This window comes from Oncorhynchus kisutch, linkage group LG5 (genome assembly GCF_002021735.2).
Source record: "Oncorhynchus kisutch isolate 150728-3 linkage group LG5, Okis_V2, whole genome shotgun sequence".
NCBI classification, from domain to species: Eukaryota; Metazoa; Chordata; class Actinopteri; order Salmoniformes; family Salmonidae; genus Oncorhynchus; species Oncorhynchus kisutch.
Genome location: NC_034178.2, coordinates 46,305,367 through 46,376,058, shown reverse-complemented (window position 1 = coordinate 46,376,058; position 70,692 = coordinate 46,305,367). Strand labels below are relative to the sequence as shown.

At 43.4% G+C, this 70,692-nt stretch overlaps 4 protein-coding genes and 1 long non-coding RNA gene across 9 annotated transcripts; 2 read left to right on the top strand and 3 right to left on the bottom strand.

Moving 5' to 3' along the window:
- Positions 1-12,899: 12,899 nt before the first annotated feature.
- Positions 12,900-17,133, bottom strand: LOC109891566 (neurogenic differentiation factor 4-like). The gene is made up of 2 exons (XM_020484108.2): positions 16,920-17,133; positions 12,900-14,858 (listed from the first exon to the last, which is right to left on the bottom strand). Exon 2 carries the CDS (start codon positions 14,850-14,852, stop codon positions 13,821-13,823), a length of 1,032 nt encoding a protein of 343 aa, XP_020339697.1. The 5' UTR covers positions 14,853-14,858; positions 16,920-17,133; the 3' UTR covers positions 12,900-13,820.
- A 5,976-nt stretch (positions 17,134-23,109) lies between these two features.
- On the bottom strand, positions 23,110-29,212 carry LOC109891131 (poly(U)-specific endoribonuclease). Its single transcript, XM_031825203.1, has 9 exons — positions 29,088-29,212; positions 28,452-28,574; positions 27,149-27,277; positions 26,150-26,324; positions 24,749-24,954; positions 24,269-24,382; positions 24,031-24,137; positions 23,767-23,909; positions 23,110-23,566 (listed from the first exon to the last, which is right to left on the bottom strand). Exons 1-9 carry the CDS (start codon positions 29,143-29,145, stop codon positions 23,452-23,454), a joined length of 1,170 nt encoding a protein of 389 aa, XP_031681063.1. The 5' UTR covers positions 29,146-29,212; the 3' UTR covers positions 23,110-23,451.
- A 6,556-nt stretch (positions 29,213-35,768) lies between these two features.
- LOC109891564 (uncharacterized) lies at positions 35,769-37,933 on the top strand. Its single transcript, XR_004210041.1, has 3 exons — positions 35,769-36,960; positions 37,058-37,139; positions 37,334-37,933. It is a non-coding gene; the product is annotated as an uncharacterized LOC109891564 (long non-coding RNA).
- Positions 37,934-38,047: 114 nt separating this feature from the next.
- Positions 38,048-47,939, top strand: LOC109891129 (myosin light polypeptide 6). Of its 2 annotated transcripts, XM_020483455.2 has the most exons (7): positions 38,296-38,400; positions 38,650-38,677; positions 40,098-40,241; positions 44,737-44,910; positions 45,564-45,641; positions 45,966-46,001; positions 47,435-47,939. In XM_020483455.2, the coding sequence occupies exons 1-6, from the start codon at positions 38,398-38,400 to the stop codon at positions 45,992-45,994; spliced, it is 456 nt and encodes a 151-aa protein (XP_020339044.1). In that variant the 5' UTR covers positions 38,296-38,397; the 3' UTR covers positions 45,995-46,001; positions 47,435-47,939. The 2 variants fall into 2 exon arrangements, with proteins under 2 accessions (XP_020339043.1, XP_020339044.1); XM_020483454.2 differs by lacking the exon at positions 45,966-46,001 and having other exon boundaries at positions 38,048-38,400.
- Positions 47,940-48,755: 816 nt separating this feature from the next.
- LOC109891128 (SWI/SNF complex subunit SMARCC2) lies at positions 48,756-65,670 on the bottom strand. 4 transcript variants are annotated; one of them, XM_020483453.2, is made up of 25 exons: positions 65,556-65,670; positions 64,592-64,711; positions 64,171-64,256; positions 63,871-63,952; positions 62,552-62,644; positions 62,375-62,444; positions 62,150-62,219; positions 61,770-61,845; positions 60,218-60,465; positions 59,876-60,000; positions 59,577-59,636; positions 59,177-59,342; positions 58,541-58,612; positions 58,276-58,389; positions 57,549-57,702; positions 57,276-57,395; positions 57,106-57,168; positions 56,646-56,904; positions 56,275-56,436; positions 56,050-56,111; positions 55,436-55,562; positions 55,150-55,313; positions 52,970-53,104; positions 52,447-52,840; positions 48,756-52,280 (listed from the first exon to the last, which is right to left on the bottom strand). In XM_020483453.2, exons 1-25 carry the CDS (start codon positions 65,664-65,666, stop codon positions 52,222-52,224), a joined length of 3,192 nt encoding a protein of 1,063 aa, XP_020339042.1. In that variant the 5' UTR covers positions 65,667-65,670; the 3' UTR covers positions 48,756-52,221. The 4 variants fall into 4 exon arrangements, with proteins under 4 accessions (XP_020339042.1, XP_031681060.1, XP_031681061.1 ...); XM_031825200.1 differs by having other exon boundaries at positions 62,375-62,447; positions 65,556-65,668; XM_031825201.1 differs by having other exon boundaries at positions 56,050-56,108; positions 62,375-62,447; positions 65,556-65,668.
- Between the last annotated feature and the right edge of the window lie 5,022 nt (positions 65,671-70,692).

Genomic DNA, 70,692 nt, shown 5'->3' with positions numbered 1-70,692 from the left:
GTTCTGTACTCTACTGTACTGAACTATACTTTACTGTACTCTACTGTTCTCTACTGTATTGTACTCTACTCTACTGTACTATACTGTACTTTTCTTACCTGTACTGTTCTGTAATGTACTGTATGCTGCTGTGCTCTACTGTACTGTAATGTGCTGTCCAAACTTGTGAAACATAGATCTCCATTCAAGACCAGACCAAATCTGAACCAGACATAGATGCTGATGATTGGTTTAAAAATGACATGTTATGTATATGTTGAAATCAAGGCCGGTTCAGACCACACCAAAAAAAATACCCCAAAGTACAACCGGTTCGGACAGGACCAAAAAAAGACGTCCAAAAGACGCTTGCATCGCTACGTGCTTAGTGGGTCTGCAGTATGCCTCTTCATGTTGTCCTGCTGTGCTGTGTTCTGTGAAAGTGTTGTTACATCAGGGGTGTCACATCAGGGGTGTCAAACTCATGCCATGATTATTAGTGTCTGCTGGTTTCTGGTTTTGCCTTTCAATTAAGACCTAGACTACCAGGTGAGGGGAGTTCCTTGCTAATCAGTGACCTTAATTCATCAATCAAGATGTCCGTGGAATGAGTTTGACATGTGTGATAGATCAACCTTTGATGGACAATAAAAAGGAACTCCTATTTCCTAGTGCAAACCAAGGTCATTGCGCTTAGGCTACCGCATTAGATTAAAATAGTCTTATCACATTGATTATTAAATGTTAGAACCATATCATATTGTCTGTGTAATTGAAGGATTAATCAAATGTTCACCATTAATCTGAAGGATGTCATTTAAAGGAAAAATGTCCTCACGCAAGGAGAGTCTCCATAGACCAGAAATCTCTCTTTCACATCACCAGTAACACCATGCATTTTACACTACTAAGGCCATCTTGTGGCAGGACTGATGAACAGCCTCAGCTCTGGTCTACGCACTGTACCCTGTAAAAAGATTGTAGGACTGCAGTCTCATGCTAGGTGGCACTGTGACTCTATTATTGTAACTCTCAGCTATACAGTACATGGACGATATGAGAACTGATTTGTATTGGCAATGCATTTTCTCAAGTTTGGCAGTGAGAAAAGGTCAGTGATGCTATTTTAGGTTATAGTACATTTTGAAAGACTGTATAATCTTGTAACTGTCAGGAATATTTAGATGTTGACCAGTTTGAACTCATAATGTGTAGTCATAATGACTTAATCTGCAGGCTTTGTCATACCGTCTATTTTTCAAGCTTTTTGTTGTTGTAGTGAACAAATATGTGAAAAGTGTGTGTGTGTGTGTGTGTGTGTGTGTGTGTGTGTGTGTGTGTGTGTGTGTGTGTGTGTGTGTGTGTGTGTGTGTGTGTGTGTGTGTGTGTGTGTGTGTGTGTGAGATGAGGATTGTGCAAAGCTGTATTATTGCACAATGAGTAAGTATGCAACATGGTGCGGTGTAGTCCATGAGAGGGGATGAGGGGTTTCCTCCCATACCCCTCTTTCCTCAGTCAGGATTAGTGTGTAAATGCAACGATTCAGACACGGAGCTCTGATCAGCTGGTTAATACTGCTTTATCCCTCCCAACAACACACACACACACACACACACACACACACACACACACACACACACACACACACACACACACACACACACACACACACACACACACACACACACTTAATGTATGTACAGTACCAGTCAGACGCAGAGAGCAAAAGTAAACAGGGAAAACGCTTTAATGTCCTCTACAAAGTAACAAGTCCAAACATGGGTGAAGCCCTAAACCCAAAAGACAACGATACACCACAAACATAACAATAACAACAAGCCCACACAAACACCAGTGGGCAAAACGAACTTAAATAACACCCATCCCAAAACCCCAACAAGGAACAGGTGAAAACAATTAGACAAAAACAAACGAAAAGGAAAAAGGGATCGGTGGCAGCTAATAGACCGGCGACGACGACCGCCGAGCGCCACCCGAACAGGAAGGGGAGCCACCTTCGGTGGTATTCGTGACATACAGATGTAGGATCTTAATTTGAGCCAGTTTGCTACAGCAGAAAAAATTCTGCAGCAACAGGAAATTTGAATTATGATGTGGATTATAATTAATGGACATTTTGTTTTAAGGGAAAATCAAGTCAGGAAATTACAATCTTCAGAAACCTTATTAAAACTCAGGTACTCTACAAGTTCCTGAATTTCATCTGTACACACACTTGCACATACACACACACACAAACACACACACCTAGGCACGCAGAGGGACACACACACAAGTTTGTTTTACTATCCATGTGGGGACCAAACAACTGATTCCCATTCAAAGCCCTAACTACTAACCCTAATTCTAATACTAACCCTAATTGTAACCCTAACCCTAAAATCAAATCAAATCTAATGTCTTTGGTCACATGCGCCGAATACAACAGGTATAGACTTTACAGTGAAATGCTTACTTACGAGCCCATTCCCAACAATACAGAGTTTTTAAAAAGTTTGCTCAATAAAAAGGAAATAGTAACCGGAAAAAAACAATAATGAGGCTATATACAAGGAGAACCAGTATAGAGTCAATGTACAGGGGTACGAGGTTGTTAAGGTAGTTGATGTAATACAGTAAGTACATGTAAGTAGGGGTAAAAGTGACTAGTGACTAGGCAATCAGGATATATAATAAACAGAGTAGCAGTAGCGTGTGTGTGTGTGTGTGTGTTTGTGTGTGTGTGTGTGTGTGTGTGTGTGTGTGTGTGTGTGTGTGTGTGTGTGTGTGTGTGTGTGTGTGTGTGTGTGTGTGTGTGTGTGTGTGTGTGTGTGTGTGTGTGTGTGTGAGAGTGCAAGCATGCATTAAGCAATGTGGGCAATGTGTGTGGTGTCAATATGTGTGTCTGTGTGTGAGTTTTGTATGTGTGAGCCTATGTAGTGTGTTTAAGTGTAGGTGTGTGTGTGTTGGAGTGTCAGAGTAGTACTGTATGTGTGAGTGTGTGGGTAGAGGTGTGAGTACATAGAACCAGTGCAAGGAAGTTAGTGCAAAACATTCAGATAAAGAATTAAATAATAAAGGGGGTCAATGTAAACATTCCAGGAAGCCATTAGATTAACTGATCAGCAGTCTTATGGCTTTGGGTAGAAGCTGTTCAGTTGCCTTTTGGTTCCAGACTTGGCACTCCGGTACCAGTTCCTGTGCGGTAGCAGAAAGAGCAGTCTATGACTTGGGTGGCTGGAGTCTTTAACAATTTTAGGGCATTCCTCTGACACCGCCTGTTATAGAGGTCCTGGATGGCAGGGAATTTGGCCCACTACCCTCTGTAGTGCCTTGAGGTCAGATGCCAAGCAGTTGCCATACCAGACGGTGATGCAGCCAGTCAAGATGCTCAATCAAATGATCAAATGATCGGGGGAATGAATCTAGTACTAAATGCATACGCTACAGCAAGCTAGCACTGCAGTGCTGTTCATAAAATGTGGTGAGTAGTTGACTCAAATAGAGAAAGACAATAGTTGAACAGTTTTGAACAAATTAATTTCTTCAAAAATGAAGGAGAAGCAAGAGAGAAAGAGAGAGAGAGAGAGAACTAGCTATATGTAGTTGTATATTTTTTTAACTTTCAATTACTTAGCTAGCGAATACAGTTTGCTACAGTAGTTTAGCCTACTCAAACACCTGGCTCAAACAGAGAGGGATGCTATGTTAGCTAGCTGGCTATGGCTATCCAACACTGGAACTTTTCCAAGTCAAGGTAAGCTTTTGGTTTTATTAGTTTATTGCCACTGGGGCCCGCTGTTGTAACTGCAAAACTGCTTGCTGCTGACCAGTCATGTGCATTCATGGATGCCAAAGGAAGCCAGGCTTCCCCAAAACATTTACCAAGAGAAAAAGACAAAAACATATAAAATAATTTATGTTTTGTCTCTCTGTATTTTCGTAATTTTCCTTAAATTCGCAAGAGGCTGAATGTATCTCACCGGAGAAAGCAGCCGAGTGAGTTAAACAGCTCCCCCCTGTCTCTGTATGAGTAGGCCATCTGTCTGAAGCTGTCTGGTCATAAAGAGTATGGCGCTGTTGCAGCCTGTAGCATTGAATGCAAGGGAAGCCAGCGAGCATTTGGCCTCCCTTGATAAAAAAAGTATAGAATAGTAGCCAATCAGCATTGAGCTAAACTGAGTGAGCTTAACTGTGAATGGTCCTGGTGCACCAAAAAAAAGTGTCAAGGGAAGCTTGTTTGGATTTGGCTTCCCTCCTATCACATCGCATCAAGAGAAACACGTCATTGAAAGAGAATATTTGTATTGTTACATCTCGTTGTGTTGTTGTCCTCCGGTGACTAGCTAGCTAAAATGGTCCCTTTCCTAAATTAGCCATGAATGGAGATAAGGATTTGGACTTGAGGATGTAATTAGAATTTCTCTACAAGTAGAGTTAGTCAACATGTTTTTTCTAGTAGCATGAACACACACACAAACACACACACAGACACACACACACACACCACAAAACCGTGGTCAGCCACATCATATTTAGCTTACGTTGATTGGACTAAATTGTTTTTGGTATCTTTTAGTTGTCACTGTATTAGACTAAACTCTAGGTGATTTGATGATGTTGAAATGTTGAAGTTGAAATGGTGCTGGAATAGTGGAGGCAGCTCCTGTTTTCTTTGCGACTTGCGGTAACTCTCTGTGGTTTTAAATCAATAGTTGTTTAGTAGTCCGGAAATGTCAAACCTAAACCTAAAATACCCTTTTTCCTTGTGGGGACTGGTGAAATGTCACCACTTTTCCAAATCTTCCTTGTTTTACTATCCTTGTGAGGACAACTGGTCCCCACAAGTATAGTAAAACCAAAAACACACACACACACACACACACACACACCATGGATTATGTTAATCCTTGTAAAAACAAAGCAATATATTTCCTTTGTATAAGTCAAGCGTGGGATGTCCATCAGCATTTACATCAGGATTACAGGTTCATTTTCAAATATATCTCCTCCAACATTATCTAATGGGTCGTTCCACCAATTCGGTGCCTTTTGAGAAGTGCAACTTGGTAAAAACAAATGATAATAATAGACATTTGATTTCTCCTCATTTAAGCATTCTGTCATAAAGAGCACAAGTTCAACTCAATAAAAAAAATGTTTTCCCATTTAAAAAAAACTATGGTACCTGTTAAGTGACAAATAAAGTAACAGGGTTGACCATAATGGGGTTGACAATTTAATTTGAAATCAGCCATAAATCCCCTTCTGAAAAGGGAATGGAAGCTTGTTGTGTTCAACAGGGAGTGGCAGTTGAATGCAAGCTGCATAAAATTTAAATTGTTAAAACATTTCTAGCCTGTCAATCTGTGAGTAACAAGGTTGACGTGTTATCATCGACCTGTTCTGTTTTCCACCACAAAACACCAGCAACTAGCCAAATCAAATTTTATTTGTCACATACACATGGTTAGCAGATGTTAATGTGAGTGTAGCGAAATGCGAAATGCTTGTGCTTCTAGTTCCGACAATGCAGTAATAACCAACGAGTAATCTAACCTAACAATTCCACAACTACTACCTTATACACACAAGTGTAAAGGGATAAAGAATATGTACATAAAGATATATGAATGAGTGATGGTACAGAACGACATAGGCAAGATGCAGTAGATGGTATCGAGTACATTATATACATACAGTATGAGATGAGTAATGTAGGGTATGTAAACATAAAAGTGGCATAGTTTAAAGTGGCTAGTGATACATGTATTACATAAAGATGGCAAGATGCAGTAGATAATATAGAGTACAGAATATACATATACATATGAGATGAGTAATGCAGGGTATGTAAACATTATATTAAGTGGCATTGTTTAATGTGGCTAGTGATACCTTTTTTACATCAATTTCCATACATTTCCATTATTAAAGTGGCTGGAGTTGAGTCAGTATGTTGGCAGCGGCCACTCAATGTTAGTGGTGGCTATTTAACAGTCTGAAGGCGTTGAGATAGAAGCTGTTTTTCAGTCTCTCAGTCCCTGCTTTGATGCACCTGTACTGACGGGTGGTTGTTGTCCTTGATGATCTTTATGGCCTTCCTGTGACATCGGGTGGTGTAGGTGGAGGGCAGGTAGTTTGCCCCCGGTGATGCGTTGTGCAGACCTCACGACCCTCTGGAGAGCCTTACGGTTGTGGGCGGAGCAATTGCCTTACCAGGCGGTGATACAGCCCGACAGGATGCTCTCGATTGTGCATCTGTAGAAGTTTGTGAGTGCTTTTGGTGACAAGCCAAATTTCTTCAGCCTCCTGAGGTTGAAGAGGCGCTGCTGCGCCTTCTTCACAACGCTGTCTCTGTGGGTGGACCAATTCAGTTTGTCCTTGATGTGTACGCCAAGGAACTTAAAACGTATTACCCTCTCCACTACTGTCCCGTCGATGTGGATAAGGGGGTGCTACCTCTGCTGTTTCCTGAAGTCCACAATCATCTCCTTTGTTTTGTTTTGTTGACGTTGAGTGTGAGGTTATTTTCCTGACACCACACTCCGAGGGCCCTCACCTTCTCCCTGTAGGCCGTCTCGTCGTTGTTGGTAATCAAGCCTACCACTGTAGTGTCGTCCGCAAACTTGATGATTGAGTTGGAGGCGTGCATGGCCACGCAGTCGTGGGTGAAGATGGAGTACTGGAGAGGGCTAAGAACACACCCTTGTGGGGCCCCAGTTTTGAAGATCATCGGAGTGGAGATGTTGTTACCTACCCTCACCACCTGGGGGTGGCCCATCAGGAAGTCCAGTATCCAGTTGCACAGGGCGGGGACGAGACCCAGGGTCTCGAGCTTGATGACGAGTTTGGAGGGTACTATGGTGTTAAATACTGAGCTGTAGTCGATGAACACCATTCTCACATGGGTATTCCTAATGTCCAGATGGGTTCGGGCAGTGTGCAGTGTGGTTGCGATTGCGTCGTCTGTGGACCTATTTGGGCGGTAAGCAAATTGGAGTGGGTCTAGGGTGTCAGGTAGGGTGGAGGTGATATGGTCCTTGACTAGTCTATCAAAGCACTTCATGATGACTGAAGTGAGTGCTACGGGGCGGTAGTCGTTTAGCTCAGTTACCTTAGCTTCCTTGGGAACAGGAATAATGGTGGCCCCCTTGAAGCAAGTCGGAACAGCAGACTGGGATAAGGATTGATTGAATATGTCCGTAAACACACCAGCCCGCTGGTCTGCGCATGCTCTGAGGACGGGGCTGGGGATGCCGCCTGGGCCTGCAGCCTTGCAAGGGTTAACACGTTTAAATGTTTTACTCACATCTGCTGCAGTGAAGGAGAGTCCGCAGGTTTTGGTAGCGGGCCGTGTCAGTGGCACTGTATTGTCCTCAAAGCGAGCAAAAAAGTTATTTAGTCTGTCTGGGAGCAAGACATTCTGGTCCGCAACGGGGCTGGTTTTCTTTTTGTTATCCGTGATTGACTGTAGACCCTGCCACATAACTCTTGTGTCTGAGCTGTTGAATTGCAACTCTACTTTGTCTCTATACTGACGCTTAGCTTGTTTGATTGCCTTGCAGAGGGAATAGCTACACTGTTTGTATTGTTTCCAGGCATGTTTCTGGTCACCTTGCCTTGGTTAAAAGCAGTGGTTCTCGCTTTCAGTTTCGCGCGAATGCTGCCATCAATCCACGGTTTCTGGTTTGGGAATTTTTTTATCATTGCTGTGGGTATGACATCGCAGATGCACTTTCTAATGAACTCGCTCACCAAATCAGCGTATTCATCAATGTTGATGTTGGACGCAATGCGGAACATATCCCAATCCACGTGATCGAAGCAGTCTTGTAGCGTTGAACAGACCTGAGCGCGGGAGCTTCTTGTTTTAGTTTCTGTCTGTAGGCTGGAAGCAACAAAATGGAGTCGTGGTCAGCTTTTCTGAGAGGAGGGCGGGGGAGGGCCTTATATGCGTCGCGGAAGTTAGAATAACAATGATCGAGGGTTTTACCAGCCCTGGTTGCACAATCGATATGCTGATACAATTTAGGGAGTCTTGTTTTCAGATTAGCCTTGTTAAAATCCCCAGCTACAATGAATGCAGCCTCAGGATATGTGGTTTTCAGTTTACATAGAGTCAAATAAAGTTTGTTCAGGGCCATCGATGTGTCTGCTTGGGGGGGAATATATACGGCTGTGATTAGAATCGAAGAGAATTCCCTCGGTAGATAATGAAGTCGACATTTGATTGTGAGGAATTCTAAGTCAGGTGAACAGAAGGACATGAGTTCCTGTATGTTGTTATGATCACACCACGTCTCGTTAATCATAAGGCCAAGAAGCCTAGATTCAGCTCACCTGCTTTTACACAATGATTTGATTATTAGATGTCATTATTTATATTTGTTTCTTTTGAAAAAACATTTTTCAAATGGAATAGTTTTATCATATTAAAACAAGAGTTCCGTTCACATAACAGAGTTGAGCTTAAAATGAGGTACAGAGGTAATAACTAATCACATTCAAATAATAATCATTTTCAGAAATTACTTTGTCAAAGCAACAAAATAACTAGACATTTACCATGATGGTGAAAACCTGGAGATATGTTAGGGTTAAGTGGGTTAAAATCTTCCTAGAAGTCACAGAGGGTGTACGGAGGGAAATGTCAACTTGTGGAATTTTGGCACTTTAGCAATTCTTTATTCATATAAAGAATCTGATTGATTGAATTCTCCATGTGGTCTATATTAAATGGCACTTCATTTAATGTAACAGGCTTTTATAACTCAATATTGGTGCACTATTTCTACTTAAAATATCAAAGGGATGCAAAATGCACTCATTTTGTGGAACAACCCAACACTGAACTGACATTTATATTGGACTGGGTGCACATTTGGTGTGAAAATTGTGTAGCAGCACAAGTTGTTGGTACTAGTGGATGATGTGAGGCAACTGACCACTAAGGAGCTCTTAGACCTCTCCCACCTCTGACTCCTGACCCCAGATGATCTAATGACCACAGTAAACGGACTTCTCAATGGGTGGTTTTATCTCAGGCCAGTACAGAGGGTGGATAGACAGATAGACAGAGAGAACACTGGGCAACCTATTGGACAGAAATATACAGTGGCGTGTATTCATGGATTTCCAAAGGAAGCCAGGCTTCCCCAAAATATACAGTATACCAAGATTTTTTAAAAATATATATAACATAATTTATCTTTCGTCTCTCTGTGTTTCATAATTTGACTTTAATTTGGCAGAGGCTGAATGTATCTCACCGAAGAAAGAATCAGACCAAGTAATACAGCGCCCCTCTGTCTCTGTATGTGTAGGCCATCTATCTGATGCTGTCTGGTCCTAAAGAGTATGACATTGTTACCGCACACAGCTAGTATAAAATAATAGCCAATCAGTGTTGAGCATTTTAGTCAGGTAGCCTATAGGACAACAAAAAATAAAAGAGTGTACTGTATGACAGAGTCATAGATCATTTTGTCAACATCAAAGAGAAGGAGGATGGCCTTGGTGTTTCTCTACAAGTCAGGTGAGTCAACATGTTTTTTCTACTTGCACGAACGCATGCACACACATACACACACACGCACACATAAATCAGAACCATGGACATTCACATCATATTGAGCTTAGATTGGACTAAATTGTTTTGGGTATATTTTAGTGGTACTGTATTAGACTAAGCAGAGGTGATGTGATGATGTTGAAATGTTAAAGTTGAAATGGTGCTGGAATAGTGGAGGCAGCTTGTTTTCTTTGACTTGCGGTAGCCTAACTCTCCTTGGTTCGAATAGTTGTTTAGTGGTCCGAAAATGTTGGAAACATTAACTTTCTTGATCATTCTGTTGGTCATGTAACTGTTTGTTACATGCAATGTGCTTTGTGGAATTTACCGGACAGATGTTGCTCTCTGGTTTTGTGATGAAACAAAGGTGTGGTTAAATTTATTCTGCCACTGTACATTCTTATTGTCTCAGCCTTCGACTTATATATCACGGTGGCAAGGCATATGTACTAACAGGTAATATAGCAAACAACGCAATTATCACAACACATAGTTTGTAATGTGGCTTTTTTTTGGGGCGGGGGGGTGTTTGGCTTCTCCAGTGATTTTACCCATGCACCACTACTGTAAATATATAGACTTTATCCACTCTTTCCCTATCTTCCATTCTTTCTTTCTCTTTCTCTCACTTTCTCTTTCACTTTCTCTCTCTTCTCCGTGTCTCTCTTCTATCTCTCTTTTACTAATCTCTCTGTTTCTCATCTCCACAGTGCTCATGTTAACTTTACCTCTCTCTTGGGTCTTCTCATGTCTCTCCATTGCTCTCCTCTAGTAAAAGAGCCCATCTGTCCCTCCTCTCCTGTTCCGTTTTCTGTCACTGCTACAGTGGAGGAACTGCTACAGTGGAGGGGGTTACCAGGGTCAGAGTCAACACACCCCGCTGCCACAACCCAACACTAAAACCTCTCACCCCACATGCACACACACACATCCTACACATCATCCCTCCCCCTCCTGCCTCATCCCTGTGTTGTGTTGCCCCCACCCCTTCCCTTCATCCGCTTGTCTTTCCAAATAGCCTTGATCATCATCAGCCTCTACTACATCACCCGCCCAGTGTGTGTGTGTGTGTGTGTGTGTGTGTGTGTGTGTGTGTGTGCGTGTGTGCACGCGCGTGTTTGCGTGTTTATGGGCGTGCCGGCTTGTTTGTGTGTGTGTGTGTGCGTGTGTGCATGCCTACGTTTCTGTGTGTGTATGTGTGTGTGTGTGTGTGTGTGTGTGTGTGTGTGTGTGTGTGTGTGTGTGTGTGTGTGTGTGTGTGTGTGTGTGTGTGTGTGTGTGTGTGTGTGTGTGTGTGTGTGTGTGTGTGTGTGTGTGTGTGTGTGTGAGGGAAAGAGAGAGAACTGAGCCCAGTTGAATTGTACAGGATTATTATAACAGCGACTCAGTGAGGAAAGCCTGCCTGCCCTATGAGGCCAGCCACCTTAATCACCAACCTTTATCCTACTACAATCCAGCCTCCACACATCCACTCTTTCATTAAGAGCCAGCCGATGGATTAGTGTAGCTAAAACAAAAGATGGAGAAAGAGATGAGAGATGAAGTGGAGGGTAGGGAGAGAGGATAGGGGTAGAGTTGGAGTGTTGAACAGGTGAAAGAAAATAAAGAGGGCAACTTGGCTTGTCTGTTGATATTTCTCTGTAAAGTAACCATTCATAACCTTCACTCAGCCCGTCAGTGAGACAAACAATAAAGGTATAGTATAATATATTTTGTCTGCTCTGTATAAAATATTTGTTCACTAGAGGTCTGAGATCTCTATACACTGAGTGTGAGGGCAGATGGACTCCACTGTTAGTGATAGTGACATCGTGTCTCTCAGGGAAGAGTGAGCAGGGACTCTCTCTCTCTCTCTCTTTGTTTTCTCTCTCTCTCCCTCTACCTCTCACCCTCTCACCCTGTCTCCATCTCTCCATCTCTCCTGGGGAGTAGCTACAGGTCACACACCCTGAGGCTGAATCAGAGCACATGTGCCTCTACATAACAGTCCTGTGATAAAGCCTGGACATTATCATTGAATTAGACATACTCAGGTACTGTAAGCTAAAATAGAGTGCAATTCACAGGAGGCTGCTGAGGGGAGAACAGCTCATTATAATGGCCAGAACAGAGCAAATGGAATGGCATCAAACACCAGTATTTGATACCATTCCACTTATTCCATTCCAGTCATAGTGGGGGTGATTAACTGGGGTAAGATGCTAAACCTTCCCTGGCTGTATTCAACTATATACTGTATGTCTGGACGTAGTAAATTACTCTTGGACTAGGCATGACTATTTATTTCCACCTTCTCTAATACTGTTGTCAGGTTTTAGTTCCATTCATCAGCTTACGGTTTTGAATGTTGAATGTAGCTAGAAAAGATAACCAACAGTGGAACCCACGATAACCTCTTTTGTCTTCTTGTCAGTCAGATTCTGAATAATGTATTCCCAGCAACACACCCCCAATAAATACACACAAACCCTTGTCAAATGAGAACAACACTTGCTGCATCACCATCTTCCACCAGTCTATGTTTTGTGTGTGTGTGTGTGTGTGTGTGTGTGTGTGTGTGTGTGTGTGTGTGTGTGTGTGTGTGTGTGTGTGTGTGTGTGTGTGTGTGTGTGTGTGTGTGTGTGTGTGTGTGTGTGTGTGTGTGTGTGTGCGTGTGTGTGTGTAAAGTTATGTGTCATTCCAATAATTAATGAAGAGGAATGGCATTGTTTGGAGGCGGCGATATGATGGGGTGTAGCTCACCCTCCCCTGCATTTGGCTCCCTAGCTGCCCATCAGAAAAATGTCCATCCCCTCTGTTTCTCCCAGCTGTCTTTCCCTCCAGAGCCAGCAACCTCAGCATAATGCAGGGTCAGTGGTCAAGAGAAAGAACAGGCTGCGTTTACAATGGACCCACGCTGGCCATTTCACAACCAAACTCCCTTTCCCATGTTTCATGTCTCTCTAGGCCTAGAGGTGTGTGTGTGTGTGTGTGTGTGTGTGTGTGTGTGTGTGTGTGTGTGTGTGTGTGTGTGTGTGTGTGTGTGTGTGTGTGTGTGTGTGTGTGTGTGTGTGTGTGTGTGTGTGTGTGTGTGTGTGTGTGTGTGTGTGTGTGTGTGTGTGTGTGTGTGTGTTTGTGTGTCAGGGGGTGGTCACTGAAGTACTCTCATTAGAAACATAGTCCCATCCCATCATCTTCTCTGCTCCCTCTCACCTCTCTCATTGCGTCTCACAACCTCTTACATATCACTTCCACCCACACTACCCACAACCACCATAATTGCAGCAGTTGGTCCTTGACTGTCTTTCGACATAGCAAGACTGATTCATTAAAGCAAACCCACTTATAGAATTTCAAACAGAAAAACTTAGTTTAAATGGTTTTAATGGATAACGTTTTTGTTCAAAAATTCAATCCAAAGTTAATCATCTTGAGGAACATTTTTTCGTTTTTTTATATTTGGCAATGGAGAAAGTGTCTGAACAGAATGATATCTCTAATAAGTTACACCGTGATCAGATTTTGTAATTGATATTTGTTATTGTCATTACAACAGCAGACATTTCTCACTTCCTCATGGGCAGTTTTCTCTCTGGTCCTCAGCTACGCTAGCAATATATATGAGAATATTTTTCCGTGTGAAACAGGGAATAACTGACCACAAAGGAGAAATGGACACAGAAGAGAGAAAACAGATACACTATCAGAGTCAGTCAACAATGTAACAGGGACAGCACAAGTAGAGAAGGCCAAGACCAAACACATATATAAAGGATAGACACAAAATGACTAACAGCAGTTCATATAAATATTACATTAGAGAATAAATAAATGCATGTGAATGATGTGCTTCATGTTCCGAGTGCTGGTCAGAAGTGCTCAAGCTGAGGTCTTTCTTCAAGTCAGCCTTTCCACCTATAGGACCCACTCCTCTTGTGAACCCCTTGGAAATGGTCAAGTAGTGAGGTGCCTTTTAGCTTAATTGGTGTTCAGAAACAACCACAGCAAACAAGCGGTTTAATGTCAATCATGAGCTGATTTTGACAGTGTTGAGCACTAACCTTTACAGTACACAAATGTAAACAACAATCCACTTTCTACTTTTTACTAAGTAACTACCCAGTTGTTCACAACGATGGGCTGGTTTCACAGTGTTTAGTACTAAGATGGGTCTCTCATATCAAAGTCAGATTTCTCCCAACATCTCAGCCATTGGTCAAGATGGAGCCAGTTGGGGAAGTGTGTTGTTGGGGAGAGTCTCATCTGCCCCATCTGTCCTCTCTACGCCTTAATCCCCATAGACGGTGCCCATCTGTGGGGGTGCCATGTGAGGAGGGCGGTATGAATCATAGGGCATCTCCAGGGGCACCTGGTAGCGGGCGCTCTGGTACAAGACCTGTCCCTGGGGGCCTGTCAGGCCGATGGAGGAGGGGGGGTAGTGGTGAGGGGGAAGATAGTGGGGCGAGGACTCCTGCTTGAGCACTAGGTTACTGCCAATGCTGAGCGGGGGCGTGGGGGGGCCATCGTAGGGAGGGGTGCCTACCCCACTGTTACAGTCGTTAGGGGAGTGGCTCTCGTAAGCCCCTCCCTTCATCCCTCTCAGGTGGAGTAGGTGGGCGGAGTCCAGTGTGCCGTAAGGCGGGCTGGGCAGGCCGGGGGAGGAGTAGCTGATTGGTCCAACGGCCATTCCCACCCCTCCCAGGATTGTGGGTCCTCCTCTCCCCCCTTGCCTGTCTTCAGGCCTCTCCTCGATATGCCCCCCAGGCCCCAGCTGCAGACAGCCAGCCAGCAGGTTGCTGGTAGGCTGGGAGAGGCCTTTACACAGGGTTTCCATAAAGGCCCTGCTCTCCGTGGACTGGTCCCCCTCCAGGGCTTCAGACAGGGCACATATGTAGTTGCGGGCCAGCCGCAGGGTCTCGATCTTAGACAGTTTCTGGGTCTTAGAGTGGCAGGGCATGATGCTGCGCAGGTTTTCCAGAGCGTCGTTCAGCCCATGCATCCTCGAGCGCTCCCGGGCGTTAGCCTTCACACGCCGCGCCTTGAAGCGCTCCTGCCGGGCCTTGGTCATCCTCTTCCTCTTGGGCCCTCTGCGTTTGGGAGCGTTCACATCTCCATGGTCCTCCTCTTCCCCTTCCTCTTCATCCTCCTCCATGTCCTCACTGCCCAGCTCCCTGCCCAGGTGGCCCATTCCACCCGGTCTGTAGCGGTGTGCTGTGATTGGCTCGTCTCCGTCTGGGGAGCTCACGTCATCATCCATCCACTCCAGAGAACTGACTAGCTCCGCCCCCTCGCTGGGCCTCCCGTACAACTTGGCCATCATGGTCTCCTGGAAACGAAAACACACTAACATTAGCAACAGTTTTGACCTTAACATAAACCATTTTTTATGAAGATTTTTAGGCCAAATGAGGCTCATCACAACTCTACACTTTTACATGTTTTGTCTATACTTTCCAAAGCTAAGTGAATTGAGAGTAGGTTTTCTTTGACTGTGTAGACTGACAGATGCTGGGACATTGACCCTAGCTGGTTTTGAGGACCAGACCAGGACCAGTCTATTTATAGCAGTCTTGTCCCGCAGCCTAATGAGTTCTACTGACCTTGTGTGGCCGACTAGTCTCAAGATGAGATGAGAGCTAGGTCATGACTGATCTTCGTTAACCCAGAACTAAAATCTTGGGTAATTTGGTTTTATGTTTACTAGTCTGTCCATGAGATTAGGTCAGGACTATAGCCTCAGCCTGCTTACTCTACAATCTACTTAAGACTGTGAGCAATTATCTAAGCTAAGGCCTTAATGACCAGTTTGTAACAGCACATTGGGGGTTCTTTGAATATTTTAGGGATTTTTATTTTGATGATTCTCCTGAAGCATGCTGCTGTCATATGTAATACTTCCGATATACTACATATTATATCCATATTGACTATACATCCCATCCCATCCCATTATATATATATACTGCGGACTCCCACATTGCTCATCTTAATATTTCTATATTTCTTAATTCCATTATTTTAATTTAAAAAAAACACTTTATGTGTATTGTTGTGTATTGTTATATATTGCTGTACTGTTGGAGCTAGGAACACAAGCATTTCGCTACACCTGCAATAACATCTGCTAAATATATGTATGGACCAATAAAATGTGATTTGATTAGCCTACAAGGATTAGTGTTTAATTTTTCTATTATTTCTCCGTTTTCTTTCTCTATGCATTGTTGCCTTAAGTAAGCATTTCACTGTTAGCCCACACCTGTTGTTTACGAAGCAAGTGACGAATAAAAAAATTCAGCACCATGGTCACGTGGACAGTGGACAGCTCCTATAGTGCTACTCTCTCCTGCTCAGGTCCTGCCGCTCTCGTGCTTCAGGTGTCAATCACCGCTAATGAAGGGATTATACTGCACATGAGGATCAACATGTTACTGAATGGCTATGAGCCTGTAGGATACACAGTCTGCCTATGAGCGTTTAAACCATTAAAAACAAATGTACCCCGAATCAAATCCGTACCCTCCCCCTAAAAAGGTTTTAGAGGGTTTTAATCCGAGGGGAAACTTGATCTCGGGGGACTTCTAAACTCTGTAATTCCAGGCTTTTAGGTCGCGACGGGCGCCGGGATGGACTCTCAATCTGGGCCATTGCGGGATTTGCTCCCTCCGTGGATGAAGCGGCAACATGGGATTAACTCAAGGTTAGACTACATTCCCGGATCAGTGACAGGGAACGCAGAATAATTCATGTACAGTATAACTCTGCGACAAATTGTACTCGGCTGATTGTGTTCTGTGTTTATGGTTACGGTAATGATTCATTAGGATTCAGGATAGGATTCATTAGGAGTTTTCATTGTAGGTCTGCCCATATTTTGAAACTTGTGGAAAATGAATTGTATTTTTGAGCCTATTAGATGCTGACCTATAGGCCTATTTGAAACTATTTATTGGTTTTAAAGAAATTTGTCCACAACTGTGTGTGTCATATATTTTTATTCCAGACCATAATTTAGCTTGCTGAATGATAACCTATAGCATAATTCCGTGCACTTATTAGCCATTTGGACCATCTTTATAGCAACAATCGTATGACCAAAGTGATTCTGAAGCATGATGAGCTGGTGGGGTAACTGTCTTTGTATATATAATTACGGATTTAAGTATAGGTTTACACCTGATAAAATGTTCCCGTTAAGATTATGCCAGGCACATTTTTGGAGCAGTAAACCTAGTGTCTAATAATCATGTCACAGTTTTTGGAATCCTAAATTAGATAATCGATTATAACAATGTATTCATGTCTGTAGCCTATAATGCCTTAACACTTATCCTATGAGAGTAAAACATTGACATTAATTAAAATGAGAAAGATGAGGTTGGCCTACCTGCTGTTTGAAATAACGCTCCTAAGGACCTCCTGTGTGTTCTTGTTGGCTGTTGAGCAGGCGTAGTCTATAGGTTACTACTATCTCACCTTTCTACAGGGAGGAAAACCTTCTATCCATCAACTAGCCTAAAGCACTCAGTCTTTATTAACTTTCTCCCCTGCGTCTCCTACACAGTTGTTGTCAGTGTTCCATCCCAGAGTGTAGCATCTCTGCGGGTCACCCGGCCGGGGTCCGGGGTTTAAGGCTCCGACCCATGCACAGGCTCCTCCTCCAACTCTCTCATCCTCTCGCATCCAATTCATCTGCGCTCAAGAGCGCGCGTGGGCGGCCCTTGGTCGTTAACAAAAAAAGTTAACCAGCTTTGATTAGATTGATAGCCTGTAGGCCTGAACTCTTATAGCTCGTGACATTATCTATATTAGAATATTTTCATAGTTGCAATCGTTTTTAGTTTTGTATTGTTTGTATCATCAGTCTGTTTCGACAAATAAGCAGCGCAACTTTTGCATAGAGAGAAGGAGCGGCACGCTCTGTAATTATGAGTTTAACCGATTAAGATAGTTTGCGGTTGCGAATGAGAAGTGTTCGCGCCATCCCCGTCCATTCATACATCCTGGTGTGCTGAGCTAATATTGGCGTCCGGCTCATTGCACCCAATAACGCTCATTAAATTGGGCTCTAGAGACACCTCTCGCGAGACGGGACATGCGCTGTGCCTTAGTGAAGACCTAAAGTGAAGGACAGCGCATACTAACCGAATGGAGACAGGCTATCTCGGTACAAGTGGGCTATTACTTGTGCACATTGCTTAACTTGGACTGAATAGGTGCCCACTCGTTTTGGGTGCCAGTGTTGGGCCGAAAATCTCCCACCTGACAGTTCTAATTTCCTTAATTTAGTCAAATACTTTCGGTGACACACATCAGAGTCAAATACTTTCCATAGAAGGAACAACCGAAATTAATAATTCATGTATGTGTGTTAAATTAAACAGAGGGAGTAAAATGTTGGCAAGCAATAAACATTTCAGAACAACTACGGCTGAATTACACTTTCAGAAATACTAGTCGAACAAGACATAGGAGAGATGAAGAATTTTGGCAGAGAGATTTTTTTATAGACTAATACAAAATCAGTAGCGGATTTAGGTACGGGCGACATGGGCCCGTACCTGACAAGGGGGAGATTTTCAGCACAACACCGGTACTGTTTATATTCAGGTGCAAGAGCTCCATAATACGTTTGAGCTAATATTCTATAAGAGGAACCTATGTGTTGTGATAATTGCGTTGTTTGCTCTGTAACCTGTTAGTTCATATGCCTTGACACCATGATACAGTATTTAGGCAGGCCTAAGGCCGAGACAATAAGAAGACAACGTGGCAGAATAAATTCAACAACCTTCCTGAAGTCAGGAACTGCAACAGCATGGTCACCAACAGCATGGTCAAACAAGTTCATTTGTCCAATATTTCCGGACTGCTAAACTATTGATTTAGAACAAAGGAGAGTTACCACAAGTCACAAAGAAAACATGCGCTGCCTCCACTAATCCAGCACCATTTCAACTTCAACATCATCTAATCACCTATGCTTAGTCTAATACAGTGGCAACTAAAATATACCAAAAACGATTTAGTCCAATCATCATAAGCTAAATATGTTGTGGCTGTCCATGTGCCTGTCCATTCACTGTGTGTGTATGTATGTGTGTGTGTGTGTGTGTGTGTGTGTGTGTGTGCTTGCAAGTAGAACAAAAACATGTTGACTCACACTAGTTGATTTGTAGAGCAACGCCAGCAAATCCATACTCCCCTTTTTATTTTTTTTTATTTTTATTTTTTTATACCTTTATTTAACCAGGCAAGTCAGTTAAGAACACATTCTTATTTTCAATGATGGCCTGGGAACAGTGGGTTAACTGCCTGTTCAGGGGCAGAACGACAGATTTGTACCTTGTCAGCTCGGGGGTTTGAACTCGCAACCTTCCGGTTACTAGTCCAATGCTCTAACCACTAGGCTACGCTGCCGCCCCTGTTGCCTAAATGGTCTATGATACTGTCTTACAGTACAGACTTTTAGTTTTTGGTGTCCTAGGCTACCTAGGCTACCTGGCAAAAATGCTTGCTTGCTAGCCTGACTTCCTTACATGGGCAATGATGTGCCAGGCCTACTACATCTAGCTACATATTGAACTTCCATTCTCTCAGTCCAGGGGCACAATCCAATCTATGAATTCATGGTTGGATCAGAATCACCTTTATAATCATTGGACAGTATGGAGAATTAAAATCTCAAATCCCTATCTCAATCCATGGCTGATTTAGGAAAGGGCCCATTTTAGCTAGCTAGCCACCGGAGGACAACAACACAACGAGATGCAACAATATTTTTATTTTATTTGAATGACGTTTGGATTCTGGTGATGTGATTGGTGTGAAGCCAAATCCAAGCTGACTTCCCATGACACTTTCTTTTGGTGAGCCAGGACCATTCACAGTTGAGCTCACTCAGTTTAGCTCACTGCTAATTGTCAATTTTTTAAATACTTTTTTTAATTAAGGGAGGCCAAATGCTCTCTGGCTTCCCTTGCATTCAATGCTAGTTATGTGGGTTTCTGGAGCATCAGCATTTGTGGATTCAATTACAGGATCAAAATGTCCAGAAACAAGGAACTTTCTTCTGAAACAGTCTATTCTTGTTCTGAGAAATGAAGGCTATTTACCATGCGAGAAATTGCCAAGAAACTGAAGATCTCGTACAACGCTGTGTACTACTCCCTTCACAGAACAACTCAAACTGGCTCTAACAAGAATAGAAAGAGGAGTGGGAGGCCCCGGTGTACAACTGAGCAAGAGGACAACTACATTAGAGTGTCTAGTTTGAGAAACAGATGCCTCACAAGTCCTCAACTGGCAGCTTCATTAAATAGTACCCGCAAAACACCAGTCTCAACATCAACAGTGAAGAGGCGACTCTGGGATATACTGGCCTCCTAGGCAGAGTTCCTCTGTCCAGTGTTTGTTATTTTGCCCATCTTAATCTTTTATTTTTATTGGCCAGTCTGAGATATGGCTTTTTCTTTGCAACTCTGCCTAGAAGGCCAGCATCCTGGAGTTGCCTCTTCACTGTTGACGTTGAGACTGGTGTTTTGCGGGTATTATTTAAAAACAAGGACATTTCTAAATGACCCCAAACTTTTGAACGGTAGTGTACATTCAGCCTCTTTCGAATCGAAGGACATTTATGAAACACAGAGAGACAGACGAAAGATAAATGAGTTAGTATGTGGGTTTTTTCCATTTTTCTTCATCAATTTTTTGGGGGGAGGCCTGTCTTCCCTTGGCATCCATGAAAACACGCTACTGTGTCTGTATAGACTTTACATTCAATAGATACAGTGTGTGATTGTGTGAGGGACAGATAGAAAGACATTGGGCGAAGTGCTACCTTCCCATGAGAAAAATGATCACATGTGCTCATGTTGGAGAGGTGGGGAGTGAGGGGTTGCATGGGGGGACTGTCTGTGCACCCAATGGATGTGTCTCACAGTCCCCAGCCGACCCCCCCCAATCTCCCTCACCTCCCCCTGGGTCCCGCCTGTCCTACTCCACACCTGCAACCCAGAATGGGAATAATTTAGCCAGGCCTTGCTCTTCCCCAGAGTGGGAATAACCTGGAAATATCCTATCTGAGGCCTCACGCTTCCAAATAGCCTCACTTTGGCAGACACCTGAGAAAACTATGGGTAACACAGATTAAGAGAAAATAAAGACTTCAGTTATCTGGAGCAGAATAAACCTGGAGCAAAATAAAGCAGGATAAATATCCCTATGTCACAAGTGGTAAAAAGGTATCTATGATTGCTGTCATGTCCCCTGGTCCCCTTAGTGTTGGTCATGCACTATGAACTTCTCTGACAGATGGCTCATACTTCCTTCCTCTCCCCCATTTTCTCTCATTAACTATCTGATAGTTGCTCAGCACTTCTCATCTGACCTAACGTTGATCCCTAAGGACCCTCCCTACTCACCTTGTGTAGGTATGTTTGTATGTTTGCTTGAGAGGGCAGCGGCTTCAGCTGCAGAAAGCAGAGCACAATCCCCACTCTCTAACACACAAACACACACACACATACACCCCCTAGGCACACGACCTCTTCCTGAATCCCCAGCAGTCCCGTTTACAATTACAGTGGGGAGAGGGGGCTGTGTCCATCTGTCAGACTGGGAGTCCTATGAGAGATCCCAATACCCCAATGAGGCAGGAGGAGAGCGCACGTTTGTGCTTGTGTGTGTGTGCGTGTGTGTGTGTGTGCATGTGTGTGTGCATGTGTGTGCGTGTGTGTGTGTTGGTGGAGGGTTGGGGATTGGGGATTGGGGGTCGTGATTGGTCTGGAAAGGCTGCATGTGTAATTATAATTAGGCCTAAGTTTTAAATGCTTTTATTCACAATATCACATATCAGAAATTATGCTATTACAATTATGCTATGTGTAAAATTGATTTTCTTTCACATTTTATTTGACAGTAACATATCACAATCACCACTTCACATAATACATGTGGCCCTCACTGTCCCATTCCCTAAATTCTCTTCAAACACTTTTAATGTTCTGAATAGGGACGACAATAGGCTCATCATATTGTTAATTATAGAGCATTCAGAAAGACAAACAAACCTCCAGAGAATGAAAGTTACTCTGAGTTTCATGGTCCCTGATCAGCTTGGAAGTTCCACTACGCAACACTTGAACCTCTCTCCATCCCAAGCCCTGAACGTTCTGGTGATCTGGACCATGTGTCTTTATACCAACCATTCTATTGATGAGGCTGTTCCACGGGGCCACAAAAATAGATACCCCCCCAGCTACACCCCAAACCCCCTTAACCCTTCCCTTAACCCTCCCTTGGCCCCCTGCGGTGCGCGCTCATTGGCCGACCGCCTTCAGGCGTCCCTTTTCCACGGGCCCATTGTCTGGCCCAGTAAGCTGCTTTGTTTCTGCGTGGGCAGCTGGACCATCCCGCTCAGCCATTAGCCACGACACGCTAAAGAGAGCGGGATAATATAATTACAAAACAAAAGTCAGGTGGCTAGTAGTTCTGCCAGGGGGAGCCCATTTGGGGGGCTATGTGTGGAGGGGTTGGCGGGTGGCCAGCTATAATTAGATTATGAAGTTTTGAGAGCGACAAAAGAAACAATTGAATATTTTTCTCTCTCTTGCCCCAGTGTGGTTTAATTTGATTCCATCTTGGGTTCAAAAACAGAGGACATTTACTCTTCTAATTTTCAGAGTCACCTGCCCAGAAAATATATGGTCTGACAAAACTGACCTGGAGAAATTCCTCACAGAGCATATCTTTCTTGTCAAATTGATGTGAGACTGAGACTGTTTGTGGAGGTCCAAATCAGATGAATTCCTGAAAGGCGGTGTTTTTAGCATGAAGTCACTGGCCTTGTGTTCTCGCTTGGCATGGACGCTAACATACCGGGGGACTATGGGATCAGAAGCAGATCCATCTCCTCTAATACTTTCTTTAAACAGGGGTGCAAGCGTGTGCCCCTGTTCTGTCGGCAGACCCAGAGTTTATCCCGTTAGTCACCCTGGATGAGTGAAAGGGTAAACTCGATCTCCCCATCCCAGCTGGAAGCAGCCTTACACACATGCAGATCCACACACCCAGCTGGGGTGGGACAGCTGATAGGAAAAGGTTTAGCTAGTGGGTACTGTTTGGAGTAGGTCAAGCAGAATAGGATCTGCTAAATCTGTTTTTGTTTCTATTCGTTTACATTTGTTTGTTGGTGAGGGGTGCAGGAGACCGCATTTGGTTTTTGTTTGGGTAAGACAGTAAGCGATTGTGTCATATACATACGTGCTTTAGTGGTGGGGTGTCACCATTGTGCCGGCTCTAGGGGCGTGTAAATGCCCATTTTCAGCCCCGTTGGGCATAGTTTGAGCATGCCCTCAGAAGTGCATAGGATTCTCATATCCTACACATGTTTTCATTGCTTGACTAACTGCTTGGTGTTGGACTATTCTTGATCATCTTGGACAAGTTCTGGCAAATATGGTTGTGAAACATTACAACCTGAACTTCTTTTTGAGCTCACCTGATTTATTAGAATCTTCATTCTTTGAGAATAAAATAACAAATAATCATGAGCAAAAATGTCAAGAGTCCCAAAATTGAATGGTATGTCACCTTTGCTTTATTACTACAAAATGTATGCACTCACTACTGTAAGCCTCTCTTGATAAGAGCGTCTGCTAAATTACTCAATTGTAAAATTACAACATCTATGTTTTGCACCTACATTTATAGTGAGACAATACATTCATACTATATTAACTTAAATTAGGATGAATTGTCCCATTGACAAAAATTTGACTCTTTTACAAATACAAGTTCTGATTGAAATGCTCCTGCGTATCAGGACTAAAATTGAACATGGTTTAGTTCGATGTGGGATGTGATGACAGACTGTTGGTAGCTTGTTGAATGCTGAGTGGCCACTGTGTGCTTCAGTTCTAGGGCGTGGCAGGGAAGGCGGAGCCGATGTACTTCTTCCCATTCCCATAGGAGGATTTATCCCAGGTGTAGGTCTGGATCACCAGTGGCTTCCCTCCCAGGCTCAGTTTACACCTGCACACAGAAAACCAGATGAAAACATAACATAAAATGGCAACAAGCACACACTCACATAATGAGTGTGACACGTGACACACGTTCCAAAATGGATGAAAGTGCAGAACAGCAATGGCGATGTATTGTGTGTGCATCATCTTTGGTAGATCATGAAAAAGGAATGAACCAATGAACACACACACGAATGGAGTACTCACTGTTTCCCTGGACGGGTGATGTAGCAGAGACTGTACACGGCCAAGTCAAACTCAGGACTGCAGCCAATGATGGAAGAACCAACCTGCTTGAAGTAGCCATCCCACATAAACTGCATCCCCAGAACATCAGGGTAGGAAGTCCACTGAGAGAGAGAGAGAGAGAGAGAGGTCTCAGTCAAATCTCAATTTTTGGAGACTTTGTGTTATGATTATGTTATGATTGCAGAGTTGTGTTGTGAATGTGATGGTTTGTTTGGTGCTTACAGGTCCATCGAAGCTGTGGCTGTAGTAGTCAATTAGACCCTGTTTCTCCAGACGGTAGAACTGGAGCCAGTTGTGGAAGCCAGATATCTTCCCACCTTTTATCTCACCTAGAATAATACACATTCACTTTATAAACACACACACATATGCTTGCACACTAACAAAACTAGATATGCACCACACTTTTACACACACACACAGACACAGACACACACACACACACACACACATATCATACCTGCAAAAATGTGCTCAAAGCCGCTGGAGTCCATCTTGCCAGCGTAGCGGGAGTAGAGGCCGAACCACATCATCTTCAGGTCATGGAGGAACTCCTCCTCAGAGCTGTAGCGTCCTGGGGAAGAGAGAACAGCAAACTGACACATTACACATGGAGATAGATCCAAACAACATTCCTTACTCCAGGAGTAGCACCTGATTCACTTTTTTTGTTCAAGCTGGGCTGAATCCAGTTGGGTACACCTTCTTTGCATGGAGATAGATGTTTGGACATCATCAGAGATAGTGAGCAATATTGAGATACAAATTTGAAGGGGTGGTATCATAGATATACTGTAACTTGAACTGTAGGTGCAAGCAGGAAGGTACTGTATGTGATGGCATATTAATGATAGATGGGCTCTTAGAGACTTGATGATGATATAAAGACTGGTTTATGTTATCTCAGTAGGCCACAGAGTGGATGTCTACACTACCATACCCTTGGTGAAGAGGAAGGCGTAGAGCTCTCTGCCCAGCTCGGTGTTGGACATGGCCTCCTTGAGGAAGGTATCCTGCTCAGCCAGCTGCTGGGGGGTGAAGTCCTCTGTGGTGCCTGTGTTTCTCTCGTAGTTGTCCAGCAGGGCCACGAAGGCAGCATACGATGGCTTGGAAAACAGAGACGCCTCGTCCAGGAACTTGAACAACCTAATGGAAGAAAACACCCTCACACCATCACACCTCCTCCTCCATGCTTCATGGTGGGAACCACACATGCAGAGATAATCCGTTCACCTACTCTGTGTCTCACAAAGACACGGCGGTTGGAACAAAAAATGTCAAATTTGGACTCATCAGACCAAAGGACAGATTTCCACTGCTCTAGTGTCCATTTTTCATGTTTCTTGCCCAAGCAAGTCTCTTCTTAGTAGTAGTTTCTTTGCAGCAATTTGACCATAGTCTCCTCTGAACAGTTGATGTTTAGATGTGTCTGTTACTTGAACTCTGTGAAGCATTTATTTGGGCTGCAATCTGAGGTGCAGTTAACTCTAATGAACGTATCCTCTGCAGCAGAGGTAACTCTGGGTCTTCCTTTCCTGTGGCGGTCATCATGAGAGCCAATTTCATCATAGCGATTGATGGTTTTTGCGACTGCACTTCAAGAAACTTTCAAAGACTGACCTTCATGTCTTAAATTAATGATAGACTTTCATTTCTCTTTGCTTATTTGAGCTGTTCTTGCCCTAATATGACTTGGTCTTTGACCAAATAGGGCTATCTTCTGTATACCCCCCTACCTTGTCACAACACAACTGATAGGCTCAAACGCATTAAGAAGGAAAGAAATTCCACAAATTAACTTTTAACAAGGCACACCTGTTATTTGAAATGCATTCCAGGTGACTGCCTCATGAAGCTGGTTGAGAGAATGCCAAGAGTGTGCAATGCAGTCATCAAGGCAAAGGGTGGCTACTTTGAAGAATCTCAAATATAAAATATATTTGTGTAACACTCTTTTGGTTACTACATGATTCCATATGTGTTATTTAATAATTTTGATGTCTTCACTGTTATTCTACAATGTAATAAATTAGTAAAAATAAAGAAAAACCCTTGAATGAGTAGGTGTGTCAAAACTTTGGACTGGTACTGTATATCCATACTGTAGGTCAGAGAGAGAGAAAGAGATAGAGCAGGGGGCAGAGAGTATGGGGAGGTTGGACAGTGACAGGGAAAGAGGGATGAAGATATAAGGAGGGATAAAGAGAGAGAAAAATAATATAAGAGAGAGACAGAAGAAGAGAGGAATAATAGAACAAAGAGGTGGTTTGAAATGGAGAAGTAGAGAATGAAAGAGAAAAGAGAAACAAAATATAACAGTTTTTTCAGGCAAGTATCTCACGGGCGTGGGGACAGGTCGTTCTGGGAGCTGGTCTCAGAGTTGGGCACTCTGGCCTGGGAGTCAATGATCAGCTCTGACGCAGAGGGCTTGTTGGAGTCCAGAGCATACAGAGCCTCAGACATAGACTTGATCTCAGCATCAGTGATGTCACTGCCTCCATCTCCACCACCAGAGCCTAACAGACACGTGAAAGGAACACTTTATTTTAGGGACTGCCACCATTGAACCTATAGAACCTATAATAGCCTACCACCCATAGAACAAACAGTATCAGAGACATGTTTACAGTAACAGAGACAGTTTACATTAACAATCATTGTACTGCTGTAACATAGAGAAGTAGTGACATGGCTTTAAGTACCCGCAAAACACCCGTCTCAGCATCAAAAGTGAAGAGGCGACTCGGGATATACTGGCCTTCTAGGCAGAGTTCCTCTGTCCAGTGTCTGTGTTATTTTGCCCATCTTAATCTTTTATTTTTATTGGCCAGTCTGAGATATGGCTTGTTCTTTGCAACTCTGCCTACAAGGCCAGCATCCTGGAGTCGTCTCTTCACTGTTGACGTTGAGACTGGTGTTTTGCGGGTACAATTTAATGAAGCTGCCAGTTGAGGACTTGTGAGGCATCTGTTTCTCAAACTAGACACTCTAATGTACTTGTCCTCTTGCTCAGTTGTGCACCGTGGCCTCCCACTTCTCTTTCTATTCTGGTTAGAGAGTTTGTGCTGTTGCAAAAGGGTTTTCTAATGATCAATTAGCTTTTAAAATGATAAACTTGGATTAGCTAACACAACATGCCATTGGAACACAATAGTAATTTACAACATGAACAATGTCTATACTGATTCTGATCAATTTGATGTTATTTAATGGTCAAATGGTCTTTTAAAAACAAGGACATTTCCAAGTGAACCCAATCTTTTGAACGGTAGTGTGCGTCAGGACAAATACCAAGGGTATAATACTTTTGGTGTAACAGTTTGAGTGACAGTTAACTCACTTCCACAGAGGGAGGTGTAGTCGCTGCAGCAGTTGTTGTGGTCTCCACACTTGGTGTTGCAGTGGCACTTGTTCTGAGAGTTGTATTTCTCCCCACAGCGGCCCTGGCAGGACAATCCTGGAGCGGGTGCTAAGTGGAGAAGTCATTATTATTATGTTTTAGCTTCAATTGACATTTTAACATTAATGTGTAAGCTAGGACTTCGAACTGCAGAGTACTGTGTTTCACATAAGGAGCCTAAGGATTGTTGTGCTATGCATAAGGATTGTTGTACTATGCATTAGGATTGTTGTGCTATGCATAAGGATTGTTGTGCTATGCATAAGGATTGTTGTGCTATGCATTAGGATTGTTGTGCTATGCATAAGGATTGTTGTGCTATGCTTAAGGATCGTTGTGCTATGCATTAGGATTGTTGTGCTATGCATAAGGATTGTTGTGCTATGCATTAGGATTGTTGTGCTATGCATAAGGATTGTTGTGCTATGCTTAAGGATCGTTGTGCTATGCATAAGGATTGTTGTGCTATGCATAAGGATTGTTGTGCTATGCATTAGGATTGTTGTGCTATGCATAAGGATTGTTGTGCTATGCATTAGGATTGTTGTGCTATGCATAAGGATTGTTGTGCTATGCTTAAGGATCGTTGTGCTATGCATAAGGATTGTTGTGCTATGCATTAGGATTGTTGTGCTATGCATAAGGATTGTTGTGCTATGCATTAGGATTGTTGTGCTATGCATAAGGATTGTTGTGCTATGCATAAGGATTGTTGTGCTATGCATAAGGATTGTTGTGCTATGCATAAGGATTGTTGTGCTATGCATAAGGATTGTTGTGCTATGCATAAGGATTGTTGTGCTATGCTTGATGAGCAACACCTTACATTGCACACCAATGACCTCTACTGGCCAAGCACACCAATGCATTCTCAAGCTGTAAAAAGACTAAGGGCACCCTGATTCAAACACTGGTGGTGAGCCATCAGAAAGGCCAATGACTGACTATTGTCTAATATTGAGCTACATGTAGTATGTTGATTTTTACTTAGTTCACAAAGGTTGTGTAGTGAAGACTCTTTCACATATGATACAGGAGTATCTGAATGGTGCACTGTGATTGACCTCGACCACTATGTGAATTTCACCAGGTGTTGTGGTTAATTTTCCGAGATGGAAAGAAGGGCAGCTCAAACAGATAACAGATGAATAACTAACTGTGCCTAGGTTTAGTCGACCGTGGGATATGTTTCAGGGACATGGTTTGCATGCCTCCAGATCAGAATGACACAGGCATCTCTCACTATTACAGAGGGCTTCGAAGTCACTGCAGCAGTTGTCATACTGGGAGCACTTGGAGTTGCAGTGGCACTTGTTCTGAGAGTTGTACTTCTCGTCACAGCGGCCCTGGCAGGATGTGGATCCAGCTGGAGAAAAGGAACAAAAGTGAAAAGTTCACACCCTGCTTCTGTTGACATGTAAAGACTAAGCTGTGCTTCGTTTGGGCTATTTTGGTCAAGTTCATACACATTTTAACTAGGCTTTGAGCCAATTAACAAATCAATAATTTCCTAATGGATGATAAACTATTCTAACTATCTGACTTACAAGGTGGAGCGCTTAGAATGCGGTTGGACACTAATTCTATGACACATAACTTTCAGCACAGCTTTGAAGGAGTTAACTCATAAAAAATAAAAAATAAACTGACAGAGAGTGTTGCTACTGTAACTGTCATTTACAGAGGCTTTCATAGTCAGACCAACAGTCTCCATGGCACTCACAGGCTGTGTTAGGGTCTGCCCTACTCTCAATGATAATATTATATTCTAACAGGTATATTACATTTAATTTCAAGTGATACAAATGAAGTTAAAAATAATAATTATCTAGTAGATTATCCTTTGCCCCATAACACCCTGAGGAGGGCTCATACTTACTGCTGTACCCCTGAAAGAACAGGGTCACAAGCAAAATGACAAGCAGAATGATCTTCATTATGGCCCAGCAAAGATCCAATAACTAGGTGCACTGTCCCAAAGATGTATTTCCTTATATAGCAAGTTAGCCGAGCCAAACAGAAGTTCTAGCATCCATGAAAGCTCCTCCCTGTAGTCAGTCTTCCAATCATGTTAAGTACAGTAATCTGGGGTTAGCATTGGCCGCTACTACATATTGAGGATAGCATTTGTACTAGTTAGACTCAGTTTGAACATACTGTTCACAAATGTGTTTCCAATGTGTCCTCATTTGTAACCCATTTGTTACGAAAGCTTTTTGTAAAACATATGACTATGACCTATTCAGTGGTTGATGTGGAAGGACGCTAGTGATGCATCCATACAAAAGGTTTGACATGGTGCAAATATGCTGAGGTGACATGGGAATGGGAGAACGGAGTTGTTTATAACGTTCCTAAAAATATATAGAGTGGACTTGTATTAACTTGTAGGAGGGACGAAGTTAATGAATACTACAGGCACAGAGAAATTTCACACACTCACACCTGTTGAACACGTCTGGTTTTTAAAATAGCATCTTATCAGATTCTGTTGTGTTATAGAAACACCTGCCATATTTTTTGTCTGCGTTCATGCATATTGCATTTTAATAAACTTCATAAATGAATTACTGTATCATGATATAAAAGTCTGAACCATTTCAAATGTGGTACTATGTCCATTATGCATAATAATGCATAGACACTGACATATTGTGTGGATCTCTCACTTTCTACATATTTCTGCAAACAATGTTCTACTCCCTTTCCTGGACCTTTCCACTCCAAGTCTGAAATGAGCCAGTTATATTCGGTCGTCAGCCATCTGGTGTAGTTCACTTCCCATGGTTTCTGCAGTACAGCCTGTAGCACATCCAGAACACCTGCTGCCATTGTGCAATGTCGTAGTGGAAAACTGTTTCTGCATTCAGCTCCATAGGCACGTGCCTTACAACAGGGGTGAATGTAAGTGGGACACAGCCATATCTTGCCCTTGGAAATACTATGCAATGTAATGGTTGATGTTGTGATGTTGGGGCCTGTCACTGTGTAGAATGAGCCCCACTGTATGTAAACAACTTGCATCTCATAGCAGTATAGGCCAATGTGTTAAACAGTATCTCTCAAAATAAAAAACCTATAGTACAAGTAAAAAAATATATAATAAAGAAAATAATAGACCAGATTTGTACCATCAAACTGTATCCCAAAGAAGTGCTGCCCTGTGTGCTAAGTGTGATATGCATTCCAGTACATTAGATGGCGCTAAACAAAAACTATAGCGACATTTCCCAGCTCAACGAAAAATGTGTTTTCTAACAGTAAGTTTGGCCATGCTCAGTTATATTTCACTATATTGTATCACGCCAATATATTGGTATCACTCCGAGGCGGAGGGATACATCCGAGGTGAGGGTTTACAGATTTACTCCCGTGTCATGGCTGGGGTTCGCCCATATATATAGACCTCATGGCCGCACGCTATCTTTCATTTTCTCGGCGGAAGTGCGTATGGTTTGAGGTACAAACTTTCAAGTTCGCTTGGTAAGTCACTGGTAAGTGTAATATCTTGTGTGGAAGTATACTCACTGGCTGTTTGCAGCCTGGAGCAGCTGGCCACATGGCCTCCTCTTGAGTGATCCACTCGCTGCACGGTTGATCTATGTCTTCCGCCCGTAGTTTGTCATGCTTGTGTTTCGTTAGCGTTACACTATGACTGTGTGCATTCATTAGTAGGGTGGCTCTTGCTGCCACAAACTGTATTTACACAACTTGCCCACTAGCTTGTTCTATGTGAGTGTTGTGAATTGCTTTAACATGCTGCTCCCCGCGACGTAGGCATGGGTTCTCTGCTAATTACCCTGCAGGGTTTCTTTCTTGTTCTTTCCCCTGCAGAGTGTAAGAGTATCGTGGTGTGCTTACACTACGTTGAGACATTAACTCTGGAGTTCCTTAACGGAGTTACTCCATCATATGGTGCTGTTTTTACTGCTTGGATATTACACCGGATAGGTAATATTACAGTTGGCGTAAAACAAATAAATCAAATCCATTACTCGGTTGCTGTTTTTTTGTCTGCCTGCTTTTCCCACATGGGTCTTCCCCGTTTTTGCAGAGCTACTGGGTAATTTATCCCTCAACGGGTTCCTATTCCTCCAAGCAGGTCACAACATAAGCTCTGCCAGGGCGTTGGAACCCCTGCTCCGTGGCCTTGTTGGCTTAAGTGAGTCGGCCAGGCTCAGGCTGGGGACGAGCTCCCTCCCTCAGGAGTGGTGTGCCAGCGAGCTGTTAGTCCCGGTACTGGTCCCAGTACCCCTTCCAGGTGGCCGGAGCCACCGCAGGCAGAGCCCATCTGCTGCCAGTCCTGGATGGGGGCAGGTGTCGGCTCTGCTGGGTCCACCTTGAATGGAGGGTTCATGCCCTGCATCAGGAGGTTGATAGCTTCGATGGCGACAACAGCTGTTCCCTGTTCGCCAGTGATAGGCTGTTCCTGGGGGACGATGCTGGCACTGTTCACCACCGTGAGCTGGGCTACCAGGCTGACAGGCCATCAGAAGCTGGCAGAGGGGCTTCATCGTCCCCAGTGGCTCGAGAGGTTATGAGGACCCTACTCACTCAGGTAGCCACTGCACTGGACATCAAACTGGTGAACAGTGATGACTCTTCTGTCCCCATCTCTGCTGAGTTCCACGAGGCCTTGCAGGAGAGCTGAGGGGACGACAGCGGGGAGGGGCACAGCATGCTGTGGGGCAACAACCTGTCAACCGTCACCGCCATACGGATGTGCCTGGGGGACCCAGGCACTCGGGGCACCAGAGGAGAGGCAGGCCCCGGCAAGATCTCTGACACACCCTTCCCCCACAGCTTCACCCGGTCTCAAAGGGCAAAGTGGGAGGAGAGTGTGGAGTCCCCCTGGGTGTTGTCCACAATGCTCGAGGGGTAACGACTCCAATTCCGGTGCCGGCCCCCGTCCTTCAGGGGCCTGAAGAAAACCCTGAGGCTGGAGATCTCCTCACTCCTGGACAACGGTGCCATCTGCAGGATCGAGACATCAGAACAGCTAGGTGGGTTCTACTACACTTATGTGTACTTATGTGTGGTCCCAAAAAAAGACAGAGGGTAACAACCGGTTCTGGACCTCCACAACCTCAATGGGTATTTGAAGGTACTGAGGTTCCACATGCTGTCCCCAGCCTCGTGTTGCAAGCCATGTCCAGGGACCAGTGGTTTGTGATGCTGGACCTGAGGGATGTGTACTTCCATGTTCCTGTTCACCCAGCTCATTGGCAGTATCTCCAATTCGCTTTCGAAGAGACAGCTTAGGAATTCATGGTTCTTCCCTTCGGCCTCTCCTTGGCACCCCACACTTTCACAAAGTGCATGGACACTGTCCTGGCACCTCTCTCGTCCCAAGGATTGTTGATCCTCGATTACCTGGACGATTGGCTGATTTGTGCCCGACCAGGGCCCAGGTCCTGTCAAACAGAGACATGCTCCTGACCCACATCGGCGGGCTGGGCATTACTGTAAACGACAAGAAGAGTCATCTGACACCCACCCAGAGGGTGGCCTTCATTGGCACGGAACTGGACTCATGCCTGTCTGATAGAACCTTTGGGAGGAATGAAGGGTTGTGGCAGAGAAATATACTCCCCCCACCGGGGTCCATCCAGTAGCACTCAGAACCTACCGACAGAGCATGGCGCTCACCCACCCTCTTCATGGAAGTATTCGCTACCAAGAAAGCCACCTTCATAGAGAGGTGTTTCCGGGAGGCAGACTCCAACGGTTCGAAAGGCTGCTTTTCCAAAGCTGCCAAGACCACATCCAGATCCCAGCTCTCCATTGAGCGGGGCCTAGCTGGATGCAGGCGACGAACCCCCTTCATAAACCTGGAGACCAAGGGATGGCGCCCCATTGGCCTGTCCAACCACCCCACATGGCAGGCAGATATAGCGACCAAATACCCTCTGTGTAGAGGCTGCAAAGGTCTCATCCATGCGAGACTGCAGGTATTGGAGGGACATACTGCACCCCACATGACTCGGGCACAACCTCAATACCAGTGCACCAAGAGCAGAACAACCGCCAGCGCAACTGATATGCTGTGTTTGCAGCCGGTGCCTTTGCGCTCTGCATGGTGTTCATTACACTCTCCTGTAGTCCTAACATGGACTATTGGTGCCGTTCAGCGGCCAAGCCCATAGACTGAGGCAGTGCGGTCTCGGATGCCACAGAGTTCCCCGGCCTGAGTCAGCAATCGTGAGCCAGAGCATCCAAGCCCAGAGGCCCTGGTGGCTCCGACATGGAGCACCACTGGGGGCAGTGTGCATTGTCCAGGGAGGCAAACCGGTCCCCCTGCTCCCTACTGAACTGCTGCACCACCTGGGGATATAGGCTCTAGTCCAAAGGTGGCGGGCCATCCCTCGACAGCATATCCGCTGCCACATTCAGGATGCCAGGAACGTGTGTTGCGCTTAGAGACGCTAGACATCCCTGAGCACAGGAAAGGAGCTCCCATGTCATAAGATGGAGTCAGTGGGGCCTCAGTCCACCCTGTGGTGTTGTCCGTTCTCACCAGGACATGTCTTCCCTGGTGAAAGACCGCAGGGCCAGAAGTACAGCTCAGAGCTCTAGTGTAGTGATGTGCCTGCCGCTCCAAGGGGGTAGCCAACAGCTGCTGGCTGACCTGCCCTTGGTCACACCAACAGCATCTCCACCCAACCTGAGAGAAAGGAGAGACAGCGCCGCCTCAACAATGCCCTGAGCGTTTACCCGCACCTGGCGGTGATGGTGGTGCTTCGGGTGCAGCCGGTGGGAGTTGAACTACTGTTGAAGAGGCCGGAGATGGTGCAGGCCCAGGGGAATCAGCAATGAGGCCATTGTCAGCAAGCCCAGCAGGTGTGGGCAGGTCAGGTCAGATACCACCCCCCCCCCTGCCGAAAGTGGTCGAGGCAAGATAAGATCGTCTGAACCCTTCTGGTGGGCAGGCGTGCTCTTATGAGTGCAAGCTGTGTAAGTTCTCCCACTTAAAAAGATGAGAGAGGCCTGTAATTTTCATCATTGGTACACTTCAACTATGACAGACAAAATGTGAAAAAAATCCAGAAAATCATATTGTAGGATTTTTTATTAATTTATTTGCAAATTATGGTGGAAAATAAGTATTTGGTCACCTACAAACAAGCAAGATTTCTGGCTCTCACAGACCTGTAACTTCTTCTTTAAGAGGCTCCTCTGTCCTCCACTCGTTACCTGTCTTAATGGCACCTGTTTGAACTTGTTATCAGTATAAAAGACACCTGTCCACAACCTCAAACAGTCACACTCCAAACTCCACTATGGCCAAGACCAAAGAGCTGTCAAAGGACACCAGAAACAAAATTGTAGACCTGCACCAGGCTGGGAAGACTGAATCTGCAATAGGTAAGCAGCTTGGTTTGAAGAAATCAACTGTGGGAGCAATTATTAGGAAATGGAAGACATACAAGACCACTGATAATCTCCCTCGATCTGGGGCTCCACGCAAGATCTCACCCCGTGGGGTCAAAATGATCACAAGAACGGTGAGCAAAAATCCCAGAACCACACGGGGGGACCTAGTGAATGACCTGCAGAGAGCTGGGACCAAAGTAACAAAGCCTACCATCAGTAACACACTACGCAGCCAGGGACTCAAATCCTGCAGTGCCAGACGTGTCCCCCTGCTTAAGCAAGTACATGTCCAGGCCCGTCTGAAGTTTGCTAGAGAGCATTTGGATGATCCAGAAGAAGATTGGGAGAATGTCATATGGTCAGATGAAACCAAAATATAACTTTTTGGTAAAAACTCAACTCGTCGTGTTTGGAGGACAAAGAATGCTGAGTTGCATCCAAAGAACACAATACCTACTGTGAAGCATGGGGGTGGAAACATCATGCTTTGGGGCTGTTTTTCTGCAAAGGGACCAGGACGACTGATCCTTGTAAAGGAAAGAATGAATGGGGCCATGTATCGTGAGATTTTGAGTGAAAACCTCCTTCCATCAGCAAGAGCATTGAAGATGAAACGTGGCTGGGTCTTTCAGCATGACAATGATCCCAAACACACCGCCCGGGCAACGAAGGAGTGGCTTCGTAAGAAGCATTTCAAGGTCCTGGAGTGGCCTAGCCAGTCTCCAGATCTCAACGCATAGAAAATCTTTGGAGGGAGTTGAAAGTCTGTGTTGCCCAGCAACAGCCCCAAAACATCACTGCTCTAGAGGAGATCTGCATGGAGAAATGGGCCAAAATACCAGCAACAGTGTGTGAAAACCTTGTGAAGACTTACAGAAAACGTTTGACCTGTGTCATTGCCAACAAAGGGTATATAACAAAGTATTGAGATAAACTTTTGTTATTGACCAAATACTTATTTTCCACCATAATTTGCAAATAAATTCATTAAAAATCATACAATGTGATTTAAAAAATAAAAATAAATCTAATTTTGTCTGTCATAGTTGAAGTGTACCTATGATGAAAATTACAGGCCTCTCATCTTTTTAAGTGGGAGAACTTGCACAATTGGTGGCTGACTAAATACTTTTTTGCCCCACTGTATACCAGTGGGGCAAATATATATACTAATATATTAGTGGTCCAATATAGTGAAACATAACGAAGGTTACATTTGTAACCATGGTTATGTGTGCTATATGGATCACTCCAATCCTCTACGGTGCTAGAGGCGCCTCAAATTATGTAGAGAACGTGTGTCATGGGGTCTACAGTGTATACATAGGGGCGGACCCCAGCTGTGACACAGGTGTACACGGGAGTAAATCTGTAAATTCTCACCTCGGATGTATCCCTCCATCGCAGAGTGATACCAATATATTGTAGTGGTCCATATAGCTCACATAACAGTGGTTACATATGTAACCCTCGTTGTAGTACCCAGCGTGGTTCAATAACATTCCGTCTTTCATAAGGAGAAATGTTGAGCTTTGATTTGCAGCAGGTACAGTCTTTACACACAGGATGTCCACTTCATGCTGCAGAGAAAGCTCTCCTTATGAAACTATGCACAAGCACTGTTCATTAACTGCAAGAAATCATTGGAAAATGTGATAATAACATCACACAGGTAAACATGTCTTCTGTCTGCAGTCTCCCTGGCTAAGCATGGCAGGGATGGATGTCCAAAATTTGTCCTGGAGAGGTGGTGAATGTGCAAGATTTTGTTCCAGTCCAACATTAACGAAAAATGTTGTTAATAGTATGTTATGATTTAGTGCTAGGCTGGAACAAAAGCCTGCCCTGCAGGGCCTGCACATACTGCATGCCTCCTGGACCAGGATTGGGCAACCCCTGACTTAAATGTAATGTATATTTAGGATAGTGTGTATGTGTAATGCCCCCTTGTTACATGAGGAGGCCCAAAAGGAGGGGAGGAGGGCCATGGAGGGGCTGATCAGTCTGTTTGTAGGAGACAAAGCTGCTGTCATGGTGGAGGTAAGCAGATCTCATTCACTCAATGAGATCCTATCACTCATCCTCCTCAATGCTGTCTGCAAGCAATATTTAAGTTGACTGTTATGAAGTTTGACGGTCATCTTACTTTGTTTAGTTTGATAAAGGCTTTTGTGTAAACTTAAATATAGTAGTAGTTCCACTGTGATCAGATGTAGCTGTATCTCAATGTCCTCCATGTCTGTGTGTGCTGTAGGTGAACTGTGAAACAGACTTTGTTGCCTGTAAATGAGAGGTTCCAGCAGCTGGGGAAGGATGTGGCGTTTGCCACCATGGCTCACCACCTCAGTAAAAACCAGAGTCACACTGGATACGTGAAGGTATAACATATCACCACACCACCCCCACTCAGTAGCCACATCACCCGAATATGCCTGTTGGAATATGTAAAATTGCATTCATCTTTGTTTGTTCCAGTGTCTCCTGGCAGCAGAAGACCTCTCTAAACTGAACTTGGGTGAAGGTGCTTCTCTGGCTGATCAGCTAGCTCTTACCGTAGGTGAGTGACTAATAAAAGTAGCCCAAACATTATTCAAATATGATTTTAAATGTATCAAAGATGGTTTACTTGATTTGAACTTTGAGAGCCTCTATCTCCAGCATTATTTCTTGATTGAACGTGTTTGGAAATGGAAGTCTGCTCTGTTAGTGAAGTTGTGGTTTCCTATCATTTCCTGCCCCGTCCCCTGTCAGGTTGTCTGGGTGAGACATGTCAGTGAAGCGGGCGGTGACGGTGGGCTGCACATCAGCTACTACATCCACAGTGGCGTTGCAGGCCAGTCTGACATGGCCATGGGCTATACGGCGCCCTCGTGGTGTTCCAGGGGGGCAAGGACGAGGCGCAGGACACACTGGGAGGAAGCTGAGGCATCCTGTTGTGGGAGAGGCCCCCATATCCCTGGGCAGCACGGATGACCTGCCCTGTCGGGACACGGAGACACGCCTGTTGGCGCAATCCTTCCTCCCTGACCCCAGTAGGACAGTTGCCCAGTACCTGACAGAGCAGGGGGCTCGAGTTGTGGACTTTGTTTGCGTTCAGTGTTGGGAGGCGGGCAGTGATGGGGCATAGTGAAAGGGAGAGGAGAGCATCTCAAAGACCTTACATGTTTTGTTATCTGCCTTTTTTTGTTTCTGAATTAGATCACAGTGCAGACGCTCAGTCGGTGTCATGCAAATGCACTCAAGCAATTTCAGTGTCTCATGTTTCAAGGCTGTATGTGACGCCTAATATACACTGAGTATACCAAACATTAGGAACACCATATCCCCCCAGCAATAAATATATTTGAAGCTCATTACCATGTCTGCTGTACATTTATGAGGATCTTATCTCACTAATTTCTCATAAGATCATGATTCTAGCTACAGTTTGCATTTTCATACCACACGATGGCGTACTTGTTCAGTAATACATATGGCTCATAACAATCGTCCACATGAAAGCTTCAATGGAATTGGGAAAAACTATTTCTGTTTTTCCCCCAGCACAGCATACATACACCGATATTAATTTATTCGCTTTTAAAGAATGGTCAAGATTCCAATAAATTAATGTTAGGACCGTTTTTTGCGCTTATCTTCCTGAATGAAGGTAAATAATTCGAAGAGCCAACGCCTGCGAGATGTGATTGGCCTGTGCAGTGCATTAATTAAGAATGATGACGTCATGAGCATAGTTTTTCTTGTCAACGTTCGCCCCTGTCGGTTCACATTCGCCTGACCTCCGACCGCAGACGGGACTCCAACCAAGCCCAGAAATGGTAAATGCCTTTACTCTGTTCTTTTTGAAAGATATTTGTATGTTGTAGTGTAGAATGTTAGCCTAGCCAAATGTAATTTTAAATTCGTGTAGACTAAGCCAGTAAACTGATCCAACGAATACAATTGCTGGATTTTCAAAACATGGCTGGGCAATGTTTGCTGGCTAACGTTACTTGTTTTCCTCATCTTCGATAATCATATTAAAGGATGTGTTCTCTGTTTTCATCTTTGCCGTGCTTCTCTACCAGTCTGACTTCTCAGAAGACCAGATCATCGGTGAGTGTTGTGACAGTAAAGCTATTTGAAGGCTAGCCAGTTAGCTACCTAGCTAAATTGTTAGCTACTAGAGTCTAGTAACTAGACTATCCCTTGCTTCACTGTCGTCATTCTTTGAATGTGGAATAGCTGTATTTCTTCTCTCCTGTCCTCATGTTTGTCTTGTTGTGAGAAGCAGTTTCCCTACTGACAAGTTGATTTAAAACTGGAGCCTATGGTGAGTTTGTTGATGGTCCAGGTTTTGTGTGGGCTAACCATTTTGGGAAACGTTTACATTTTTGACAATTGGCACAGCAGACACTCTTATGCAGAGTGACTAACAGTTGTGCGTGCATACGTTTTCGTACCATGCATGAATGGTGGAATTGTTTGACAAACAACCAGCAACGAATAGTGAAACATTTACTAAAATATTGATTCACGGGTGTCTATTGGCTCAGTCAATCCCATATGTGGTTAATCCCCTTGTTTGATCCCCACAGCGGGTTTGATTGAATTGTCTAAACAGATTAAGGTTTTGTGTTGAATGGATGGATGCCCAACTAATTTTGCACTGCGTTCTGATTTAAAAATAAATAAATTATGCATGCAGAAATGTAAGGGTCATATTTCAACATGGCAGAGTTAGCTATTCGTGTTTAAAAGCCTAGATACTTGGATGAAACATTTTGTCGTTTTGAGTTAACTTTTTTCAACACCAATTTTGGTATTAATCTGTTCCGTTTGTTGTGATTTCGCCTAGTTCAGCTAGCTACGTGTGCCAGAACTGTTTAAAATATGTCTATATATTATAGAGGCACTCAAGACACTATTGTAATTTGTTCTCAGTCCGACACCGCTGACTCAGACATTGTATAGATGGCAAAGGGAAATGACTCAACCACTTTTTGAGTTCTACGTGTTGAAGGCGTGGCCCAACTAAACCTCAGACACACTTTGAAATAAAGTTAGCTAAGCATAATGTATCCATTTAGCAATGATATATGTACGGATATGGCGTTACTGTACTCACCTATCACATGTTGCTTTTCCCCTTGCTCAATGGGCTGTTTTGTTCTACGGTCGATTTAATTTGCTCGTTTGACTGGTTGAAAGATTACTCGGCCAGGGTTTGCTGTCAATGCCATATATGGGTAAATGAGTGGCTGCTGTGTAGTTTTAGACGGGCGGTCTCGGAATGCGCCGCATACCAGCGAGGCAAGCACCATAACAATGGCCCGTGGAAATTACCCATATGTCAGAAAGCGTTCCATTAGAGGCCACTGCATTTACTGTAGATAACAAATTGAATAGCTTATGTAATAACTCTAAGAAATTATTCAAACTTTTTCCCCATTTTCAACCTGTTTCTACATTTACAGCCCCCCTCACACTCTAAATCCAACTCTGCTTTTTTAACACCCTTCTCCCTGTCTGTCAGAGTTCAAAGAGGCCTTCCTGCTGTTTGACAGGACAGGCGATGGGAAGATCAGCTACAGCCAGTGTGGTGATGTCATGCGGGCCCTTGGCCAGAACCCTGTCAACGCTGAGGTCCTCAAGGTCCTGGGCAACCCCAAGTCAGAAGGTCAGCCATGCTTCTAGATGTTTACTCAACATTGACATTAGTATCCACTGGCTGGATCAAACCTATAGAAGTACTACATGCTTCAGTAAACAAATGAATATGATTTTATTCAGGCATAGAGTAGCTTTATTGTGTTCTGTTTGATTTAGGCATATCTTTCAACGCTTAGGGTTGGTATTTTTGGGCCTGTTTACTGTTTGCCGTCAACCTCACCAAATCAGTTTGAGTTATTTGTAAGGTGTCAACTGTGATTAAGCATCCAAGGATATAACTGAAACAATGTTCTTCTGGGTATGACAACTATCCTATGGAGTGAATTTTGTTTATAATCTGCAATTGTCAAGTACCAGAGGCATTGTCCTACTCTATCAAGAGGGTGTTACTGGTGAAACTGTTTCTGTTGTGCTCGTGCTGCCTGTCCCTTATCAGTCAAGGAACTGAGGCATTGAATGTTTGCATGCGCACTATATTGATATTAAACCGATTATAGCCCGAGGCAGATTATGCAATAGTCATAAATACTTTACTCTGCATATCTTATTTGGCATAAGATCAAAATCAAAGTAAGCATACGCTGATTAAAACCTGTTTTTCTGAGCAATCGTTCAAATTATTAGGACATGTAAACACCTTAATCGGTGTTCCAGCTGTGTATTTCCTCTGCGCATTTGCTAGCACCAGCCGACCGAGTCTCCCTCTTTAGCGCAAGTGAAATGTGTTCGTAAACAACTCAATTTTATGTCTGACAGAATCAAATATGTTCACTGTTGTAGAATGTTTATTTTGATTGCTGGTTTTCTGAATATTTAGTGCCATCAGGTCTGATTTCAGATGTGTCTATGTAAACAGGATTATTAGGGAAATTGTTCTTCTTGCACAGGGTTCACTCTCCAAACAATCCCTGTTTTGTTCTTACATGTGTTAAACGGAACACCTGCATCTCAGATATGCAGCTCATGTCAACAAGATCTGATAATGTAAAGCTGATAATCAACTTAAAGAGAAACACAAGCATTCTTCTTGGAATTGATAAGATTTGTAAATATTATATTTTTTGCTAAATGTGTAAGGGCAGAACGTACTTTCAATTTGCAAGGCTACACATACTGGGCGTGAGTACAGTATTTAGGAATTTGTACTAAATCTCTTTTGGTTTACGTCTTCTATGACGTTGGGTGGGGGAGGTGCTAAGTTGACGTATGGAGTTGTGTTATCATTTTGCTATTTGATTTTTGTATTTCAGGACCCCTTTAGGTATCCCCAAAGAAATAAAAAGAAATACAATATCAGTGAAGTGTTTGGACACCTACTCATACCAGGGTTTTTCTTTATTTTTACTACATTCTAGAATTATACATTGCTCAAAGAAATAAAGGGAACACTAAAATAACACATCCTAGATCTCAATGAATGAAATATTCGTATTAAATACTTTTCTCTTTACATTGTTGTCAGCACATTCAACTATCACACAAATGATCAATGGAAATCAAATTTATCAACCCATGGAGGTCTGGATTTGGAGTCACACTCAAAATTAAAGTGGAAAACCACACTACAGGCTGATCCAACTTTGATGTAATGTCCTTAAAACAAGTCAAAACCTCGCTACAATGCCTGGGCATGCTCCTGTTGAGGTGGCGGATGGTCTCCTGAGGGATCTTCCAGACCTGGACTAAAGCATCCGCCAACTCCTGGACAGTCTGTGGTGCAACGTGGCATTGGTGGATGGAGTGAGACATGATGTCCCAGATGTGCTCAATTGGATTCAGGTCTGGGGAACGGGCTGGCCAGTCCATAGCATCAATGCCTTCCTCTTGCAGGAACTGCTGACACACTCCAGCCACATGAGGTCTAGCAGTTGTGTTGTGACAAGGTAGGGGGGTATACAGAAGAGAGCCTTATTTGGTAAAAGACTTAAGTCCATAGGGCAAGAACAGCTCAAGTAAGCAGAGAAACTACAGTCCATTATTAATTTAAGAGATGGTCAGTCAATCCAGATAATGTCAAGAACTTTGAAAGTTTCTTCAAGTGCAGTTGCAAAAACCATCATGCGCTATGATGAAACTGGCTCTCATGAGGACAGCCACAGGAATGGAAACCCAGAGTTGCCTCTGCTGTAGGGGATAAGTTCGTTAGATTTACCAGCCTCACAAATTGCAGCCCAAATAAATGAGTCCAGTAACATACACCTCAACATCAACTGTTCAGAGGAGACTGCGTGAATCAGGCCTCTGTGGTCGAATGGCTGCAGAGAAAGCACTACTAAAGGACACCAATAATAAGACTTGCTTGGGCCAAGAAACACAAGCAATGGACATTAGATCTGTGGAAATCTGTCCTTTGGTCTGATTTCAATTTTGAGATATTTGGTTGCAACTGTCTTTGAGACGCAGAGTAGGTGAACGGATGATCTCTGCATGTGTGGTTCCCATCGTGAAGCATGGAGGGGGTTATTTGCTGGGGAGTGCTGTCTGATTTATTTAGAATTCAAGGCATGCTTAACCAGCATGGCTACCACAGCATTCTGCAGCGATACGCCATCCCATCTGATTTGCACTTAGTCCCACTATAATTAGTTTTCAACAGGACAATGACCCAAAACACACCTCGATGCTGTGTAAGGGCTATTTGACAAAGGGGTGTGATGGAGTGCTGCATCAGATGACCTGGCTTCCACAATCACCCGGCCTCAACCCAATTGTGACGAGTTGGACTGCGGCTTGAAGGAAAGCAGCTAACAAGTGCTCAGCACTGTTGAAAAAGCATTCCAAGTGACTACTTCAGCTGGTTGAGAGAATGCCAAGAGTGCAATGCTATCATCAAGGCAAAGGGTGGCTACTTTGAAGAATCTAAAATATATTTTGATTTGTTGAGCACCATTTGGGGTTACTACGTGTCTCCATATGTTTCATAGTTTTGATGTCTTCACTATTATTTGACAATGTAAAAAAATAAGGTGTTCGGTGTGTCTAAACGTGTGTATATATTTTTCTTACATAGGCACATTTACCTTAGTTTTTCTAAACCTGTACTGCTTTCCTTCAGTGGAATCCTGTGACACTTATGGGTGCCATAGAGGAAAACTATGTTTGAGTCTCTTCTTTCCATAGTGGTCATAATAGTTTGTATGCCAAACCGGTCAGACGCTACAGATGTTCACGAAGACTGATTTTTGGGATGTCTCATGGTCTGACTAACACCGCTCTAGCTCTGCCACCTTTCACTGCAGATGCAGGAGTGCGACATGAATTGACTTGTCCAATGCAACAACAAAAAAATATCTCTAGCTTAAACAGATTTTTTTTTTGGGGGGGGTCAATTGACTCAGTATGCAGGTCTAGTTTTAAATGGAGCAGATGCGGTTATTTTGTATACACTGAACAAAAAATGTTGGTTTCATGAGCTGAAATAAAATGTTCCAAATGCACAAAAAGCTTATTTCTCATGTTGTGCACACATTTGTTTACATCTGTTGGTGAGTTTTTCTTTTGCCAAGATATGCCACACCTGTCAGCTGGATGGATGATCAAGAAGCTGTTTAAACAGGACGCTCATTACACAGGTGCACCTTGTGCTGGGGACAAAAGGCTACTCTAAAATGTGCAGTTTTGTCACATTGAGATCTCACGGAAGTTTCAAGTTGAGTGTGATTAGTATTCTGACTGCAGGATTGTCCACCAGAGAATTGAATGTTTCTTCATCTGACAGATTTTTGGCAGTAAATCAAACCGTTCTCTCACCCTCAGACCACATGTATGGTGTTACATGGGCGTGCGGTTTACTGATATCAACATTGTGAACAGTGCCCCATGGTGGGGTTATGGTATGGGCAATCATAAGCTACTGACAACGACCACAATTGCATCTTATTGATGGCAAGTTGAAATCACAGATACCGTGAAGAGATTCTGAGTAGCGTTGTGGTGGATGAATGGCACGACAATCACCTCATGTTTCAGCATGATAAATCTCAGCCCCATGTCACAAGGGTATGTACACAATTCCTGGAAGCTGAACATTTCCCAGTTCCATGGCCTGAATACTTACCAGACATGTCACCGGTTGAGCATGTTTGGGATGCTCTGTATCAATGTGTATGATATCCAGCAACTTCACACAGCCATTGAAGTAGAATGGGACAACCACAGGCCACAATCAGCATCCTGATCAACTCTATGCGAAGGAGATGTTGCATGAGGCAAATGGTAACACCAGCTACTGACTGGCTTTCTGATCCACGCCCCTTTTTTTAAATTTTAAGGCATCTGTGACCAACGACACATCTGTATTCCCAGTCATGTGAAATCCATAGATGAATTTATTTCAATTGACAGATTTCCTTAACTGTAACTCAGTAAAATCTTAAGTCATTCATTGTATGTTGCACTTTATATTTTTGTTCAGTATGTTATTGTCTTCTAGCAAAGTAACAGCTAGTGAGTTTCTAGCAAAGTGTTTTAAGTGTTTAAAATATGTTTTCGTCCTTCCCCAGAGATGAACCACAAGATGCTAGACTTTGAGCAGTTCCTGCCCATGCTCCAGGCCATCGCTAAGAACAAGGACCAGGGCTCCTTTGAGGATTTTGTGGAGGGTCTGCGCGTCTTCGACAAGGAGGGCAATGGCACAGTGATGGGCGCTGAGCTTCGCCATGTCCTCACAACACTTGGTAATGCCTCACAACCCCCAATGAATATGTTTATCTCTCCTCATGAAGAGTTCATTTTCATCCAACTGCAGTCACTGTTATTTATTGTATTAGTCCATGGTTAATATTACAGTATATTAGCCAACAATTTCTTTCTTGTGCTTGAACTCTACTTCAGCTTAACATTCCAGACAAACAGTACTGAAACCTGCCTTGTGACAATGTTGGCGACATAAATCATTGACATTCTGCTCTTGACGGTTTTACCTGAATTTTAATTTGGACCAAGAGAAAAGCTTGAACTGCATGGTCCTGATAGGTGAGGTTGACAAGGAAAAGAGGTAAACTGACTGGGGAACCAAAGGTCCTTATTGTCACTAAACTGATTACATTCCTGATATCACCTCTTAAACTAGTGATTCAATGCCCTACCTTATCCATATTAATCTTAATTTGCATCCGGAACATCTGTCTTGTAAGAGGATTGAGCAACACAAGACATGGTCTCACTTAACTGTATCAGTATGCCTCTGGGAATGTCTGCTTGGTAGTGGGGTTTAGCTTCTTTTTTTTTGAATTGCACCGGTGTTAGGTATAGGAAAGATGGGATTCCCTTCCTATCGTGTCTTGTCTATCTGTTATGAGAATGTAAGTGTTTAATTTTTTTGTTGCAGGTGAGAAAATGACAGAAGAGGAGGTGGAGACTCTCTTAGCGGGCCATGAAGACGCCAACGGCTGCATCAATTACGAAGGTAAAGCAGCGTGGTGAACTGGATGTATATGGGTGTAAAGAGAGAACACTGGACTTATATTCTACTGTACATCACAATGCTTTAGGATTGACCATTTCAGTGTTGCAATAATGGAAGAATCATGTGGATAAGATGTGAATTGTAACAAAATAAAATGGCAATTGTCTTGAATGGTATGTACTCATGTATCATGTAAACACAAATTCCTGTGATTTGTGGTTATTAATAAGGATTGTGTCTGACTGGGTGGAGGTTGTGCGCATTTGATTTCAGATGAGTGTGGGGTTTCCCCCCTTCACTGACCTCCCTGTTCCTCTCCCACAGTCTTTGTCCGCCACATCATGTCTGGCTGAGCAGCGGGTACGAGCAGACCCCCAAAAGCCCCCCCCCCCCCCCCCCCCGGTCAGCACCTACCCCAGCAGTGGGCTCTCACCTACACTGGGAGATGTGTGTGTGTGTGTGTAGCGGTGAGGGGGGGCCCTCTCTTTAACCATCACTGCACAGAATGCTCCTACTCCTAGCTACTGATACCACAGATATATATTTAAGCAAGTAGTTAACAAGCAGGTTACTCTTGTTTCTGGTTGAGTGTGGGGTTCTTGCTCAAACACACTAATTCAAAAGATGGCGTCCTATTGAACAGATGCGTAGTAAAGGCTATGATACTTATGGCGTATGTAGAGTAGGACATCTCTCTGTGCCGTGATGGTGTTGTCAGAGGCTCCTGGATTCCTGTGGTGGAGTCTGGTTTGAATTTATGGTTTGATCTGTTTTATTTAACTTTCTCTCCTGCAGAGCACTTCTCCCTCTCCTGCCCTTCCCCCTCATCTGGCTGTAGTTTGCATGTAGCCTCTCTGCATGTGGCTCCTGAGTGACCCCCATGGACACTGACTCTCCAACCTGATGAGGGCAGGACACTGATGGGTGGGGGGGTGTGTGTATGTTAGACTAGAGGTGTGACTCCTCAACTCTGAATGCATAAGGGGGTGTAAACACAAATAAAGTGCTGTAAAATAAAGCTTTAAGGGTTCAACTATTGTCATCTTTACTATAGTCACTTCATACTAATAGAGAATTGCATTTCCTTGGCTGGTGAAATCTCTTCCCTCCATCCCCTCTCCCCATGGAAGCTGGTACTGTAGGTGTGCTAGTTTTCTCCCCCCCCCCCCCCTTTCTGACAGATCCCTCGCTCCTCCTTTTTCCTCTGTTAGAACAGCCCAAATAAAGAGGGTGGTTGCTAATCCTAACACATTCCAGGTTCTGAGGCCTGGCTGAGCAAACCCTTGGCTGTTCTGGCTCGCTAGGAGATGGATCTTCTGAGTTGCTCTATGGTTTCCCCCTCTAATCCCTCGCTCCTGCCTCTAATGTTCTCCTCTTTAATGCAGATTCTCTTCTGACTGACATGTGGAGTCTGTGGATCAGGCTGCAGCTCCAGCAGAAAGCTGTCTCATGTTGGGGATAAACACCTAGAGAACCATGTGGGAGCAAGTCACTAAGTGGACTTACCTCTCTGATGAATTGAATTTGTCTCAATGTGATGTCTGAGTGTTTGTCAAAGTATATTTTGGATGGAATATACCCCCCATAATTGATTCTAGGCTATACAAGCCAATCCATCTCGAACCAAGAGTCACAGTAATGAGTCAGTATAAATTCCTATAGACAATACGGCCCTCTAAATCTATAGTTGATAAGGAGAGCACTGCTGGCTGGAGGTGGAGTTTGCTCTAGGCTTTTCTTCTCACACCGATGACTAAGCATGCTGCTGATTGTTTGTTTTTTTTCTCCCTCAGAACTCGTCCGGATGGTGATGAGTGGTTGAAGATTTCAAGAACACAACCGGTTCATTTTATTCCCAAATGTTTTTTCTATTATATGTAATGTCTATCTCACCCCCATCCAAATCTTGTTTGCCCTCATTTTGTGATTTTCTTTCGGAAGTGCCTTTTCTGTGTCTTGAGTTGAAGAGCCCCTTTTTTCATTTCACTTGAAAATATCATCAAGCAACAGAGGTGCATGCTATCATGCCTGGCTCGTTGACAGAATCGGCAATAACATTCCCTTCATTATTCCATACGTTCCCATCTCCCACCCTGTCACTCAACCCCTGTCAGCCCTGTTGCCCAATAGCTGTGTTTTTATACAGAGGAGATACATGTTCATTGGCTGAGACCAGCTGTAATGTGGATTTTACCGGGCCAATTATGGAATGGTAGATTTACTGTCTCATGTATATGTTGTATCAAATGATATTTAATAAAAATATCCCCAGTTTCTGAAAACAAATGTTTATCTTAACACAATGGTGGTGTCATGAAGAACCATCCTTCATTTAGTTTAACAGATGTCTGGAATTCCATTACAGTAATATAAAAATGGATACTTCACTTACTAGACCATTTTAAGCCATTCTGGTTATGTCTGGGATGGTCCAGATACCTAGACATTCTGGCTACATGTCCAGGACCATTCTGGCTATTAGAATGCATGTGTTTTGAGGTGACACCATGGAACCTAGGAAGTGGTATATCCATTTGATAGCTTCAGGGAACAAACTTCTATGCTGGCGTTCTCTCAAATGTAAAGGTCATTTTTATATTCAACAGGGCTGTAATGTAAGGCCTACTCAGCATTGTCATAGTGTATTTTTTTGCAGTAGTGCTATGGTAAGATGGGTATGTTTTATTGCAGTGGCCCTCTATGGTATTTGCAGTACTTACACTAGCCCTTTTTATGGTAATGCAGGCATGAGTCTACTAGCTGCCCTCAGGCAGTAGGCCTTGTATGGTAAATGGTAAGGTGATTGCTTGGTCTCTGTAGTCTGCAGGGTGTCTGTTAGTACTAGGTGATGGTTCAGTGGAAAATAAACCGTAATGTTAATGACACAGTTGTCCCATGCATAGGGGGACCCTGTATGGAAGATGCCACACACAGCCTGCCCTCGTGGTGCCTGCAGTGCAGATGGAGCGTTGGATTATTTCCGTAGGCCTAATGTAACAACAACCAGTGAAAGATGTCTTCCTTCACGTAAGAGCTGAGTGTTTAGAGCCATAGTCATACTGCCAAAAATTCTTAGTGAACTACAGCCAGTAAATCTACTGAAGACAATTGTCATAGCTTGAAGGTTGCCATGGTACAGTCAAGATGGCAACAATGACCAAACTGTACACATGTCACATTTATTACATGGTTTTTAAAAACTTTTTGTAAGTAAAACCATCTCTTTTATATGAACTGCAGAGCAACTGACACTAATTCGGTAACTGTTTAACTGAGGAAAGGTTCATTTCTACTGTGTAATTCAATGCAATCATGAAAAACAAACTGGACAGACATGTATTTCATATCACGAAATCCACACAATGTAACAATGGAGACCAAAGCAGTCCATCCATGGTCACGACTAGTGAAGTTTCTAACACTGGCTATCTGGACAAGTTTCATCAGAGTATATATGACAGTCAGAATGTGTGTGATGTGCTGGTGCGTGTTCTCATACAGACATACCAAACTATGAGCATCACAATCCCTCAGCCCTTATCAAACACTGGGGGGAGTGGGCAATGGAACTGATGGAACTCTTAGGGGAAACAGATCTTCATGGCATGCAGTCACACCCATGCTCACAGTCACACTGACTGACAGGTCATTGTGACCTATTAGGACCACGCACATGACAGTGAGGGAGGTTACAAAAATACAGCAATTAGATGCAAACAGTAATATCAAAGAAACAAGATGGAAAACCTGACAGTCAAAAAATATAAAAATAGATAGGATACATAAAGATATTGTTACAAATATTAATGGACAGAATTCTCTATAAACTGAACTGACTTTTGAGATCCCTTGACTTGCACAGTTCTTTTGTAACATTAAAGCCACTTCCATTACATAGTAATCACTTCATGTGAGTTGGACCTGTCATTGGAAAAACACAAACTATAAAAATCTGGATATCCCAAACTCCGGCTATACCCCACTGACTTATATGGAGAAAATGGCAAACATGATTAAAAAGGATGTTGGTTTATCAATGAAGGAAGAGTTGTGACGGTGATGTCTTATGTCTGAAGTTGCTAATAGGGTTCTTCTGGAGCCTACATCCAGTCATTACTTTAGAGTATAATCTTTACAATGGTATGATTGACCGATACTGACGAGCCATACTGGACATACTGACAGAATCCAAATATGACGCATACATGAATACAAATCATATCTGTGTAGTTACTGCTTGTCTTATGATTACGATCTGCTCTATGAAAGCCCAACTGTTTCAGAAGTGTTTCAGATATGAAAATAGAGTTGAAGGGCCAATGAAGATGTTTTTATCTCAATATCAAATCATTTCTGGATAACAATTAAGCACCTGATTATTTTAGACCATTTTAACTGAAAACAAACAAAAATAGCTTCTTAGCTAAAAGCAATTTCTCAAGCAAGAATTTTGCTAGGACTGTCGAAGTGGTCTGAGTGAGGGGACTAATTATAGGAGCCTAATGGGAGGGACATGTAACCTGAAAACTAGCTATTGTTGGCAGAGAGGAGGGCAAACTCTCTTTGTTATTGGCCTATTAACTTAAACCGCCTGGTGATGTTGCCATGTAGTCCAAAACCCCACCTTTGCAAGACAAGATGACATTTTCAAACAGCTCTTACACTAAAGGGCATTATCATAATTTTCACAATTTTACAGCATTATTCCAACCTCATAGTTTGGAAACATATAAAACACAGGGGAAATAAAGTTTTTGACTGCACTGTCCCTTTAAAATTAGAACTTTTAGGACATTGTAACCTGGTCCTTGTGGGTCCTCGGGGGCACTGTAACTCTGGGAGTATGTTGCCCATCATCAATACTTTAAGTGGTTTCTAATGCTCAGTCATATAGGGATTTTGTCCCTTCAAATTGGAGTGAATCATTTGTCAGCATTGTAAACAGAAAATCCAGTTAACAGTACATAGTCTTACAAACTGAAATGGCAGTAGGGCCAGATGAGACCGTTTTCAAGTGGAATACATATTATTACAAAGAGTAATACCATTTGTTTTCATTGCCCTCACACATACTTTTTAGTTTAGGATACATCTAACCAACAGGCCAACCCCAAAGCTCTATAACGCCACATTCACTAACATAGGACAACAAGCTTGATGATCTCATATTTCAAAACTATGACATCCTAGTAAAAACAAGAAAACAGTTATGTGCTTCAGGTCAATTTAGGCCTAGATTCAATCAGATCAAGCGTCAAGCGGCGATAGCCGACACCCACATAGCTGATGTTTTGGCAGTGTTGGTGGTGGAACTGTCAAATTGTTGAGCAGCTGCTCTTGATCATTGTCAGGTAGTCATACCCGTCTCACATTACAAGTTCAGAACGAGAAAATGTAGGCTATATAGAAATAATGACGCTCAAATTGAAAATAATTCAACTAAATAATGAGGATTTCTATCAGCCTAATCGAGTTGCAGATTACATCACACATTCCAGTATTCAAACTTGTAAACAAGGCTGCATGGTATTCTTGTAGGGCTCTATTCAATCTGTAAAGCTGAAGTGCTACACATTCCAGGATAGAAATGTAATGGTATTTTCCGATTGAGCCGACATATGCAGTGTTAACCGTGAACACAGTCTCTGCTAATGCGGGAACACTGCCTTTAAATTTCAATCAGGGTGTAACGCTGATCTTCCGCGGTCCGGATTGAATAAAGCCCTTAATGCTACTTCATGCAGCCAATGGCAATGTACGCTTTAGGTATAATGCCAGGAGCCGCTTGTGCTATTTGACAGCTCTAACGCAGTTCCACCTCTGACACAGCCACAACAACAGCTTTGCGGATGTTGTCTAAAGTGGATCTGATTGAATAGAGCCCTTAGTTAATAATGTTTTGTCTTCAGATATGGCCGCCGGAGAAACATATTTTCAAAGTGCAAATCTTTTTTTCTTAAAAAAAAAAAAAATCATCTTTCAATTCTAAGTACCTACTAGGGTACCTTGGGAGAATCGGTAGGTAGGTATGTCTGTGAACATGGCTGGGAACATCTGACCCTCAGTACACTATAGAAGAAAACAAAAGCACCACTATTCAGAGGACTGCTAAGACAAGAGTCCTTTAGTTCTCTTCATATCCTCAGGTCAGGTGGTGTATTTACATGACAATACTCTCTTGGTTTAACCTTGGGTCCGATGTGAAGGGTGAAAGTAATTAAGCAACTTATGTCTGTAAAAAGAAGACTGTTCGTTTTGAAAACTTTTCATTTGCATTTTCTTTTTAGTTGGGAGTAATTTTAAGGGGGTTGTTTCCACCTAATATTCATTCCGGTAGGGAATGTTTTTGTTCTGTTTTTCTTTCCCATGTCAATCGTCCAGTCCAAATGTTAAAAATGATCAAAGTTTGTTGTATCTCCTTCAGTTTGACTTCTTCATTTTCAGATGATACAGGCAGAATTCATAGGTACAAAGTGGTCAATGTCATTCAGTTTGCCAAGACCTTTTTCCTGTCTCTCTCTTCTTCCCTCTCTCTTTCCCTCCTCTCTCTCCCTACCTCTCTCTCTTTCTTTCTCTCTTTTCACTGTGGAGTGGGAGCAGCGGTTGAGGAATGGAGTGTATCCCCAGGGGCGCTGGACTCTGGGTTCAAAAAGAGGAGAAGAATTTGAGATGTGTAACACAAACATAGTGCAAAAACATTCAACAGTACAGTTCAAGTTAATTCCAATGGATCACATGATCACCTTTATACAGTATTAGGTAATTACTGAAAATTCACAGTTGGTCAATACAAAATGTGACTCACCGTGGAGTGTTGGGGTGGGGGTGGTGTTGGTGCTGGAGTGGCCTGGTGGGCGGGGAGGTGAGGAGTGAGGACCACTGGGGGTCGGCTGGGGCTCAGTGGGCTGGGCCTGGGCAGAGGAGGGGCCAGTCATGGGGACGGAGGAGGCAGAGGGTGCTGGGCTGGGAGCTGGTTGTGGTGCAGGGATACTGGGGGCCGGCTGGGACTGGGTGGCTGAGGGGCCCTGGGGTGGGGGGCCCGTGGGAGCCGGGGCGGGGTGTGGGCCTCCAGTCTGGCTATGCTGCTGGTGCTGGATCTGTTGGAAGTGCTGCTGACGCGCCCTCATCTCTGCATACTTCAACTGCTCCATGTGGAACGACTGACGGTCTGCCAGCAGCTGCTGCCTCTGGTACTCCAACTACACATACACACACACACACACACGCACACACACACACACGTAAATGCGCAGTCCAACCAACAAAGCAAAACCAACTAGTCCACTTAAACTAGATCCCCCATAATGCTTCGCTACTGCCTGACTCACAGCCTCCCTCTCTCGGTCCATGATGGTCTCCAGCTCTTCAAAGTGTCTCAGTTTGATCTCCAGCTTCTTCATCTGGGTCTCCACCAGCAGAGCCACCAGAGACTTGATCTTCCTCTCCTCCACCGCAGCCAGGTGCTATGGAGAGAGAAAGACAGAGGGAGGGATGGAGAGAGGGGGTGGAGAGGAAGAGAGAGAAGAAGAAGCATAGGGGAGAGAAAAGGGTAGAGAAAATAATCTTTAGTATGTGAAAATAGAACAGACATATACTGAACTGAACATATACTGTTTTTTGTATTTTCTTGCACAGTGAAAAAAATATACTAAACAAAAAAACATGATTTACATAAGTATTCAGACCCTTTGATATGAAACTCGAAATTGAGCTCAGGTGCATCCTGTTTCCATTGATCATCCTTGATGTTTTGACAACTTGATTAGAGTCCACCTGTGGCATATTCAATTGATTGGACATGATTTGGAAAGGCACATACCTGTCTATATAAGGTCCCACAGTTGACAGTGCATGTCAAGAGCAAAAACCAAGCCATGAGGTCAAAGGAATTGTCCGTAGAGTTCCGCGACAGGATTGTGTCGTGGCACAGATCTGGGGAAGGGTACCAAAACATTTCTGCAGCATTGAAGGTCCCCAAGAAGACAGTGGCCTCCATCATTCTTAAATTGAAGAATTTTAGAAGCACCAAGACTCTTCCTAGAGCTGGCTGCCCGACCAAACTGAGCAGTCGGGGGAAAAGGGTGACCAAGAACCCAATGTTCACTCTGACAGAGCTCCAGAGTTCCTCTGTGGAGATGGGAGAAACTTACAGAAGGCTAACCATCTGCAGCACTCCACCAATCAGGCCTATATTGTAGAGTGGCCAGACGGAAGCCACTCCTCAGTAAAAGGCACATGAGAGCCCGCTTGGAGTTCTTCAAAAGGCACCTAAAGGACTGGGGTGAAGGTTCACCTTCCAACTGGACAACGACCATAAGCACACAGCCAAGACAAAGCAGGAGTGGCTTCGGGACAAGTCTTAATGTCCTTGAGTGGCCCAACCAGAGCCCGGACTTGAACCCAATGGAACATCTCTGGAGAGACTTGAAAATAGCTGTGCAGCAACGCTCCCATCCAACCTGACAGAGCTTGAGAGGATCTGAAGAGAAATGTAACCTTTATTTAACTAGGCAAGTCAGTTAAAAACCAATTCTTATTTACAATGACGGCCTGCCCCGGCCAACGCTGGGCCAATTGTGCCGCCCTATGGGACACCCAATCACCGTCGGATGTGACACAGCCTGGATCCTAACCATAAAGGTGTGCCAAGCTTGTAGCGTCATACCTAAGAAGCATCAAGGCTGTAATCGCTGCCAAAGGTGTTTCAACAAAGTATTGAGTAAAGGGTCTGAATACTTATGTAAATATGATATTACATTTCCTTAAAAACCAGTTTTTTCTTTGTCATTATGGGGTACTGTGTGTATATTGATGAAAAATTCAACAATTTAATACATTTTAGAATAAGGCTGTAACGTAACAAAATGTGGAAAAAGTCAAGGGGTCTGAATACTTTCCGACTGTATAACGTTACTGGAAGACAAAAAATACCACCTCATTTCTTATGAGATTTTAGGATGATTGTACGAACGGTCACATTTTTCTCTCATGTGGCCTCAACAGCGTGTTAGGCAAAATATGTGCTTTGATTGAAACTAAACACAGGTAAGCTATGCAGTTTAACACTATCTGCAAAAACATTTGCTCCACTGTATATAATTCAGAACAGGCTTACTTGTAGGCTACTTGGAAACAACACTGTATAACTCAATAAGATCTAAATGCATATCCCATGAAACTGATTGAGATCAAATGATTAGTATGCAGACGCTGCATGGACGTTTCAGAATCAGAACGTGATTCAGATCTTCAGCTGTGGGGAAAAGGGCTCCAGGTGGGCGGGACGGGGTGGTTACCTCCGGATCCGCAGTCTCTGCCTATTTTTGAATCCCTGGGGATTGGCTAGGAGAGCTGATTTTGAATCAGGTGCCTCCTAATGTAATTGTATGAACGATGGCTAAACTGATCGTAGATCAGCACTCCTACTCTGAGAAGCTTGATACATACAGCATCTGATCCTAGATCTGTGGTTAGGGGCATCATGCTAAACAAGGGTCAGAAGTCAGACCTTGGCTTTGACGGCAGCAGCAGCCAGGGCAGAGGCAGCAGCGGTAGCCAGGTTCCCCTCTCCCACATCCCGTTCCACCTTCGCCTTCCTTTCGCCCTCGCTCTCTCCTTCTCTCTGGCCCTCCTCCAAGGCCTCCTTCCCTTCCTTCTCCTTCTCTCTCTCACCTAATGCAGAGTGGGAAACATATAAATCACACTTAATTTAGTGTCTAAGAAATAGAGACAGAATCCACTATTTTACAGAGATTACAGAGACATTCAAATTCAGTCACAGACATAAACATTACCCATCTCTGTCTCTGTCTTCTCAGACTCTCGGTCTCTCTCTCCTTCTCCCTCTCTCCCTCTCTCCTCCTCCTTCTTCCCATTTTCTCCTTGCTTCTCATCCTCTTCCATGGCTCCATCTTTATTCTCCTGTTATCACCATGGGGATAAGGATAACAAGGTCAGCTCTTTACTGATACTTGATTCCCCCCCCCCCCCTTTTTCGTGGTATCCAATTGGTAGTTACAGTCTTGTCCAGTACGGATTTGGGAGAGGCGAAGTTTGAGAGTCGTGCGTCCTCCGAAACTCAACCCAGCCAAGCCGCACTGCTTCTTGACACAATGCCCGCTTAACCCGGAAGCCAGCCACACCAATGTGTCAGAGGAAACACTGCATCTGGCGACCGTGTCAGCGTGCATTGCGTCCGGCCCGCCACAGGAGTCGCTAGTGCGTGATGGGACAAGAACATCCCTGCCGGCCAAACCCTCCCCTAACCTGGAAGACCGTGCCACTCGGGAGGCCGTCCTTACTGATACTTGAGTATCGATCATCACAACATAGACAATTCAGAACTGGTTTGCCAGAAGACTCGACCACGCAAACACAGGTACAGTAGAAGTCCAAACAGACACCATACCTTGGTCTCCCTCTTCTCCTCACTGGATTGGCTGTCACTCTTACTCTCCTCACTGCTCTCTTCTGGAGGCAGAGAAAAGACAGATGAGTTGTCAGCCAGCCTTACGTCTACCCCACCTGCAACTCGTTTTTCAATTCAGATTGATAAACTATTGACATACATACTTATGTGGAAACATGACCAAAGACGACTATAGTTTTAGATAATAGTAGATGGAAGCTGTACCAGGTTTGTCTCCTTCCTCCAGGCTGGTGCCTGCGATGCCGCTGCCCTCCAGGCCGTAGAGGGGGTCCTGTCTGCCACTGGCCCGCGCCGCCTCCTCCACCCTCCTCACATGGGCCTCCACCAGTGCTGCTGGGACCTCCTCCTTCATACGGGAAAACTCCTCTGAGAAAGAGAGAGAGAGAAGAGAGAAACAGCTGAACGCTACACCCAATACACAATCCATCTCTAAAATGTCTCTCTTGTCTCTCTTTTTTTAAACTTCAAGACACCTCCTGGTAAATAACGGTTAACTAAACAGTTATCTGACACAAATCAGGCCAGTCTTTACTGTGTGATCTGACCGACGGTTAGTTAGTGAGTTGACCCCTCACCCAGGGCAGACTTGGCGGCTGCGGAGGCCACGCGGGGGTCCACCACGGAGGCCAGGAAGGCCACTGTGCTCATGACGGGGTTGCCTGCCTGGCTGAAGGGGACGGGCTGGTAGGCCAGGGGGCCCAGGGACGAGGACATGTCCTCCAGGTATGGGTCCTCAATGGGCAGACGCAGGAAGTGTAGGATACACTCGTCCTGGGTACGTGAGCCCACGTGCTCTGACACCTTGTTCCAGTCATCCTTGTACATCTCCAGACCCTGAAAGGGGAGGGATGATATGATTGATATTAATAATTATAATGTTATATTAAGCCTTAGATTTTGTTTTCAGATAAGTGCTTTGTGTGTTTTTGTTCGTCTCAACACATTTTAAATGTTATGTTTATTTGGATTTAAAGGGCCTTTTGTTGAACCATTCTGTTGAATGGTAATAAAGTGGAGGAGACAGCTGTTAGTTACCTCTAGCAGCAGTAGTGTCTCCTGTTCGGTCCAGTCTCGCATGGCATTGGCAGCAGTCTTACTCTGTAGACAGGTAGAAGTAATATCACTGAAACACATCACTACTCTTTAATAGTTAGCTATACAGTGCATTATGATCCTCATCAGTCCTGCAGTGTTGTGAGCCATACCTTAGGAGGCCCAGTCTTCTTGCTGTACATGTCTGTCCTCAGGCCAAAGTTCTGCAGGTCGGCTGGCTGCTTCTCCTTCACCTTATCGGGGAATGACAGAATCTGCTGGGCCGCCGGAGTCTATAGGGGACAGAGAGAGAAGGTAAGTGGAGTGAAACTACAGTCAAATAGAGACATCTAGAACCAAAATATAGATACAATTTGTGTTTGTGCGTGCACATGTGTTTATCTGTGTGTCTGTGTGTGTGTGTGTGTGTGTGTGTGTGTGTGTACCTGGGATGCCTTGGGCTGCAGGGGCACCAGGCTGGAAGGGGTGTCAGCCAGGACGTGGAAGTGGGAGGTGGGCGGGGGGCCCATGGGGGTGGGCCGGCTCTCTGAGTCCACCTGGTAGTTGATCAGACCCCACTGCTCCAGGAATGCATGCACCCTGAGGAGAGGAGGAGGTAAATATTACTGCAGGAAGTAGATGAAAAGAAAAGAAAACAATGACAGTGTGTACACAATGTACTACAGCAGGGGTGTCAAATCTGGTCTAAAGGTGTTTTTTTTAAACTCAATAAACTTTAAAATGTCTAAAACCAAATGGAAACTGTGTAGAAATGATAATGGACCTACATTCATACAGTTTCTTGACTGTGTCCATCTCTCTAATCAACCAAATGAAAGCTAGACAGTCAGGCAGCATCGGAAATTCTATGATGACCAGAGGACTAATTTTTGCACATTTTGACGGTGAGGAAATATAACCCATTTTCAGTGCGGCCCTCCGACACTCGTTGAAGACCGAATGAGGCCCTCCGGACCTCGTTGAAGACCAAATGCGGCGACCGGGGCAAAATTCGTTTGACACCCTTGTTCTACAGTGTTAAACCAGCCTGATCTGAGCGCAGCGGTCTAGTTTCACAAAGCTAGTATTATACTCTTCTTATAAGAATTACAAAACAGAGTAAACTGTAATGCGACTGTTGTAAATGTCCTGTGTGCAGCGAGTCCTCCTAACCTCATGATGGCGCACACGTCTCCGGCCAGGTTCCTACGACAGGCAGTGGAGGTGAGGTACTCCTGCGGGTTCAGCCTGTACGTGTCAATCATGAAGTTCCTGTAGGCCAGGTAACTGTGGAGAGATAGAGATTCTTGTCAGTGAATATACAGTTAAGTCACTCCAAACCTTAAAGCTGTGTGAAAGATGTTGTTTTATGCATAACACAGAGGAGTGCATAAGCTAGGCATGTGTAATAATAATATGTTAGCATGGGTTTACTCACATCTCAGGGGTTTTGGATTTGTTCTTGCCATTGAAAAACTCTGGGAGGGCTCTGCGCTCAATAGCATGGACACTGAGAAAGAGAGAACGAGATTAACATACAGTAGACTAGCTATACCATTTAAGAGCATCTCTCTAGAACAGGGATGGGCAACTGGCAGCTCCCACCCTCGGATCAATCCCCCCCCAGTTAGGGAATAGTAGAATACACAAGGATCAATTTCATCAGCAGCTTTTTTCTTGTTATGTCAGTCACTGATAGTTAACCATGTCAGCTAACATTTCTTAGATTGCTAAGTTAGTTTAGCGGACAGCTATCTAAACTTGTTATGGTCGAATTACCACCCAGGGGACCCACATTGATTTAGTTAGTCTCACTCAGATATTATATTATAAACTGCAAACATTTCTCTCCACCCTATGGCAAAATGTGTAGAACTGTAGGAAATGTGCTTTAAAACAGCTCATTGTCCTCTCTACTCCATGGCACAATGAGTAGAATTGCATGAAGTTAGTTATACAATTGTAAAATCTTCTCAACACCCCATGGCCAAATGTGTAGAATTGTACGAAACAAACTCTAAAGCGTAACACTATAAGGCTGATGATCCGGGGGTGGGGGGGATGTGTAGCCTACCTGTTGTAGTCAAACCATGCAGCGTAGCTGGGAATGATGATGTGGTGGGTCTGCTCAGTCACGTTGTCCTCATGGAGGTCCGACCCTTTCACCGGCTCTCCTTTCACACTCGGAGAGCCCTCCTCCTCCTTTTCTGCAGTTTCCATGGATTCATCCTCTTGCTCATCTGTTCAAGAGATAAAAGAGGAGATAATGAACATAGGAGGACAGAAAGGATAGATTAAGCTAAAATATAGTGACCTCACCCTGCAGACAGTGTATACACTGAGATGTAAAGTTATGATGTGATGTGTGTGTTGTGCATCAGGTTGGATACTGTGACAGCAAAACATTTAAATAATCTGTACATATGGACAAATATAGAAAGCATTGTATTGATGAAGTAGTTCAGGGAACTCACCCAGGTCTGTCATGGTACCTCCTTTCACTGGTGTCAACTCAGAGTCTTTCTTAGTGTTGGCTACAGAGAGACAGAGACAGAGAGGGAGGGGGACGGGGGTTTGCATTTCCTGTGACACAAGACTTTAGTTCAACCCCTGACCTTCAGTCACAATGATGATAGTGATGTTTCAACCAGCGTAAATATCAGGAGGATAAGCCAATGGGCTAAGTCAAAACCGTACATAATAAAGTGGATGTGTGAGTTAGAATGTTCACTAACAAAATGTCATATGTATTTTACATGTGTGTGTTGTGTACCTGTCTTAGGTAGGGTGACCTCCTCTACAGCAGGTACAGGTGATGGTTCATCCAGATCTTTAGTCAGATCCTCTGGCTCCTCCTCTCTCTGGCCTCGCTTAGACTTAGTGTACGGGGTGGTGGGCCTACACACACACACACACACACACACACACAAAGTCAGTCATACTGTATAGCATCTAAAGGCTTGTATTTCTTAGTCATAGTGTGTGTCAGCAATCTACAGATCTCCCAATGACACCTCCACAAAGGGCATCATCCTGGGCTGGCCTATACAGTAGTAAACAAAGGGTAGTAGGGTAGCACACACACACACACACACACACATACACACACACATACCCTTTCTTGGTGTTCTTCTTCTTGCTCTCCTGGGATGTTGGAGTGGGCGAGGGGGAGGGTGAGCGCTTCCTCTTCTTGGCGCTGCCGGGCTTCTTGTCCCGGCGCTCGTCCCCTGGGGTGGTCACCTCGTCCGTCAGGGTCTTGGCTGAGATCCTCTTCCTCTTGGGGCCCCCCTCTCCGACCTCATAGTCCTCCTCATTCATCCACTCATTAAACTGGTCCAGGTCCAGGATCCACTTGGCATGGACCTGAAGAAACACAGTTTTTAATATGATGTCATAAACAGGGTGTGAATTACAGGGGAGCCAGGAGGGGCTCAGCTCCTCTGAATGAGACATTAGCTCTCCTAAATGCAACAAAAGTCCAACTTTGGAGGGGTCTCTAAATAATGCTAATTTAATATTATACTATTTGCTTAAAATGTAGTGGTAAATATGTTTTACAGTGGTAAATATTACAATAAAAGTATCCAAATACCACTACATCACTGGCTACCGGTAGGCCTATTTGAAGTTCATGGTAACAGGCCTACAATTTGTAGCCTAGAGTAGTAAATTGAGCGTGTGTATTTGGGTGACCCTTCCCGTTTTCCCCGGAACAGTTTCAGCGTCCCAACTTTTCAGCAAAAAAGTTTCATTTATCAGCAAGATGCATCAATTGTAGGTCTTATCAATGGCTGAATGTCATTAGGCACACTGTTTGGTGTTTTGTAATGGCGTAAGTGTACATGCGATGCACTGTTTGGTGTTTTGTAATGGCGTAAGTGTACATGCGATGCACTGTTTGGTGTTTTGTAATGGCGTAAGTGTACATGCGATGCACTGTTTGGTGTTTTGTAATGGCGTAAGTGTACATGCGATGCACTGTTTGGTGTTTTGTAATGGCGTAAGTGTACATGCGATGCACTGTTTGGTGTTTTGTAATGGCGTAAGTGTACATGCGATGCACTGTTTGGTGTTTTGTAATGGCGTAAGTGTACATGCGATGCACTGTTTGGTGTTTTGTAATGGCGTAAGTGTACATGCGATGCACTGTTTGGTGTTTTGTAATGGCGTAAGTGTACATGCGATGCACTGTTTGGTGTTTTGTAATGGCGTAAGTGTACATGCGATGCACTGTTTGGTGTTTTGTAATGGCGTAAGTGTACATGCGATGCACTGTTTGGTGTTTTGGAGTGGTTGAACATGCATACTTTTTGAAGTCATTTGTTTGACAAACAGATGAAAACACTGTGACTGGTTGTGCCCATGCTACATTGAAAGGTAATTCATTTCTACCATTAAATGATATCTTTATTATTAGGCCCATAAAACAAATTCATATAGACCCCCCCGAATATCACGGTGTAATTCGCACTCTAGTAGAGAATGAATGACAGGTACTATCAGGATGTTCTAAATAGTAGGCTACGTAGTATGGTTAGTACATAGTAGAGAATGTTTGTAATTAGTAGGAAAGAGCCATTTTGGGCACAGCCCTTACACACAGAAAGAGCCATTTTGGGCACAGCCCTTACACACAGAAAGAGAGGAAGAAAGCTATGTGTGCTGACCTTCCTGGGTTTCTCTGGGCTGGGCGGATCTTCCACAGCTGCCTCCACCTCACTGGCTGAGATCCAGGTGTCATAGCTGAGCAGCAGGGGACAGAGGTCAGATGGAGGTCAGAGACTAGTGTCAGCCTAGTGCACTACATGTCACAACATGGTGCTATAACACAGGCTGAGAAAAACAGTGTGGAACTGTTTGCTTTTGTCGTGGTGTATGAATAGGTAAAGGAGATGTGGGTATGGGTTAGAGAGCATGTTAGTGTACATTCACTGTTTGACTTTACTCAATAGTGTCAGTATCACAGGTGTTAAAGTTTGCTGTGCTGCTAAAGGCTAAGATTGAGTTGACTGTGTCAGGCTGAGGCCCCAGTATGGACAGTACCTACCTGTCAGGAGAGTATCCCCAGTGGAGCAGCACCTGCTTGTCTCTCTTCATCACCGGACGCACCCACTCTTCTGAACCAACCAGGGGATTGGTGAGAGAGAGAGGGAGGGGCCTCATTTTCAAGCCACTACATTTTTGTAATTTAGTAGATGCTCTTATACAGAGCAATTAAGGTTAAGTGCCTTGCTCAAGGGCACGTTTGATCCATAATGTTAGACTGACTTACCCTCCTCAAGACTGGCAGGGATGGGAACCACCACATGGGAGCTGCATGTCTTGTCTTCAGTTACTGAGCCCTGCTGGCAGCAAACAAACTCTGCTTAACTGTGTTTGTATGTTGTGTTGTATTGTATTGCACTGTATGTGTACTCCATATACAGTTTCGTCACTAGGTCAAGCCTACCTGGTGCCTCTTGATTATGTCCTTCAGTTTCCCCAGCAGCTTGGCCTCAATGTCAGAACTCAGGTAGATCACTGGTCGACTCAGACAGTTGTTCTAATCGACAGATGGCAAGAAAGAGAGAGAGAGTGAATAAGAAAGAGAGAGTGAATAGGAAAGAGAGAGTGAATAAGAAAGAGAGAGTGAATAAGAAAGAGAGAGTGAATAGGAAAGAGAGAGTGAATAAGAAAGAGAGGGTGAATAAGAGAGAGTGAATAAGAAAGAGAGAGTGAATAAGAAAGAGAGAGTGAATAAGAGAGAGTGAATAAGAAAGAGTGAGTGAATAAGAAAGAGAGGGTGAATAAGAAAGAGAGAGTGAATAAGAAAGAGAGAGTGAATAAGAAAGAGAGAGTGAATAAGAAAGAGAGAGTGAATAAGAAAGAGTGAGTGAATAAGAAAGAGAGGGTGAATAAGAAAGAGAGGGTGAATAAGAAAGAGAGAGTAAATAAGAAAGAGAGAGTGAATAAGAAAGAGTGAGTGAATAAGAAAGAGAGGGTGAATAAGAAAGAGAGAGTGAATAAGAAAGAGAGTGAATAAGAGAGAGAGAGTGAATAAGAGAGCGAGAGTGAATAAGAGAGCGAGAGTGAATAAGAAAGAGAGGGTGAATAAGAAAGACAGAGTGAATAAGAGAGAGTGAATAAGAAAGAGAGAGTGAATAAGAAAGAGAGTGAATAAGAAAGAGAGAGTGAATAAGAAAGAGAGAGTGAATAAGAAAGAGTGAATAAGAAAGAGAGAGTGAATAAGAAAGAGAGAGTGAATAAGAAAGAGAGAGTGAATAAGAGAGTGAATAAGAAAGAGAGGGTGAATAAGAAAGAGAGAGTGAATAAGAGAGAGTGAATAAGAAAGAGAGGGTGAATAAGAAAGAGAGAGTGAATAAGAAAGAGAGTGAATAAGAAAGAGAGGGTGAATAAGAAAGAGAGGGTGAATAAGAAAGAGAGGGTGAATAAGAAAGAGAGGGTGAATAAGAAAGAGAGAGTGAATAAGAAAGAGAGAGTGAATAAGAAAGAGAGAGTGAATAAGAAAGAGTGAGTGAATAAGAAAGAGTGAGTGAATAAGAAAGAGAGAGTGAATAAGAAAGAGAGAGTGAATAAGAAAGCGAGAATGAATAAGAAAGCGAGAGTGAATAAGAAAGAGAGGGTGAATAAGAAAGAGAGAGTGAATAAGAAAGAGAGAGTGAATAAGAAAGAGAGAGTGAATAAGAAAGAGAGAGTTAATAAGAAAGAGAGGGACATAGAACAATAGATAAATAAATAGTTTTCCAAAGAAGAACACGGCAGACTGACCTGTACCAGGGATTTCTCGATAGTCATGAACATCTCCACATTGCGGTCCATCCGAGAAGGATTCTGAAAGTCAAACCTGCGCCTGCCATGAAGACAGACAGGAGTCAAAAATCTCAAAGAACCTTGTCAAATATTTCAATAAAAATACATCATTGTCCAAATGAAAACATCTCAAGGATCAATCTATTTAGTTTAATCTTAAACGGAACGTTTCAACTATACAACTGGGTTCAATTCATTTGAAGGGAATGTATGTGCAGTGAGCCAAACAAAATCTAATGACGTTATTGAAACTCTTACCAGCCCTGATCACTCTTGAACTTGTAGGCTGCTGCCAGAATGTGGCAGAGAGCCCCACCAGACTTAAAGTCCAGGAAACTCTTCATCTGAACAGAAAGACAGAGGGTTAGATACAATATTCTTTAAAAAAAAATATATTTAACCTTTATTTAATTAGGTAAGTCAGTTAAGAACAAATTCTTATTTACAATGATGGCCTACCCCGCCAAACCCTAACCCGGACGAGGCTGGGCCAATTGTGCGCCACCCTATGGGACTCCCAATCACGGGCGGTTGTGATACAGCCTGGACTCAAACCAGGGTCTGTAGTGACGCTTCTAGCACTGAGATACAGTGCCTTAGACCGCTGAACCACTCGCGAGCCCTAGAATAGTGTAATAGGGGAAGCACAATACCCAATTGTGTGTGTGTATGTTTGTACCGGCAGCCTGGTGAGAGGTGGGTTGCTGACATGTCGTCCGAACACCTCCTCCTGAAACTGCAGTAGCTGGACCACTAGGCTGGACAGAGACTTGTTGGTGGGGGGCTCCGCCTGGATGTACTGAGGGATGAGAGAGAGAGAGGATTAACATGGAAATGTCCGAATAAATAGACATTGTAACTTAAGTTTAGTTTGTGTGTGCATGTGCGATAGCGAGAATAGGATTTGTTTTTCTATATCCACCATAGAACTTTGACAGTTTGAACACTACAATTAACAAAAGCAGAATTAATTTGATTGTCAAAGAAACAACAGGTTTCTTTACGTGAATCTTTGCATTCTTTCTGTCTGGGCCAGGTTGAGAATGGTAGAGCTGAGCGCATGCTCTGAGACAATAGACAGGGCTTTTTGGCAACACTATAATGAGAAAATTCTGCACACCATCTGGGAAGGGGTAAAAGGGGGCGGATCATTAAAACTCAAGGCGCATATATTGCCCTAAAAGAACATGGCGTGCAATGGGGTGAAAGATAAAACCGAAAGCGCCGGTAAAAAGACAGCTCAACATCTGGATTTGTGCACTTGCGCTGCCGGTGCGGTAGCCGGAGTATAGACATCTGCAATCAATGAAATTACCGTTAGATAGCCAGTTGGGTTTCCTCCCCTTGAACAAAAACCTGCAACACAGGCCATTCATTCCCCTCTACTAAAAGGGGGTAGTAACATGGATTTATGTTCATAATTTGCAACGCGGAATTTCCCCAAGACGTTATCGCAGCATCCTTTTGTTTCAGTCTCGTGAATGTGTGGATTAAACCGCTGAACTATCCTGCAACCCATCTCATCTCACACCCTCCTTCTCCTTTCTCTTTGCTCACTCGTTTTGCTGTTAGGATTGCTCTCCTTCATTTATGATAATATGAATGCGTGTATTTATTACTTTAGCAAAAAAAACAGGCAGTACCTTTTTATAATTCTTGCCCAACCAAACGCGGACATTGTCGAATTGCGAGACGGTATCAGACGTTTCGAAATATTTTACGTTCGGGCCGCCGTCTTTCTTCCGCACCGCCATCTTTGTCTGCAGAATGACAGCGACCTGGTGGTGGAAAGAAGATACTGCAGTCGGTGGGCCCATTACTGCCACTGTAGTTGCAGTAAATATACAATAGGTGGCGTCATTGCATAAAGATAATGCAGTGCGTAATAATGTCTGCATCGTTTTAAACACGGACACCAGAGAGTGCACATTGAATGTAATGTAGGCCTACCTTTCTAAATTATGTTTTGACATGGGATGAGAGAAATCATTACCACATTTTAAATATGTATTTTCTACATAAAAACAAAGCATTATGTATGCCTGGTATTTATTGCTATTTAATTAGGTTCGTTAGGTTTCAGACATTCTGCTCTCATTACCCAAATGTGCTTGCTCACTATTATAGCAGTTCTGTCTCCGAGTTGTATTTCGCCAGGGCTCACTTGAAAAAGAGATGTCCATCTTGTGGTCTCCCTGTTTTTTATTTAACCTTTATTTAACTAGGCAAGTCAGTTAAGAACAAATTCTTATTTACAATGACGGCCTACCAGGTAACAGTGGGTTAACTGCCTTCTTCAGGGGCATAACAGATTTTTACCTTGTCAGCTTCGGTTACTGGCCTAACGTTCAAGGATAAAAAGATTGAAGGGATACTTGGGATTTTGGCAATGAGGCCCTTTATTCACTTCCCCAGAGTTAGATTAATTTGTGGAAGTTAGGTTGCATTCCAAACACTTAAAAGACACACCCTCTCCCCTCAGTCCTCAAATTAAGTGGACACCTCTGATGACATATCATGCATGACCTCTGACAAGTTGACAATTGCAGGGCAAGGGGCGAGGAAAGAATGAATGAATTTGACATTTTCTTGCCCAGAAATGTGTCTCTCGTTCATCCCACGGTTGTGTTTTCAGTCATCATGAAACCACTGGTAGCTGTTGTGTGTGCATTATATGCGCTACAGTCAATTATGTTTGCGTTTCATATCTTGGCTAGAAGACAAAGCCTCCGCAGACATCGAATGTTAGCCATCTGACTATATCAGGTAAATCGAAAATTACAATCTAAGTGTGATGTCAGGGAAAGTTGTACACGCAAGCTAACGTTTCCAAAAGCAAACCAAACAAAAACATAATTACTTGTATGATACGTGTTTCAGCCGTCATGTGCATTAGTAGCACAATTTCTAACTTATTTAAATAATTTTTTACATACACTTGTATGTTTATTTCTCCATATTAATAATGGTTTTAAGTTTTGGCTGACTTTTCTTAGCAGATGTACAATTGTCGTAAATTAAATTATGCGGCGTTTCAGGCACCGGAGTGAACATAATTGTACGCTCGCAAACTCGATCAAAAACGAGGGCTGAGGGGCTTGTGTTACCAACTTCCTATGCTTGGCTAATCATTTAGACCGTCTACAAAGATGGCCGTGGGGATTCCCCCAAGTGCATAAAGTGAGGTTAAGTGGAGGAGGGTGTGACTTTTATGTGTTTGAAACGCAGCCTTGGAGTTAGGTTTGCGAGCCAATGCTAACTAGCATTAGTGCAATGACTGGAAGTCTATGGGTGTGACTGGAAGTCTGCTAGCATAGAATTCCAGTCATTGCACATGTTAGCAGATACCCATAGACTTCCAGTCCTTGCGCATGCTAGCAGATACCCATTTTGACGTCCAGTCATTGCGCTAATGCAAGTTAGCAATTGCGCTAGTTATTAGCTTCCTTCAAACTGCAAGCAAAAATGGTATCCACAAGTTCATCTGACTCTCGGGAAGTAAATAAAGGGCCTCATTGCCAAAATCTAAGGTATAATAATATATCCCAGAAACATCCATTTCACATTGTTCCAAAGACAGAAACGCGGCTGTCTGGTGAATTCTTCTCTTTTACCTTTTGCTCCTATTCTCCGTCTACACCCGTCTCCGCATACCCCTCATTAGCACTAAGATAGATGTATATGTTTGTGTGTGTGTGCGGAATCATTACTTTTGTGTGTATGGGTTCATACAAATCAGTGTTTATGCATGGAAATGTGTGAGTAATTGAAAGTCTACATGTGTCTGTATGTCTTGAGTGTAAGGGGGTGTGCATGTATTTCTGTATGTGTGGGGGGGAGGTGCTGGAGAGGAGACTGAAGCCTATTGATTATTTTAATCCTCCTATTTGTGAGTCTGTGATCCTCTCAGCTCAGCCTTCCACAGGGGGATTGCTAATGGGCACGAACGCTTCCCTCCTATGCCCTCGCTCCCTGTCCAATTAACTTTACACTGGAATCTGCCAGGATAGAGTGTGAGGAGGGGAGACTGCCGAGGTATCCCCCCTCCCTTCCACCACCACTATCCCTCCAGTCTCCCGTAGGAAACAAATTCAGCATCCAGAATACTATTACCTCTCACCTTTAATTAAATATCTGTCTGCTTGTTTTCACTCTGACAAGATGAGACCACAGACTAGTTCACTGAGGGAAGGAGCAGGACACGGGTCTATTCTGTAATTCTAGAGTATTGCTTGTGGTTTCAGGGGTTAAGAGATGGGATACTGCCATTTTATATGAGGAAGGGATTTCTCTATCACCTAGCTAACTGTGGTAATAGTGAGATAAAAACAATTAAGAAGTTGCAAACTCAGAAACTATTCATACCTCTTGACTTATTCCACATTTTGTTTCGTTACAGCCTGAATTCAAAATGGATTCAATACATTTTTTTTCTCACCCATCTATGCACAGTACCCCATAATGGCAAAGCAAAAACATATTTTTAGAAACATGTATATCTAATTTACGTAAGTATTCACACCCCTGAGTCAATACTTTGTAGAATCACCTTTGGCAGTGATTACAGCTGTGAGTCTTTCTGGGTAAATCTCTCAGAGCTTTCCACACCTGGATTGTGCAACATTTGCCCATTATTCTTTTAAAAATTCTTCATGCTCTGTCAGTTGGTTGTTGATCATTGGTAGACAACCATTTTCAGGTCTTGCCATAGATTTTCAAGTAGATTTAAGTCAGAACTGTAACTCAGTCACTCAGTCAAAATTTACTGTCTTCTTGGTAAACAACTCCAGTGTAGATTTGGCCTTGTGTTTTAGATTATTGTCCTGCTGAAATGTGAATTAATTTTCATGTGTCTTGTGGAAAGCAGACTGAACCAGGTTCTCCTGTAGGATTTTGCCTGTGCTTAGCTCCATTCTATTTTTTTTTATCCTGAAAAACTCCCCAGTCTTAATGATTACAAGCATACCGATAACATGATGCAGTCACCACTATGCTTGAAAATATGGAGAGTGGGACTCAGTAATATGTTTTGGAGTTTCCACAAACATAACACTATTTATTCAGGACAAAAATAATAATTACTTTGCCACATTTTTTGTAGTATTACTTTATTGCCTTGTTGCAACCAGGATGCGTGTTTTCCAATGCCTCGCAAAGAAGGGCACCTATTGGTAGATAGGTAAAAAGATAAGAAAAGCAGACGTTGAATATCCCTTTGAGCATGTTGAAGTTATTAATTACACTTTGGATGGCGTATCAATACACCCAGTCACTACAAAGACACAGGCGTCCTTCCTAAGTCAGTTGCCGGAGAGAAAGGAAATTGCTCAGTGATTTCACCATGAAGCAAAACCGTTACACATTTTAATGGCTGTGATAGGAGAAAACTGAGGATAGATCAACAACACTGTAGTTTCTCCAACATACTAACCTAATTGACAGAGTGAAAAGAAGGGAGCCTGTACAGAATAAAACTATTTTAAATTATTTTACCCATCTACCAGTGGTGGAAAAAGTACTCAATTGTCATCCTTGAGTAAAAGTAAAGATACCTTAATAGAAAATAACTCAAGTAAAAGTGAAAGTCACCCAGTAAAATACTACTTGAGTAAAAGTCAAACTATTTGGATTTAAATATATTTAAGTATCAAAAGTGTAAATGGAATTTCTAAAATGTACTTAAGTATCATACGTAAAAGTATAAACCGTTTCAAATTCCTTATATTAAGCAAACCATGCCTCGCAAAGAAGGGCACCTTGATGGCAGTGGTGTAAAGTACTTCATTTAAAATACTCTAAAATACAACTTAAGTAGTTTTTTTGGGGTATCTGTACTTTACTTTACTATTTATATTTTTTCTAACTTTTACTTTTACTTCACTACATTCCTTAAGAAAATAATGTACTTTTTACTCCATACATTTTCCCTGACACCCAAAAAAGTACTCGTTACATTTTGACAGGAAAATTGTCCACTTCACACACTAATCAAGAAAACTTCCCTGGTCATCCCTACTGCCTCTGATCTGGCAGACTCACTAAACAGAAATGCTTTGTTTGTAAATGATGTCTGAGTGTTGGAGTGTGCCCCTGGCTATCCGTCAATAAAAAAAGAAAAGAACATTGTGCCGTCTGGTTTGAAAAACCTCCCTGGTCTTTGTGGTTGAATCTGCGTTTGAAATTCACTGCTCGACTGAGGGACCTTACAGAAATTGTGTGTGTAGTACAGAGATGAGGTAGTCATTCAACAATCATGTTAAACACTATTATTGCACACAGAGTGAGTCCATGCAACTTATTATGTGACTTGTTAATTAATTAAGCAATTTTTTACTCATGAATTGATTTAGGCTTGCCATAACAAATGGGTTGAATACGTATTGACTGTAGACATTTCAGCTTTTCATTTTGAATTAATTCGATTTTATATATTTATATTTTTTACATAATTCCACTTTGACATTATGCGGTATTGTGTGTAGGCCAGTGACAATTTTTTTTATCCATTTAAAATTTGGTCTGTAACACAACAAAATATGGAAAAAGTCAAGAGGTGTAAATATTTTCTGAAGGCACCTAAGGTTTATCCATTAAATAGTTGGGAGCATATATAGAGTGAGCGACTTTCTTTACTTATTTTTAGACAGTTTACTCTTTGTTAATCAGCACTTCTACAAAACAATGGTAGACTGAATGTAATGAACATCAGTGCTTGACTTGGACTGAAATAGCTGCCAGTGCTCATTTTGGGTGCCGGTACTGAAAAATGTAGAAGCCAGT

Bases quoted from the DNA above. Each gene is read 5' to 3' on its own strand.
- LOC109891566 (XM_020484108.2), bottom strand. From the start codon at position 14,852: ATGATGGCCAAGTTGTACGGGAGGCCCAGCGAGGGGGCGGAGCTAGTC.
- LOC109891131 (XM_031825203.1), bottom strand. From the start codon at position 29,145: ATGAAGATCATTCTGCTTGTCATTTTGCTTGTGACCCTGTTCTTTCAG. The intron at 24,955-26,149 runs GTGAGATACTTG...TTCTTCCATTAG, and splicing joins AACGACCTGTCCCCACGCCC to GTTGTTCAAGTTCCTGGACG. The intron at 24,383-24,748 runs GTATGGTAGTGT...TCTCTTCCCCAG, and splicing joins CGCCTTCCTCTTCACCAAGG to GACGCTACAGCTCTGAGGAG.
- LOC109891129 (XM_020483454.2), top strand. The intron at 40,242-44,736 runs GTCAGCCATGCT...GTCCTTCCCCAG, and splicing joins GGGCAACCCCAAGTCAGAAG to AGATGAACCACAAGATGCTA. The intron at 45,642-47,434 runs GTAAAGCAGCGT...TTTCTCCCTCAG, and splicing joins CGGCTGCATCAATTACGAAG to AACTCGTCCGGATGGTGATG.
- LOC109891128 (XM_031825200.1), bottom strand. From the start codon at position 65,666: ATGGCGGTGCGGAAGAAAGACGGCGGCCCGAACGTAAAATATTTCGAA. The intron at 62,220-62,374 runs GTAAGTCAGTCT...TGGTTGGTTCAG, and splicing joins CCCTGCCAGTCTTGAGGAGG to AAGAGTGGGTGCGTCCGGTG. The intron at 60,001-60,217 runs GTATGTGTGTGT...GTGTGTGTGTAG, and splicing joins AAGAAGAACACCAAGAAAGG to GCCCACCACCCCGTACACTA.